The following is a 72,089-nucleotide window of genomic DNA, read 5'->3' as shown; positions in this document are numbered from 1 at the left end:
CTTATACAACTTGTATGCATGTTTTAGTTCAAGTTCTAGAAGTTTATTTAATTATTTTCTTTGTTTAAGATTTAATTCTTATAAGGTTATACAACTTAGAATTGAATTCTGGCATGCTAGAAATTTAGGCCTTGGTATGGTTGTTGACATATATTAAATTTGGATTATTTAAATAAGAATGACAACTTTTATTTAATATTTAACTTTTGTGAAAGATTAATTCATATGATTGTATTAAGCATGAAACTAACTTGTAATGTGATATTAAAGTATGCCTTGGCATGTTCTCTAACCTATGTTAATTTGAGAGCATTTGGAGTTGTTTAAAAATCTAGAGGAAATTAATTAATTAGCTTAATTAATTTTATTTTAAGTGTTTTAATCACTTAATTAGTTATTTGATGTTATATATGTGATGACCATATTATGTCTTTCAACATATATTAATTTGAGGTTATTTGGAATTGATTTGGAATCTAGAGAATTTAATTATTTTTATTTAATTAAATTCTATCTAATTGCTCCATGAATATAAATGTGTTTTGGATGTTGTTTCCATATTTAAATCATGGACTTGGACTTATTGTATATTCACTTGGTTACGTTTTGAGCATTAGATAACATAGTTGTTATATTTATATTCATGAGAATATGTTTTCTTTATTAGATATATTGTTGTCTTGTGTAATGAGTTGCACACTTTTTATTTGACATCTTTCATGCCATAGTAGTTGTGGACTTAGAGCATGTATTGTATGTATTTTCAAATTTGGTTGTGTGTGGTAGATAGTTGATTATCTTGTATATACATGTTGATATATACGTTGTTGTACAACTTGTTGATTGTGGAAACTTGGGGATGTCGTTGTTTGACTACGGCTAGGACATGGTTCTAGTACGGGAGATTGTCCCTTTATAGTTTAGTGCGCACATAGGGAGGTTACCCGTGGGCTAGTAACCCTAAAGTAACTATGGTATCGGTCTGATCCGGCGTGATGTCTAAGTATCCACCTTGTTTGATGACAAGGGTCGTTCCTTGTACGCCAAATTGATGTAGTGAATGTGCGGTTCAAGAAAAGCCTTTTGGGTCAAGTTTAAATTTATAAAAACCACTACCAACACTACTACTAAAGTAGCAAGAGTGAGTAGGGATCGTCTCAAGGGATTATACGTGTTGGAATTTAACTTCAACTCTAATGTACCAAATGATTACAAAGAGAGATTGGTTGTTTGATTACACTAAAATTCAATTAATTAAAATGTAATTAAAATAAACTAATTATAGATAGGGATTTAACAGATGAGAAGAGAGGACTTAGGGTGTTGGAATCACCACTAAGCTCGTGTAATTAACCACTTGCTTTCCATTAATGGGGAATACATTATTGTGAACAAAATGCGACTACCAATTGCAATATTAAGCACGAACCATCTAATTTATGTATGAATTGTCTACCTAAACTATTTGTAGCACAACCCATCAATTTTAAGCATGACCCATCTAAGTAGCAACAATTGTAGCACACATCAATCTAGAGAATCATGGAATTTGCATTATTAAGCATGGACCATCTAATTTATGTATGAATTGTCTACCTAAACTAAGTGTAGCACAACCCATCAATTTTATGCATAACTCATCTAAGTAGCAATAATTGTAGCACACATCAATCTAGAGAATCATGGAATTTGCAATAATGAGCCATGGAATATCTAAGCAAGCATAGATTGTTTACCTACCTACAAGCATGAATTAAATTGCAGAACAACCTATCAAGCATAAGTATAAACCATTAAATTAATTGACAAACCCATTCAATGAAAACTCATGTCTAGCCATCACTAAATCCTTAATTAATCACACATAAGACAACATGTAATCAAATAGAGAATCAATAGAAAGAATTAATCCATATGAATCATGTAAGAAATAATTCCTAATTTAATCACACATAAACATGTAAATAAACTAGAGAATTAATAAGAAGAATTAAACCATAGAAGTCATAGAAATATACCAAGATTCATTAAATTCACAAGGCTAGAACACTAATCACAACAATATATATAAATCCCTAAAAATAAAAATACAAGGGTTTAGATTACACAAGACTTAGGACTCATCCAAGCCCTAAGTATAGATCTAGCCAATCATGGAAGAGGTGGATGTGGTCATGGAATCAAGCTCCAAATATGGCTTCATCTTCTTCTTCCTCTTCTTCTTCTTCTTCTTTGAAGCTCTAGAGATGGAGAGAGAGAGTGGTCTAGAGATGGATCTTGAGATGTTCCTCCACTTCCCCCTTTTCTTCTAACCCTAATCTCTAACTTTTCTAGAGAGAGAAATAAAAAATACAATGTAAAAAAATAAAAAGATAAAAAGCTCCTATACAAATGGGTCACTTCCCTTTATATAGAAGGTCCTTTTCTTAGTCATTAAGTCAGGAATATAGGCCCAAAAATATCTAATCCCGTACTATGTGATAGGTGGACTTTTGGGCGCGCACGGAATAAGACAGCTCGCTACCAGCAAAAGTTCGATCGATCCGACTTTGATTTTCGATCAATCCAACTTTTTTAAAAAGTTGGATCGATCCAACTTTAATTTTCGATCGATCCAACTTTTTCAGAAAGTTGGATCAATCCAACTTTGATTTTCGATCGAAAAAGTTGGATAGATCCAACTTGGCAGATTTTCAGCATCAGCCTCTTTTTGCTCCAAATCATCCTCTTTTTGCTCCGGATCATCACTAAGACTTAGTTTGACTCCAAAAAAGCCTTAAGAAGCCATTTTTAGCCCATTTTAACATTATTGACCTGAAATAGACAAAAACACAAATAAGTACTAAAACGGGAAAATAAGATAGATAAAGGTCCTAGAACACTCAAGCTTAAGGGGTTTAAAAGTATACTTTTCAGCGCTCACCATTTGATTTCGCACTTTATTTCAAGTTGATAACTAGATGATATCATAACTTCTTGTTCCTTAATTGATTTCCTATTTTGAGTTTCAAGATGTTAACTTTGAGAAATCATGTTTTATGCGTTGTATTGGAAGTTCCAATGTTGGTTAAATTGCATCGATATTGTGACTTGTGTTTTATTGTTCTAATGTAGTTTAGGATGATTCCTTAGACTCTATTAGAACATAGACGTTAGGTGGCATGACCCATTTTAGTTATTTTCGTATCTTAGATTGCAAGTTGATACTTTTGGGAACCTATATCTTGTTATGTTGTATAGTATGTTTCTACATTGTTTAATTGCATGAATGATGTGATTTATGCTATAAATGATCTAAGGTAGTTTAGGATGCTCCCTGAGTCTCATTTTGACATAGACGTTAGGTGGCATGAGCCCTTTTAACATATTTCACCTTAAGGTGATAATTTTGTAAAATGCTAGGTCTATGCATGCTCATTTCCTACGAGTAGCTTTATGTTACTCACCCCAAAGTTACTGGGGATATTTTTCAGGTATGAAGACTTGGTTCATGACGCTCATCATTCCTTGGATAACTTACAGCTTTTAAATTTCCATTTCATGCAAATGTTAGCATGAAATGTCATTTTGTAGCCTTGTATATCAAAACTTGTATTTTTGATATCATATATGTAATGTGTACATAAGTATACTCTTTTCAATGTATTTGACATATATGAGTTAAGGCCATAGGCCAATGATGTCTAATTTGTATTCTATGCACTTTCGTAAGGTTTACTATGGAAATAATGGAAAATGTTAAGTTTTTACTTCACCATGTTTGCATTGGGTGTGGGAATTCCATTCTTTTTCTTTCATAGGGTCTCTATGATCATGTATGAGATGTGGCCAAGGGCCAAACACCATTTTGTTATAGGTTTTGCATTTTTGTTTCATTTATTACGTTTTAAGGCATTTTTGGCCGTTGAGAGGTCATATTTTGCATTGGGGTTATTTTGAAGCCGCGGACCATTGGGACGCGTCTTAAATGTCTTATTACGTTTGCGTGCATGTCTACATTTTACAAAACTCTTAAGTTTCAACTTTGGAACTATTTTTGAGCAATTTTATGAATTTTTATGAAAAACTCATGCATTAGAGTTGATTTAAGCTTCCCTCCTATTTTTGTGACAACCTAAGGTTTTTCAACCCTATGCGTCAGTGATGAACCGGAAGATGACTCGATAACGGATTCGAATTATGGAAGAAAAAGATGAAATGACAACCCTAGGGACACAACATGTTTCTAGGACACCAAAGAGACCCTCAATGAAATCATGGAACCCAAAGAAAACAAATGCGGAAACAAGATCTCAAAAATGGATAAAAGGAACCCAAGGGTAAAATGGTCATTTCCATCCTAAAAGTGAGTACTACCAAGCACACCGTTGGAAAGACAATGAAAAATTAATGAATTTAGACTCAAGAATCACTTGATTCAGAGTCCGGACGGCAAAGATATCAAGTCTTGAAGTCAACGGAAGAAAAACCCTATCCCGGTTCGAGCCAAAAACTGACACCCCTCCATTAAAACTTGAATAACTTGAGATACCAAAGGAATCTAAAACTGTAATTGGTACCATTGGAAAGCTTATTTTGATGTGGTCAATTTAGACTCAAGAACGGACTAATTTGGAGTTAAAACGAGGAAGATATGATAATTTGAAGTTAGAGGTGCAGTGCTGAACCAAGACACAAAAACACTCTATGAACAGTACTTCGAGCCCTCAAACTAGGACTTTGAGCACTCGAATAGTACCTGCCCGAGGCCAAAACTTTCTGCCCAAACTTCGAGCGCTCGAACTCCCCTTTAGAGCGCTCGAACTCCTGTAGCTACACTTGAAATGCAACCTTGAAATGCCATTTTGAGGACTTTCTGGGCCTTTTTTGGAAAAAAGTTGTGAAGTAACCCCCTTTAAAATCATGTCTTCTGGTCAACCATGTCAAGACCAACATTTTTTTTTCAAGTCAAATACCAAAAATGCCCTTGAGGTCTCATTTAGCAAAAATATGTAAATGAATGCTACTCTAAGTGTTCATTTCTTCAAGAATGGTGTTGTGTGCCAAAGTGAACATGCAAACATATGTAAAATGAGTAAATACACATGTTCCAATAGCTCATGGTCACATAACATGTCATATACAAAATAAAACCAGTCAAACCTCGAATTCTCATCATTTCTTAAGACAACTATGGGATTAAACTAGCATACATGTGATATAAATGTACATGGCGCTTGGCCTCATGTTATGCTTACAAAATAGACATCTTCAAGTGTTCTTAGATATACATTACACATCAAGGAAGCCATTTTAGCTTTTACAATACCATACATCCATGGTATACAAAATTAACATCCAAAAAGGGAGGCATGCGAAACAAGTGCATGTCAATTTACAAAAATGCTTCAAATAACTCAAAATCTTCTAAGGATGATGAGCATCCATGAACATGGTCTCTTTACCTGAAAAATAACCCAAACCACTAGGATGAGTAATCAAGTTACTCATAGGAGAAGCATATGCGTATACCCCAAAGTTTCAATATCATTACAAGATTAATATAGACGAATACAAGGGAGCATTCCACTTAACGTCTATGTTTAAGGTGTTCTAAGGGATCATCTTAAGCTAACTTAAATGTTTCTTAGCAACACAATATCAAAATGGATGTACTTAGCAACATTAAACCACTTATAACAAAATTTACAAGTTACAAATAGCATTGATTGTCAACTTGGAAATGAATGCGAAATAAAAAAAGTAGAATCCTTGGGCACCTAAGCTCGGAATTCTGCCGAGACCTCAACGGTTATTCTAGGCATTAACCCGCAGGGAAGACCAGCCTAAGTGCGCACTATCTCGATTGGGGAGAACTCATACCTCCCGCACTAGAGCCAAACTCTAGCCATGTTACTAGTAACCATGTCCCAAGAGAATCCAAAGTATACATATCAAGTTCAAAACTTATATATAGATAACAAGGCATATAAACCACCTTCCATGCACAAGTACTTTGAAACCATACAAACCATGTCTTAGGGTTCCAAGTCTAGAATGACATGATAGATGACAAGTTCTTAACATGATATTATGCACAAAACAATATCATTAACTTATCAATTTAAGCATGCCTCAACAATAAGCCATATATACTAAATGTTTGCATTTTAGCAAATAGCTTCTAAAACAATCATGATTATCAATAGTAAGATACTAGAATGTAGGATTTCCATCATAATAGCATAGTAACTCAAATCATTAAGAATTCTATGCAACTTCAACAATCCTACTCAAGATATATACACAACATACATGCTTGATCAATGAAATCCTAAGTTAATCATAAGGATTTCCTATAGTATGCAATACTACAATTCTAAAAGCATGTATACAATATATATTAAACCCCAAAGGATTTCAAAACACTTAGAAAATAAACATACTACCACCCCTACCTCAATAGAGAATTGTATCTCTATAATCCAAGCTACCAAGCACAAAATGGAAAACAAGTTTAGGGTTCTTGAAGAGGAGAATGGGAGGAAACTTTTCTCTCCCAAGGTTTTTAGTCTAAGGTGTATGGAAGTGAGCCAAATTGAAGGGGTAAGTTATGAACTAAGCTTTCCTCCAATGGTGGATTTGTTAGGGTTCATGTGAGATAATGAAATGAAGAAGTAAAGTGTAAAAATGGTAAGTGGAAGAGCTAAAGATCCTCCACTCACTATGTGCTCTTGCACTACCTCTCACACACACACAATGCAAGACTACATCATGGCCTTACACTTGTCACTAATCCAATGCCTCTTCCAAGACTAAATCCTAAGCTCACACTTGTCAACAATCCAATGCCTCTTCCAAGACTTATTCCTAAGCTTACACTTGTCAACAATCCAATGGCTACATGTGCACCAATCTAAGGCCAACACATGGATGAATCTCCACCCACCAAATGTCAAGAGGTCATGGTCCCAAGTCTCTTCACCTAAATGCCAACAAATGGCTCCATGAGAGTGTGACACTTGTCACACTTTCCAAAAATTGCAAAATGGTCCTTTTTCAAAATATACTCTAAAATAAATTGCAAAAAGGTCCCCCAAACGAAAAATAATAATTTTTCATAATTACACTAAAATCCCAAAAGTTATGTATAATTACACTAAAGTAAGTATTCATGCCCTTTATGAAAAATAAAAGCAACTACCATGCTTTTCAATAAAAGTGAAAATACCAATGTCATGAAAATCAAGTATCATGAATGCATGCAAAACCGGAATCAAATCTGAACACCCGAAGTGAGGTTAAGCAAGGAAAAACGATAAACGAGTAAAAGACAAAATAAGAAAAAGGCGAAAAAAAGAAAATCACCAAAAATGAAAAAGGAGGAAAAAGTCGACAAAGTCCGGGTCATTACAACCTACCCTCCTTAGAAGGATTTCGTCCCTGAAATCAAGCCATACCTGAAAGAGAGAACAAATGGGGATACCGAGAGCGAACCTCCTGCTCGAGCTCCCAGGTAGCCTCCTCAACGCCGTGATGTCTCCACAAGACCTTAACCAATGGAATAGTCTTAGTTCGCAAAACCTGACCCTGTGAATCAAGAATCTGGACCGGACCTTCCTCGTAGGTCACGTCCTCATCAACAACAACATCAGTCCACTGTAAAACATGCGATGGATCCGGCTCATACTTCCTCAACATAGATACATGAAAGACGTCATGAACTCTATCCAAGTCTGGCGGCAATGCCAAACGATAAGCAACTTCACCAACGCACTCCAAAATCTGAAATGGTCCTATGAACCTAGGAGACAACTTGCCCATCTGTCGAAATCTTAGAAGTCCCTTCTGTGGAGAAATCTTGAGAAAGACGTGGTCCCCTACCTCAAAAGACAAGGATCTCCTCCTCTTATCAGCATAACTCTTCTGCCTATTCTGAGCAGTAGCCAACCGCTGCTGAACCAACTTGATCTTCTCTGTAGTCTCAATGACAATGTCAGGACCCAAGGCGACTGTATCACCTACCTCGGTCCAACAAACTGGAGATCTACAAGGTCTGCTATACAATGCCTCAAAAGGTGCCATGCCAATACTGGTCTGGTAACTGTTGTTGTAGGCAAACTCAACCAAGGGTAAGTAGTCTTCCCAACTACCCCTAAAATCCAAAATACAAGCCCGTAGCATATCCTCCAATATCTGAATGGTACGCTTTGACTGACCATCAGTCTGAGGATGGAATGCCGTGCTAAAGTGAAGCCCTGTGTCAAGAGCCGCTTGAAAACTTTGCCAAAAGTGAGACGTGAACCTGGGATCCCTATCCGAAACAATGGATACTAGAACCCCGTGAAGCTTGACAATCTACCCCACATACAGTCCACTAAGTCTCTCTGCATCGTCCGTCACTGCGATAGGCAGAAAGTGAGCCGTCTTAGTCAATCTATCAACAATGAGCCAAATGGCATCATTCCTTGCCTTGGATCTCGGAAGTCCCGTCACGATATCCATAGTGATGTACTCCCACTTCCACTCTGCCACTGGTAGTGGTTGCAACAAACCTGCCGGTCTCTGATGCTCCGCCTTCATTTGCTGACAAGTAAGGCATTTAGCCACAAACTGGGAAACATCCCGTTTCATACCCTTCCACCAAAACTGTCTCTGCAAATTGTGATACATCTTCGTACCACCTGGATGAACTGCGAGTCGAGAATAGTGAAAATCCCGAAGAACATCGTCACGACAAGACAAAGGGACAAACATCCTCCCTCTGTACCTGAGACCACTGTCTGAATGCAAGGTCCAACCCTCTACATTCCTGCCGCCTAAAATTTGATCGTAGATGGACTTTATCTCCCCATCCTCCTGCTGTGCCTCAATAACTCTGCTAACAAGAGCCGGTTGAGCCACAAGGCTAAATAAAATAGCCGGTGAAACATCCTCATGCAACTGCAAACCAAGATCTGTAAGCTCTTCTAACATCTTCCATCTATGAATGGAAATGCTTGTAAGAGTACCTTGTGACTTCCTACTCAATGCATCAGCCACCACATTGGCTTTCCCCAGATGATACTGCAACACAAAATCATAGTCCTCCATGAACTCAACCCATCTGCGCTGTCTCAAATTCAAATCCTTCTAAGAGAAGAGATATTTGAGACTCTTGTGATCTGAGAAAACTTCGAACTTCTCCCCATACAAATAGTGTCTCCACCCCTTAAGGGCAAAGATAACTGCTGCCAACCCCAAATCATGTGTCGGATAGTTCAACTCGTGAGTCTTCAACTGTCGAGACCCATAAGCTACCATTCGTTCAGTTTGCATCATAACACAACCCAAACCTTCCCGTGAAGCATCACAATAGATCACATAACCCAAACCACGTTCAGGTATGATCAAAACTGGAGCTGATGTCAACCTGACCTTCAACTCCTGAAAAGCAAAATCACAAGCCTCATTCCATATGAACTTGACTCCCTTGTGAGTAAGTCGAGTCATTGGTGCCGCTAGACGAGATAAATCCTGAACAAATCTCCTGTAATAGCCGGCTAGGCCAAGAAAGCTCCGAATCTCAAACACTATCTTCGGCCGCTCCCAATCCATTACAAACTCAATCTTTGAGGGATCCACAGCAACACCACCCCGTGACACGACATGTCCAAGGAACTTTACCTCCGGTAGCCAAAATTCACATTTCTCGAACTTGACATACTATTGGTTATCCCTAAGGATCTGCAAAACTACTCTCAAGTGATACTCATGCTCTTCCCTTGAAGCTGAGTACACGAGAATGTCATCAATGAACACCACCACAAACTTATCAAGATAGTCACTGAATACATGGTTCATCAAGTCCATGAAAGCTGCTGGAGCATTGGTCAAACCAAATGGCATCACCAGAAACTCATAATGGCCATACCGTGTATGAAAAGCAGTCTTAGATATATCCTCATCCTTAACCCTTAACTGATAGTAGCCCGACCTCAAATCAATCTTCGAAAAGCTTGTCGCTCCCTTCAACTGATCAAATAAGTCATCGATCCTAGGCAAAGGATACTTGTTCTTGATCGTAGCTTGATTCAACTTGCGATAATCGATGCAAAGTCTTAAAGACCCATCCTTCTTCTTTGCAAAAAGAACCGGTGCTCCCCATGGTGAAGCACTAGGACAAATAAAGCCCTTAGCTTTCAAATCATCCAACTGACCCTTCAGTTCATCAAGTTTTGCTGGTGCCATATGGTACGGTGCCATAGAGATGGGTGCCGTGCCGGGAATGACATCAATGGCAAAAACCACTTCCCTTAAAGGAGGTAACTCTGTCAGTTCCTCTGGAAAGACATCAAAAAACTCCTCAACAACTACCGGAAGAACACGGCCTAAACTGCTATCCTCGTCAACTAGCAAACTAGCCAAGTAGGATCTGTGGTGACTCCAGTCACCAATGCTGAAAACCATTGCCAGGTGGGAATCACTCCGATCTCCCATAAAATAGAAACAATCTCCTTTGGGAGTGCAAACAGACACCCTCCCGCGGAAGCAATCGATTGTAGCCCGGAAGAATGACAACCAATCCATCCCAAGAATGACGTCAAAACCCGTCATGTCGAGAACAACAAAATCAAACTCAAAGTCCATCCAGCTATCTCAATAGCACAACCCCGACAAACACGATCCAAAGAAACTGGACCCCCTACTGGTGTCTCAACACAGAGAAAACTGTCCCGAAGTGTGACCTCTAGACCCAATGAATGTGCAAATAATACAAAAATGAAAGAATGTGATGCACCCATATCAACAAGAACTCGTGCCTACGAACTAAAAACTGGAAAGATACCTCGAACTGAAGAGGTGTCTGCGGAAGCATCCTCCTGTGGAAGAGCGTAGGCTCGTCCCTGAGTCCCTGAGCCCTGTTGTGAACTGCCCTAATAGCCTGGCTGATGTGAAGAAGCAGTAGGTGTAGAACCTCTGGTTGGATAAGTGCCAACTGGCGTTATTGGCTGTGGTGCCTGAGGAACTCTGAAACCAGACTGAACCACTGCAGACTGTGTCGGTACCATCTGTGAATCTGTGCCATACGTGACTTATTCAACAACTTTGGACAATCCTTCCTAAGATGACCTGGCCGCTTGCAATAGAAGCAAGCTCCCTGCCCTATCTTTGTAGAAACTGAAGTCTGACCGGCCTGTGCCCGAAACTGTGGGCAACGAGGCTTGATGTGCCCCGGCTGCTGACAATGGTAACAAACCACTCCCTGGGTTGATCCCGAAGATACAGGAATTGTGGGTGCAGAATGATTCTGCTGTGATGCCCCCTGTGAGTGAGTACTGTTCCCTACCTTAGCCTTCTTCCACTGACTCCCGGAAGATGATGGATTATCTCCACGAGGCTGCTTATGTGAACTCCTGATCCGTAACTGATCCCGTTCCTCTACTTCAGCTAGCATAGCCCTCTGAACCACCTCCCTATAGGTTCTTAAATCAAGAATGGAGACCCGTGGCCTGATGTCAAGATGTAGTCCATCCTGAAACTTCATTGCCCTGGCCTCGTCTGTTGCTACCATATCCTCGGCATAACGAGAGAGAGAAGTAAATCGTGTCTCATACTCAATGACACTCATAGTGCCCTGATAAAAACCTACGAACTTTGTCCTCATCTCCTGCCTCATAGCCCTAGGAAAGAAGTGCTCGAAGAACAAACCCCTAAACTCATTCCAAGTCATCAACTCAACATTGTGAACATTGGTCATAGACCTCCACCAGATATCTGCATCCCCCATGAACAAAGAAGCAGTCAAAGAAATCCTCAACCTATCTGTGGGTACTGCCATACTGTCTAACTTGCGAACCATAAGGTCCAACCAAGCTTCTGAGACTAGCGGATCTGAACTCCTTGCAAATGGATCAATCTTGACCCTCTAAAGTAGTATAAAGTACTCTAGTGCCTCATTGACTATCGGTGCCAGTGCCGGTGCTGGAATCAGTATCCCTGCCACCTGCCTGAGTATCATCTCCTGTAGGGATTCAGCAATTCCCTGAGTGATACCTTGAGCTACTCGCTCCTCGTAAGTCTGTGCCCACGACGGATCAGCATCCGTGCCACGAACTGGAATCCTGGGCCTCCCTGGACCCCTCGTGAACTCTGTGTCAGCCACTTGCTCCTCAATGCCCTGACGTGAAGACTCTCCACGCGTGACAACCATGATTCTAAATGTGTAAAAGAAAGGAAGCTAACAATAACACAAGTTATTATGACTAAATGCAACTCATACTATGAATGCAATGAAGCAAGAAACAAGACTAGGTATGCAACATACTGTCATGCTAAAGCAATTAACAAAAGCTTCTAAAATAGTTAAGCACTTAAACAGATAAGAATACATGTCAAACAAAGGTACTCTTAACCACATAGGCATATAAGCATAAAGACATGTCATACTACTAAGCATGTTATCACGAAACATCTAAATATGTTATAAAGACAAAACATGTTATCAAAAGTATGTGAATGCATCAAAGTACATCAACAAAAGCATGATATACACCCAAAACCCGTTGTTCTAAGGTGTTCAAACCTAGAGCTCTGATACCACTTGTGACGGCCCAAGGTTTTTCAACCCTGTGCGTCAGTGATGAACCGGAAGATGACTCGATAACGGATCTGAATTGCGGAAGCAAAAGATGAAATGACATCCCTACAGACACAACATGTTTCTAGGACACCAAAGAGAGCCCCAATGAGATTATGGAACCCAAAGAAAACAAATGCGGAAACAAGATCTCAAAAATGGACAAAAGGAACCCAAGGGTAAAATGGTCATTTCCATCCAAAAAGTGAGTATTACCAAGCACACCGTTGGAAAGACAACAAAAAATTAATGAATTTAGACTCAAGAATCACTTGATTCGGAGTCCGGACGGCAAAGATATCAAGTCTTGAAGTCGACGGAAGAAAAACCCTATCCCGGTTCGAGCCAAAAACTGACACCCCTCCATTAAAACTTGAATAACTTAAGCTACCAAAGGAATCTAAAACTCTAATTGGTACCATTGGAAAGCTTATTTTGATGTGGTCAATTTAGACTTAAGAACGGACCAATTTGGAGTTAAAACGAGGAAGATATGACAATCTGAAGTTGGAGGTGCAGTGCTAAACCAAGACACAAAAACACTCTATGAACAGTACTTCGAGCGCTCGAACTAGGACTTCAAGTGCTCGAATAGTACCTGCCTGAGGCCAAAACTTTTTGTCCAAACTTTGAGCCCTCGAACTCCCCTTTAGAGCGCTCGAACTCTTGTAGCTGCACTTGAAATGCAACCTTGAAATGCCATTTTGAGGACTTTCTGAGCCTTTTTTGGAAAAAAGTTGTGAAGTAACCCCCCTTAAAATCATGTTTTCTGGTTAACCATGTTAAGACCAACATTTGTTTTCCAAGTGAAATACCAAAAATACCCTTGAGGTCTCATTTAGCAAAAATATGTAAATGAATGCTACTCTAAGTGTTCATTTCTTCAAGAATGGTATTATGTGCCAAAGTGAACATGCACACATATGTAAAATGAGTAAATACACATGTTCCAATAGCTCGTGGTCATATAACATATCATATACAAAATACAACCTGTCAAACCTCGAATTCTCATCATTTCATATGACAACTATGGGATTAAACTAGCATACATGTGATATAAATGTACATGGCACTTGGCCTCATGTTATGCTTACAAAATAGACATCTTCAAGTGTTCTTAGATATACATTACACATTAAGGAAGCCATTTTAGCTTTTACAATACCATACATCCATGGTATACAAAATTAACATCCAAAAAGGGAGGCATGCTAAACAAGTGCATGTCAATTTACAAAAATGCTTCAAATAACTCAAAATCTTCTAAGGATGATGAGCATCCATGAACATGGTCTCTTTACCTGAAAAAATAACCCAAACCACTAGGGTGAGTAATCAAGTTACTCGTAGGAGAAGCATATGCATATACCCCAAAGTTTCAATATCATTGCAAGATTAATATAGACGAATACAAGGGAGAATTCCACTTAACGTCTATGTTCAAGGTGTTCAAAGGGATCATCTTAAGCTAACTTAAATGTTTCTTAGCAACATAATATCAAAATGGATGTACTTACCAACATCAAACCGCATATAACAAAATTTACAAGTTACAAATAGCATTGATTGTCAACTTGGAAATGAATGCGAAATAAAAAAAAATAGAATCCTTGGACACCTAAGCTCGGAATTCTGCCGAGACCTCAACGGTTATTCCGGGCATTAACCCGCAGGGAAGACCACCCTAAGTGCGCACTATCTCGATTGGAGAGAACTCATACCTCCCGCACTAGAGCCAAACTCTAGCCATGTTACTAGTAACCATGTCCCAAGAGAATCCAAAGTATATATATCAAGTTCAAAACTTATATATAGATAACAAGGTATATAAACCACATTCCATGCACAAGTACTTTGAAACCATACAACCCACGTCTTAGGGTTCCAAGTCTAGAATGACATGATAGATGACAAGTTCTTAACATGATATTATGCACAAAACAATATCATTAACTTATCAATTTAAGCATGCCTCAACAATAAGCCATATATACTAAATGTTTGCATTTTAGCAAATAGCTTTTAAAACAATCATGATTATCAATAGTAATATACTAGAATGTAGGATTTCCATCACAATAGCATAGTAACTCAAATCATTAAGAATTCTATACGACTTCAACAATCCTACCCAAGATATATACACAACATACATGCTTGATCAATGAAATCCTAAGTCAATCATAAGGATTTCCTATAGTATGCAATACTACAATTCTAAAAGCATGTATACAATATATATTAAACCCCAAAGGATTAAAAAACACTTAGAAAATAAACATACTACCACCCCTACCTCAATAGAGAATTGTATCTCTATAATCCAAGCTACCAAGCACAAAATGGAAAACAAGTTTAGGGTTCTTGAAGAGGAGAATGGGAGGAAACTTTTCTCTCCCAAGGTTTTTAGTCTAAGGTGTATGGAAGTGAGCCAAATTGAAGGGGTAAGTTATGAACTAAGCTTTCCTCCAATGGTGGATTTGTTAGGGTTCATGTGAGATAATGAAATGAAGAAGTAAAGTGTAAAAATGGTGAGTGGAAGAGCTAAAGATCCTCCACTCACTATGTACTCTTGCACTACCTCTCACACACACACAATGCAAGACTACATCATGGCCTTACACTTGTCACTAATCCAATGCCTCTTCCAAGACTAAATCCTAAGCTCACACTTGTCAACAATCCAATGCCTCTTCCAAGACTTAATCCTAAGCTTACACTTGTCAACAATCCAATGGTTACATGTGCACCAATCTAAGGCCAACACATGGATGAATCTCCACCCACCAAATGTCAAGAGGTCATAGTGCCAAGTCTCTTCACCTAAATGCCAACAAATGGCTCCATGAGAGCGTGACACTTGTCACACTTTCCAAAAATTACAAAATGGTCCTTTTTTAAAATATCCTCTAAAATAAATTGCAAAAAGGTCCCCCAAACGAAAAATAATAATTTTTTATAATTACACTAAAATCCCAAAAGTTATGTATAATTACACTAAAGTAAGCATTCATGCCCTTTATGAAAAATAAAAGCAACTACCATGCTTTTCAACAAAAGTGAAAATACCAATGTCATGAAAATCAAGTATCATGAATGCATGCAAAACTGGAATCAAATCCGAACACCCGAAGTGAGGTTAAGTAAGGAAAAACGATAAACGAGTAAAAGACAAAATAAGAAAAAGGCGAAAAAATGAAAATCACCAAAAATGAAAAAGGAGGAAAAAGTCAAAAAAGTCCGGGTCATTACAGTTTTAGCATGTTAAGGATGCGTAATTGTGATCATGGAATGTTTTTAGACTTGTTTTGGGACACTTGGGATGCATGTAATAGCTTAGAGTGGACCAAGCACAATTTCTGCACTTTGCAGCAGTAGCTTTTGCTACTGTCTGCTCCATCGGTCGGCTGATGAGAGCCCTAAGTCGGTTGACAAGCCTCGAGACCCAATTCGAGAGAGTTTGCATGTGAAACAGGCCGTTTTGGTCGGCTGATCTTGTTCATCAGCCAGCTAATGATGGGGTTTTGGCCGGCTGGTACTGTTCGTCAACCTGCTGATCCTCCCTGAAGCTTGGCTCCTTTTCATTTTTTTTGGATAGATTTCTTGAGTCAACTTCAGAGGGTCATATCTCCTTCATTTCTGATCCAAATTAGGTCATTCTTGAGCCTAACTTTAAGAACTTGAAGTTAGCTTTCCAATGGTACCAATCACAAATAAAATCTCTAACCTTAGTGAGAGTTATGACAATTTTAGTGAGATAGGGTCGTGGTATCTCTTAAACGGAGGATGCCTCTTCGTTCTATTTTCAAATCTTCTTCGTCCGGACTCCGAATCAAGTGATTCTTAAGTCTAAATTTATTAATTTTTCATTATATTTACAATGGTGTGCACGGTGGCACTCATTTGTGGGTGAAATGACCATTTTACCCTTGGTCTATTTATTGTAGGTTTTCAGAATCCTTGTTTCCTTCTTGCTTTTGTTGAGCCTCGGGACTCCTCAAGATGCCATTTTTATGTCTTACGGATGATGTACGTCTCTAGAGGTCATGTTTTTATTTAGCTTCAGCATTTTTGGATCCGTTTCGGGTCATCACTAGACACACTAGGTTGAAAAATCTAGGGTCGTCACAGGTGGTATCAAAGCTCCTAGGTTTAAATACCTTAGACGACGGGTTTTGGGTGCATATCATGCTTGTTATGCCATGCTCTATATATTTATATGCTTCATGATAACATGTTTTAGCCTAATAACATGTTTATGTGCTTATGTGCTATATGCGGTGTGCCGTTTGTTTAAGCGTGATTTTATTCTATTGTAAAGAGCATGACATATGATGTATGCTAGATTATATTTGTATATGCATAATTGTGTCGCATATTTGACATGACATGGGATTGGTCATTAAGGCACGAGTTGAGGTTGATGGTGATGGTAGTCACAGTTTCATAGTAGTTTAGGTCGTTGTTGACCTAGAGTTGGCTTTAGATAGGTGGAGGGTCACCTTTTGTTTAGGCTCTCGTGAGGTGAGCCATTAGGAATTTCCGTGGTTCTGAATTTGTTGGTTTTGGACCATGATGAGGTTATGGACCTCTTAGGCTCCTTGTTTGTTCGGAAAGGTTCCTCTGAGATTGCAATTTTCGTGGGCTGGTACATTTATGGGTAGGTGCATGGCACTATTTTGCTACCATACTGGCTAGCTACAATTGCAGTTCGGATAGAATCAACGTTGGTTTTTTGTTCTGATAGGCGTAGTCCTTTTGGTCAGTGATTAATGGTTATTTTGGAGATAGTTCTTAAGATTGATTTGGTTGTTCAATTGTATGGCTAGAGTTGCCATTTCGTTTTAGTTCTCCTTGTGTGATGATGCTTTTGTGGTCGAGTCGATTGATAGATGTTTTGGGTTGGTAAGAGCATTGCATTATTAGTGTCACTCATAGTGTCACCTTTAGATTTGGAGATGGATTATTAGAGTCTTACTATTGTGGTGAGTGCTCGCTTTTGTTTTGAGATAGGTTGTTGTCATATTGGTTTTTGGAGTCAGTTTATGGCTAGGACTGGTCCTTCCTTTTACCTAGACATGATGTCCGTAGGGTTCATTGTTGCATCATTTTATTTTCTGCAGTTTCGCTTACTACCATGTTAGTAGTATGATTTATGATATTGTGATGTATGAGTATGTGGAGGTCTATCCACATTTGTTTTCTTGTTACATGACATTAGCATGCCTTATTTATATGCTTAAAGATGTCGTGTTGTTACTGTGCTCTAATGACATGTTTTTGTGTTACGTGGAGATGTGCCGCATGTACCCTTGATTTTATCTATGTGAGTAGATTTACTTATTTAATAGTTGCATTCCTTGCCATATGCATGACTTCCATGTTTGGTTTTCCCTTTTGTTTCCCTCGGTCGCGCGTAGTTTGTATGCCAGTTTCTGTAATGGTTTCGTTGTAAGATTCTTTGTAGAGGAGTCGTCACATTCGTTGAAAAATCTAGGGTCGTCACAAATCACACTAGAACCATTCATCTTCTCTATCGTTCGTAAAATCTTGCGATCGATCACAACTTCTTATGATCAATCGCGCCTACACCAAAGTTTTACCTAAAAATCCATGCCCAGTATGACCGATAGTAGCTTCATCACGATCGATCGTACACTATTCATATATATATATATATATATATATATATATATTTTCTTTTTATTTTTCTTTGCATTTTTATTTTTTCATTTTATTTCCTTGTCTTTTTTTTCCTTTGTGTACATACATGCTTTATTTCCTTTGAATTTTTTTCTTTTTTTTAAAAAAAAAAAGTTTTTACTAGCATTTTATTTTTATTTGCATGGTAAATTTTATTTACTTTTTACTTCTTTATTTTTCTTTTATCTTTTGCATCTTTCATTTTTGTTTCTTTGTTTTCTTTGCATGCTTTCATAAAACAGAGAAAAATATAAAAACTTTTCACAATTGTGCACTTATGTGTAGTCATGCATACTTTTATGCTTTATCTAGGGCATGTTCTCAAATCTCTCATTCATTTTGTGCTATATTGCCTTATATTGTATCATTGCTTCTTTTTATCCCATTTGATATTTGATGTGAGTTTCTAGTATGGTTTATTTAAGTAGGTTGTTGATTCCAAGTTCGGGAGAGATGTCTTTCAAATTGAATCATTGTCGGGCTTCATAGGCTTTGCCACCACGGTATACTCTTTCCATCTTTTCGATTGTTCTCATTGCACATTGAGGACAATGTGTGGTTTAAGTTTGGGGGTAAGGTGGTTTTGTTTCATTCTACTTAAGTTTGAGCTTTTATTGCATGATTAAGATTTGAGATCCATTTTAGTGATGATTTTGATTTTTTGAGGCCTATGTTCCATTGAATTCCAAAATTTCATGACTTGAGAGTTCAATACTCCTTGTATCCCTTTGGATGCTAATTAGGAGCAAATTTTTCAAAAGTTTGATTTCATGATTGCTTTTGTGGTCCACATCATATTGTTTGTGAGAATGTTTTGAAGATTGATGCTAGAGTACTACAATTGCACATGCACACACTAGTATTCATTTGTGGGGTACATGCTTAGTTGATTATTGCTTTGGTTATATCCCAATTGAGCTAGTAAGCTTTGAAAGCTTTCATTCTTGACAAAATGACCTTACATGCTACTAACAAACCCTTTTACCGAGTAGTCGGGATTCTTGCCTCATTAAGCATTGAATTCTTGCGTCGAAAAGTGAAGGGCCCACATAATAAATTAATAAATAAAAATAAATAAATAAAAAAGCAAAGAAAAGTGAGCGCTTCTCACCAAAGGTGGGGAGTTGGGAAATGATTAGATAAGAATTATTTTGATTTGTAGCCTAGTTGATTTAAGCTTGTAAGTCCTTGGGGGTGTCTTTACACCTAATGCCGTCCAGTTTGGGTGTCATTGACCTAACGCCCGTTACATAAATCTTCTAGAGAGCTTAAGAGATCTTTACATTGCACCATACTCTTATCTTTGATACTATAAAAAAAATAAAAAAAAATAAGAGAGAAAAAGAAAGAAACAGAGAACATGTTGGAAATAAATCGAATAAAAAGGTTCATTCTTTGTCTTCATGATTGGTACTTGATTGGTGTGCTAGTTTGAGGCTGGTTGTGCCCATTTCATTAAGTTACTAAAATAACAACATATTTGATGCCTGTTCACTCAAAAGGTGCTAGAGTTATTTTGATTTGCATGATCATCTTACTTGATGTGTGGAGGACTATATTTGCTTGCTTGTTGTTGGAATTTTGGAAATTGCTTAGAGATGGTTAGAAAATGGCATACTTGAGGTAGTTTTCTTTCAATACTTGTTTGGAATGTGGTGCCTCTTAAGTGAGAAAAAGCTTAATGTTGGTGCCTCGCGAGACTTCACTCATCCACTAGGGGTAACCTAAGGGTTCAAAAGGCTTGTTGCATATGCTAAATACGACCATGATCCCTGCGAAAATGGTGTTATCCTTTTATTGCTTTCTAGTTCGTAGTTGTATAGTTGTTCTTTTCCTTTTTACTTCATAGTTCATTGCTAGGGACTAACAATATTTAAGTTTGGGGGTGTGATAAGTGCTTAAATGTTGCACATTTTAGCCCTAAGCTAGGGTATTTTAGTCCCTTCATCAATCTTTATTTTCTTGTTTTAGTTCTAATCTGTGTTTTTATCTATTTTAGGTCAATAAGGTTCAAACAGGCTAAAAACAGACTATTAAAGCCTTTTTGGAGTCAAGCAGAAAATCCAGAAAAAGTTTAGCAAATTTGCCCTCGAACAGTGCACGATCGATCGCAATCTTCTACGATCAATCGCAGGCCACATCATCATTCGTAGCCACGTCAGCAATTGGATAAGGCTACCACGTCATCATTCATTCAAACCACGATCGATCACAAGGAAGTACGATCGTTCGTAATGCCATGTCAGTAGATAAGACAACCAATTGTCAAGATAGTAATGTCATGTCAGCACAATCGATTGTAGAAATTCATGATCAATCGTGAATCCCTACGATTGATCGCAACCCTACTGGTAGTGAGTTGTTTTATTTCTGGCTTCACTCGAACTTCACCTACCAAATGGCTACGGGATTGAACCTTTTTGGGGCTAATTTTCTAACTTGTTTTGCACTCCAAGGATGTGACGACCCTGGATTTTTCAACCCAGTGTGTCCTATGATGACACGAAGTGGATCCAGAATGCGGAAGCTAGAAATAAGACAGCGGTCTTCCAAGGCACAACACACCTCTAAGACCCTAAGATAACTTTCCATGAGGTCACTGAACCCAAATGAATAAAGTGCGGAAGCAAAATAAAGACAAGTCCATAGAGATGTACATTATCCCTAGGACATAAAAACGGACTTTCAAAGAGTTTTGAGGCTCAACGGAAGTAAAACGAAGATAGGGGTATCAAAACCCCATCGAAAGAAGAACCAAAGGTAAAATGGTCATTTTACCCTAAGAGGAAGGAATTTGACTTTCAACAAGTCCAATGAGATCAAAAACATCCAAAAACATCCTTTGGTAACTTCACATGAAGTCCCAAGCCCAAAGGAAGAGAAATCCTAGATGAACCCTATCTCGGTTCGAACCAAATCTGACACCCTCTCACTAAAATGAGGATATCTTGAGCTAAGAGAAGAATCTGAAGCTAAAATTTATACCATTGGAAATATTACTTTGCCGCGGTCAGTTTAGAATCAAGAATGGACCAATTTAGAGTTGGAACAAAGAAGTTACGACAATTCAAAATTGGAAAACCAAAGTTGGACCTTCAAAAACAACTCTGGAAGACTTGAACCGGTTCACAATTCTTGAACCAGTTCAACAAGGACAGAATGTCCATGCTGGACCAAAAACTAACTCTTGAACCAGTTTAACCATCTTGAACCGGTTCAACCTTGACAGAAACAGTGAAATGTAGCAGAAACAGTGTATTTGCACAAAAATGAGTTTGGAATGCGGTTTTCCAAATCAAGATGACATTTTTCGGAAAAATGTCATGAAGAAACTCCCCCTAAAATCACATTTTCTATGTGACAGAGTCAAGAACATAATTTATTTCCCAAAGGAAATTTCGAAAATACGCTTGCACTGGATTTTTCAAAAAAAAGTGTAAAACGAGTCCACCGGAGGCTCATTTCACCACAAAGAGGTTTTTCATAAAAACGATCATGCACGCAAACGTAAATAGTGATTTTAAGAATACAGGAATGGTCTGCGGCTCCCGGAAATGGCCGAGTCAAAATCCGACCCCCCTACCTTGTTTAATTGCATAGACATTATGCTGAATGAGGTTTAAACACACGAAGTAAGCATAATGTCTATGCAATTAAACAAGGTAGGGAATACTCTATATATCACGACTAGGTTCTTAAATCTTCAAGGGATAACACTTGAAATCTAAGGGTTTGGAGATTTTTTAATATTGATATAAATCAAAACATGTGGTCCATGCCACCTAGAATCTAAGTTAAGTTACATGTTTAGGATCATTCCTAAGTCACGATAGCATAAAGTAACATGAAACGAGTTAATTAAGAAAATTAACAAGATTGAAACAATTCAATTAACATGATACAGACAAGGCGTGAAATCAAGGATAATGCATAATATCTATGCAATTAAGCAAGAATGGGACATTCCACACAACACGATAAGTTTAATACATGGAATAAAGAATAAGGCATAATATCTATGCAAGTAAACAAGATTGGAACATTCCAATTGACACGAGAAGGTTTATACATGAAATCAAGAATAAGGCATAATATCTATGCAAGTAAACAAGGATGGAATCTTCCATACAACACGAAAAGAGTCTTAAATCTTCAAAGAATACAACACTTAAAATTTAAGGATTGAAATCACGGATGAAGCATAAAATCTATGCAATGACACAATATTGGCGCATTTCACATAACACGAAAATTTTTAAACCTTCAAGGAATAGCAACTTGAAATTTAAAGAGTGAAATCAACCAATGTGGAAACTCGGATATCGCCCGGATTAAAACCGTACTCTTAGGATCACTTTAAGGCTACTAACCCATGGGTACCTTCCCCTAGTGTGCACTATAGTATAGGGAGCTCTCTATCTCCCGTGCTAAAACTAAGTCCTAGCCATGTCAATTCTTTATTGATATCCCAAGTTCCAAAATCAACAAGTTGTGCAAGTCAAGATAGTATCAAGATACAAGAGATGCATTAACCACGTTTCATGCACAACCAAGATTTTGGAAACACATAAGTCATGCCCTAAGTTTTCAACTATGATGGCATGTGAAATGTTAAGAAATCATAATATGCATCTACATAGACTACAAACTAAGATATATAGCACATAGAATCCATTGATGTAAATATACCACGAGTATAAGATTAATGATTTAATTACTTGTTTAACAACTCATAAACAATTAAATCATTACAGTGCAAGGGTGCAAGTTCATTAACCACATTAATGAAGCCAAGATACAATAAGTCATGATACGTGATAAAAAAAGGCAAAAGCCCCATGAAATAGGTATCCAATTCATTAAAACACTAAGTAGAAATTAACTAGCCAAATTAATTAATTTCGCTAGAAATCAAAGTTGTCCAAAAATTCTCAAAATAATATATGTGAATGTCCATTCCATGGTGATTGCAAACATCACATCAATTTCACAAAGTGAGCAAGATATAATCATGTGGAATTTAATTAATTAAAATTAAATAAATCTTTAGATTTCAAAAGTTGTTCAAATGATCTCAAATAAATATTTAACAAGGATTAAGTAATGGCCATGCCATATATCAAGTCTAAAATGGAATACAAGCAAAGTACAATTAAGTAGAATTTAAATCAATTTAAATTCATTAAATCTCTAGATTTGAAAACTCATTCAAATAGCTCCAAATAATTATATAACAAAGATTAAGTCAAAGTCATGCCATCTACCAAGTCTAAAATGAGTTATATGTAAACTATGATACATCATTAATTTCTCAAATTAACAAGAGACATGCATACAACTCATATTTCATACAAAAGCAAGTAAAACCACTTGGAAAATAAATTATAACACCCCCTACCTCACAAGAGGATTGTTCCTCTTGAATCCAAGGCAAATCAATGCAAAATAGCAAACCCTTCTAGGGTTATAAAGAAGAGGATGAGGGGAACAAAAAGTATTCCCAAGGTTAAGCTTGGAAATCAATGGAAGGCTTTCAAAAATCAAGGTCAAAAATTAAGGCTTTAAGTTTCATCCATGGAGGCTAGGGTTTTCATGTAAAGGATAATATAAATTATGAGGGAGATGAAATGTGAGTGGAGGATTTAGAAGTCTTCCACTCACTAGGTGAACTAACACCATGGTTAACACACACACACATATGCAAGACCACATTTGGAGCCTACATTTGTCACAAATCAATGGCTAATTCATAGGCTTAATCTTAAGCCTACACTTGTCAACCATCCAAGCCAACAAGTGCACCAATCCTAAGCCAACAAGTAGGTGAATCTCCACCCTCCACATGTTATCATCTAAGGTATTAAAGTGTTTCTACACAAATGTCAACAAGTGGACCAATGAGAGTGTGACACTTTTCACACTTTCTGAAAATTGAAAAAAGGTCCTTTTTGAAAATATCTTCCAAATTAAATTACAAAATGGTCCCTAAGACGAAAAATAATTACTTGAAGTAATTACACAAGTAACCCCAAAAACAAAAAAGTTTCCAAAGAAAGTGTGTATCTACACCTCTAAGGAAGAAAGTGCACAAATGGCATTCATTTCTATGAAAGTAAAAATACACATGGTATGGAATTTAAATATCATGGATACATGCAAAATTGTAATCAAATCCGAACACGAAAAGTGAGGTTGTACTAACAAAGTGACAACCGAGAAAAAGATGAAAAGTGAATAGTGTCAAAAAAATGAAAATGTGGAAATGACTCGGTCTTCAAAGGAATTTGTCAATCCAAACGAAAGAGTCTCGGAAACCATTTCCAAGCACTCAAGACGACACCCAGTGACGAGAAACAGAACTCAAAAAAGAAAATTAAATGGAAAAAATTCATCCGTAAAATTTGAGAAAAAGGAAAGGGAGGAAAATGATCGGGTCATTACAAAGGAGCTTGTTTTAAAGGGGGATTGAACCATTTTGTAAAGTATCTTTCATTGTAGCTTTTATTTTACATTGTAATTTTTATATTTTCATTATTTTTCTCTCTAAAAAAGTTAGAGATTAGGGTTTTAGGAAAAGAGGAGAGTAAAGGCATAAGGAAGAACACTTCTAGATCTACACACTCTCTATCTCCCTAGAATTTAAAAAAGAAGAAGATGAAGCCGTGTTTGGGGATTGCCCTTGAGGGTTCCATGACCACATCCACCTCCTCCATGAGTGGCTAGACTTTTCATTGGGGCTTGGATAAGCCCTAAGCTTATTCTCTAAACCTTAGTCTTTGTCTTTTTGGGGAATTTATTTGTTGTGATTAGTGTTATAGCCTTGTGTATAAAATGAATCTTGGGTTCTCTTTTGATTTCTATGGTTTAATTCTTCCTATTGATTCTCTATGTGATTACATGTTGTCTTATGTGTGATTATTTGAGAATTGATCTTTACACTAGATTCTCTATGTTGGTTGCATGTCTATATATGATTAATTGAGGATTTAGTGATGGCTATGCATGGTTTTCATTGAATAGATTTGTCAATTAATTTGATGGATTATGCTCAGGCTTGACAGGTTATACTACAAATTAGTTTATTTGTTGTTAGGTAAACAATCTATGCTTGAATTTGATATTCCATGGTTATTATTGCAAATTCCATGATTCTCTAGATTTATGTGTGCTACAATTGTTACTAATTTAATGGGTCATGCTTAGACCTGATGGGTTATGTTACACGTAGTTTACTTGTTAGTTAGATAGACAATTCATGCTTGAATTTGATGGTCAATGCTTAATATCGCAATTGGTAGTCGAATTTTGTTCACAAGAATGTTTTCTCCAATTAGTTGAAAACATATGGTTTGGTGAATGAGCTTGGTGGTGATTCCAACACCCTAAGACCTCTTTTCTTATCATTCAAACCCTAGCTCAACTTAGTTTAATTTCATCGTATTTTAATTCAATTGAAATTTAGTTTAATCAACCAACTAAACCTCTCTTTGCAATCTTGTGAAATACTAGAGTCGAAGTTAAATTCCAACTGCGTGTTTAATCCCTACAGACGATCCCTACTCGCTATACTTCATTAGTAGTAGTAGTGGTTTTATAAATATAAATTTGTGTTTTTAAAGCTCCTAGAACCACAATCATATTTTGACCTTGTGAAACGACCTCTCACACTAAAATCAGACCTCACCCGAGGGGCGTGTCACTTTGTGTCCGGAAGCCAAGTGCTAGAAGCTCGACATACAAGCACCCAGTGTGCGCGTGATAGCTATCTTGATAAACTGCGTCTAGACGCCCATCTTTGCGTCTGGACGCTAACCTGCGAGGTAATGATGAATTTAAATTTTTTCAATTATTTTTCTCTCTCTTCTCCAACTTGAATGCACGAGTTTTGGGGGGATTTTGACTGATTCTGGCCAGAAGGGGCTATATACACCTCTCTATATTGTAATACATATCATCGATCATATCATATTCAAATTTTGTATACTTTTGGAGAGAAAAAGTAAGGATAGCTAGGGTTCTTGAATGTTCTTGAGAGGGCTGCTATGGAGTTGAAGATGAAGACATCCTCTTCAATCCTTGGAGCTTCAACCACCACCAGGATGAGCTAAATCTCCTTTTAGGGGATTGAGGTTGCCATAACCAAATTAATCATGTAATTCTTTGTATTTCTAATTTGGGGAAACAGCTTATATGTGACAGATTTCATGAATAAGATGAAGGTTCATATTGAAATTGGTGTTTTTGCATTAAATTGATGTATGATACATACTGAACTTATATATATAAGTATGTTTGCTATGTAATTCTTATCTTAGAACCATGTTCAGATACTTGTACTCTTGATATCATTATAGTAACAATAAGGATTGAATTCATGAAATGGGTCTATAGGCATGTCATGTAGGATTTTAGATAAATTTTGCCAAGGGAAGATGGACATGCTACACCTTTAGATTGATTTAGTTAGGTAGATGGTCCATGCTAACAAAAGATAGTTTATGCTAGATGATTGACTTTAATGAGCTAAACTTGCAAATTCAGGACCTTGATAGGCCATGCCTAGGGAAGATGGCTCATACCACACCCTAGTTTAGGTGGATGAGCCATGCCAATCACAGATGGGTTATGCTTAGTCTTGATTTGCATGATTTTCTAGAAAATTGTTATAGTCGCTTTATGCTTCTACACATTATTATTACATATAATTGTTTTCCCCAAGTTAATTACAACATAGCATGATTATGAGGTCTCGGTGAACTCAATTGCCTAGCCTCCTCTATTTGTTTAATTCAATCTTTGAATTTGATTTAATTCTGTTTTAATTATATGCTAAGTGACAAACTAACAAATCAATCTTTAAATCATATCATAATATTAACAAACTTGAAATTAGTCTTTCAAATTTGATTGCCATAAGCTAGCAATCTTCGTAGATCGATACCCCTACTTAGCCACTTTCTACGTGAATTTTCACTTTAGTCGGTGGTTTATTATTGACACCGCCTTACACGAGTGATCACTTTAACTGGAAAAAATGTGACGGCCCTGGTTTTTCAAGCCAGTACGTCCTGTGATGAACCGAAAATTGACCCGATAACAGATCCAGATACGGAAGCAAGAAACAAGATAATGGTTTCCCAAGGCACAACACACCTATAAGACACTTTGATGACCTTTCATGAGGTCACGGAACTCAAAAGAATCAAATGCGAAAGCAAAAGATCGAAAAAATTATAATTAAGCCTCCAGGGGCAAAATAGTCATTTCTAAAATTATGGATTCCTGTGCCACCAAGCATACTACTAGGAAGACAATGAAAATCTAATCAAGATGGACTCAAGAATCGCATGATTCAGAGTCCAGACGAAATAGAAATGGCAAGACAAAGAAAAATGAGCACTTAAGGCTAAAAGGGTAAAATGATAATTATTCAGGAAGATTCGGGTGCAACTGAGCATACTGTTGGAAAGACAGTGAAAAATTAGTCAAGCTCAAAAAAAATTTCACTCGATTTGGAGTCCGGATGAAATAGAACGAGCGAAAACAAAAGTCGACATCACGACGTCGAGACGAGCACCATGACATGCTAGGGGAAGAAAAGTTCCAGCTAGAACTGAGAGCTGAAAAGAGGTCCAAGACGACTTTTTTTGGAAAAACACAAAGAAGAAACCCCCTTCCCCCCCCCCCCCCCGGTCCTAAAATCAAAATTTCTACCTGACCATGCAAAACAAAATGAAAAAAAAAACTCACTATGAAACACCTAAAATGCCCATAAATCAGAAGAGGTCAAGAGGGTCAAAAAAATGCTACAGGATTTGTCCGCAACTGAGAGCAAAAACGGGCCATCAAACAATTTTTCTAGAAAAACATGAAGAAGAAACCCCCCCCCCTCCCCCCCCCAAAAAAAAAAAATCAAGTTTTCTACCCGATAACATGGCCAAAAACAAAAAAAAAAAAAAATGCAATATAAAATGCCCAAAATACCCCCAAGAAAATCAGGTCAAGAAGTTTAAGATCTTTCCGAGCTGCTGCCAAAGGAAAGGAAATAGGGCTTCAGGAGGTTTTTAAATTGTCTAAATTGAAAATGCAATCTTAAAATACACCCACAAGACCCCCGAAAGTTTCAAATCGGTCGACACATTTTTCAAAAAAAAAAGTCGATGAATAGTACCAAGTACTAAAATCTCAAGTTTAAAAAAAAAAAAATTGTAAACTTTAGAATTAATGGCCCTTGGCCTCATGTCATACATACAAAATAAGTATCCAAAAAGTGTACTTAGGCACACATTACATATTTGGAATCAAGGATACAAGTTTTGATATGTAAAGCTACAAAATGACATTTCATGCAAACCAAGGTATGATGTGCACGTCAAACCAAGGTATCCGTACCTGAAAATAACCCAGTAACTTCGGGGTGAGTAAACAAGTTTACTCATAGGGAATGAGCATGCATCGACCTAGCATTTTACAATAAGATCACCTTATGGTGAAACATGTTAAAAGGGCTCATGCCACCTAACGTCTATGTCAAAATGAGACTCAGGGATCATCCTAAGCTACTCATGCAATTGAAATGAACTACGGCATATAAGTATACATGCTCAAGTACACTAAACCTAATATACGACACACAAGCATACATGTTCAAGTATCTTAAATCATGTTAAACAAGATAAGCAATATCTAACATATATACACAAGTATTCGATATAGGTAGAGTACTCATAGATCAAGTATACAAGCACAAGTACACTAAGCTAAACGAAATACACATAAGACAAGTATACATAGCACAAGTGTTGACCTTAAGGATTTCATCCAATGACAATCTAGGTGTTTTGATGATAACAAACCATTAATGGTGTTTAAAGACTAATGTTTACATTGAGTGTTATATAGATTATTCACATTCAAAGAATGACCTCAATGAAGCACCAAAGATCATTCAAAGTATTCCATTACTCAAGATCACATAAAGGAAAGAAATGGATACAATGAAGACATGAAGTTGCAAGGAACAAAATGCAATGTCCAAAGGTAGCTTGGACTTTAATGAGCAAGAAAGCAACTCAAAGGAAGAAAGAAAGCAATACTACCTCAAGCCTAAACGATCATGGACAATGCATGAAGAAAAGGGGTAGATAGGATGGTGAGTGTTTTGGATTCAATGTCAAAGTATTTATGAATCCATTTGAAGCTCATCTCTATAGGATCATGCATATTATCATCATTCACATATTCCTATATCCTTAGTACTAGACTTTGCACTTCATTGATAGATATTGTCATATGAAGTCTTTGCTAAGAAAGGGTTAGTTCAAGCTTGTATAAGCTTTGAAAGAACTCACAACTTAAGCTAGAAATGCTAGGACCATGCACATTAATCATAAGATTTACTTTGGTGTCTAGAAAGAAAAGGAAAAGGCATTGAACTTAATATTTCATCTTTAAAGCCTTTGTTGCCATAATTTGGTAAATGACTCTAGGACACAATGCACTTGAAATTTATCATCTCCATATGTCCCTAGACTCTTAGAAATAGGTCTTGAACAAAATTGAATCATTCATCAAAGTCCTAGGTGCTAGAAAGATGGATATCTCAAAAGAAGCTATTTTCAGCCTAGAAAATTTCAGACCAGCTTGCACTAAAACTGCTATAACTATTTGTGTAGTTGGAATTTTTATGCAAGGCCAGTGGCATTGGAAAGCTGACTTCGAGCCCTTGAGTTTAGACTCAAATTTCACCTAAATTGGATTAAAAATGACTGAGATATGAGCTTCACAAAATACATGATTCTGCTCTGCGAAAATTCTGACCAGGTTGCACTTAAATAGCCATAACTTCTTCTGTGTTTGGAATTTTTGAGCAAGGCCAGTGGATTTAGAAAGCTGACTTCAAGGCAATAAATTTAGACTTAAATTTCACCTCATTTGGAGTTTCATGGACTGAGTTATGTCCATTTGAAGTCATGCCATTTTCTGTCAAAATCCAAAACAAGGTGTTGCCTCCATGAAAACTAAAGCAAGCACATTTTATCAATTGGAGCCGCCTCCCATTTTTATTGGAGCCACCTCCCAATTATTGGAGCCGCCTCCCATTTATTGGAGCCGCCTCTCATTTTTATAGGAGCCGCCTCTTTGCACTCCAGTAGCCAAAACTTATGTCGTAGAATGCATTTCATGGATTGGAGCCGCCTCCCAGTTATTGGAGCCGCCTCCCATTTATTGGAGCCTCCTCTAATTTTTTGTAGAGCCGGCTCTTCTAAGATATTTGAATCTACAACGGCACTTTTCTGCATTTAAGTCTTCCAACTACTTCTAACAGACATATTAAGCTACGGCTGTCTATATAAGGAAGGCTCATTTTGCTGAAGCATATAGACCACCATTTTTGAGAGACATAATATTACATTTCAAGAGATCTTTTGTTCTCTCATCTTCTCTTCTCTCTCATTTCACTCTTATTCTATTTTGAGAGATTTAATTAAGCATTAAAAGGGCTTTTGCTCTTGCTTTAATCTTCATAGAGTTTTTTGCTCTATTATTCACTTGAGAGATTATAAAAGCTTACATTCTTCACTTATATCATCTTCTCTCATTCATATCATTTATAGAGTTTGAGCTTCACTTATATTCATATATATTCTAGTTGAGAGCTAAAGTTTGTACATCAATCTTTGAGAGATATTTCTTGTGAGCTTGCACTTGTATATCTATCTTGAGAGAGATTCATTCTTGTATTTCATTTACAAACTTTTCTACAAACTTGTAAGGGTTGGTGTGACCCAAAAGAAGCCTAGGAGAAGGGTGTTCTCCTAGCAAGGAAAAGAAGCAAGGTCTTGCTTTATGTAAAGGTTTGCTCTCCACCCGCAAGGAGAAGCTATATTGGATTGGGAAGTCTCAAGAGGGATCTTGAGCCGAGGAGTAGGAGTTTCCGAACCTCGCAAAAATCGCCGTGTTGTTGTTTGCAATTTCTCTTCCCTTATCTCTCTTATAATTATGCTTTAATTGCTTATTCCATATCTTGATCTCATATCTTGATTATTGCATAATTACTTAAATTGTTAAATAGAAATTGTATTTCTATATATTGCGAAAATTATCTATTGTTTGGCATTGACTCTATTCACCCCCCCTCTAGAGTCAATTCTTGGGCAACAATTGGTATCAGAGCCTAACTCTAATTAAAGGACTTAATCGTCTTAGAGTACGATCATGGCCAACAATGGTAGTATCACCCACTTAGAAGGACAACCCAATGATCAACCTCCTTGTTTTGATGGAAATGATTATATCTATTGGAAAATTAGAATGAAAGCCTTTCTAAGAAGTATTGATATTGATTTATGGAAAGTTATTGAAATTGGTGATCATATCCCAACCAAAGTTATTGAAGGGAATGAAAATCCTAAATCAAAAAGTGAATGGGATGAAAATGATCATAGATTAGTTCAATGTAATGCTTTAGCCACATGTTATCTTTATTGTGCATTAATCAAAAATGAGTTCAACAAGATTATCTTTTGTAAAACGGCTAAAGAAATTTGGAACTCACTTGAATTAGCATATGGAGGATCAATTCGTGGTAAGGAATCATATATGCCTATGCTTATTGAAAAAGACGTGTCTTCCATCATAAATGAAAATGAATCAAGTAGTGAGATGCATTCTAGTTCTACTAACATTACTAATCATTTGAACTTTCTTAGTAAAACTTACTCTTATTCCTATAGTGAAGAAAATGAAGCAATGCAAAAGAAGAGTATAGACCTCCAAGCTTCTAGCAAAGAAGTAAGTTGCATAAAAGAGGTGGTTAATCTTTGTCTCATGGCCGACAAAGATGAGGTAAATTCTAACCATGATGATTTTGATGTAAATATTTCCTATAATGAGTTAGTGGATGAGCACAATGAATTACTTGATGCATTTAAAGAATTACAAGGTGTGTTAGAAAACATGCTTGTGAAATGTGCTTCCTTTAAAAAGGAAAACCATGATCTCCTTCAAAGACATGAAAAAGTTCAAATGGAAAATGACTTTTTGAAAAAGGAAAATCATCATCTTGTGCAAAAATTAGAAAAGATTCAATTTGAAAATGAGTCATTGAAAAATGAAATGAAATGTGTATTTTCTAAAGAATCTTCATCAATTGATCTTATTCCTGAAAATGAGTCTTTAAAGAAAATAATTCATGATCAAAATGACATGTTAGCAAAGCTTACCAAAGGAAAAGAGAATTTGAGTTCTATACTTAGAAATCAAAGAGATGTCTTTTTTAAAAATGAGATACAATATAATCCTCACACTAAAGATGCATGTTTGTTAAGAATAAAAAGGCCTTTGTATGATCATTTTGTCAAGAGTGGTCCCCAAACCTCTAAATGCAATTATTGTAAAAGATTAGGACATAAGATTCATGATTGTCCATTTAGAAAGAAGTTGAGGTCAAAGAAGATTTGGGTTCCAAAAGGAACTTATGTTCCATTGCCTAACTTATATGGACCCAAGAAAATTTGGGTACCAAAAGAAGAATATGCAACCCTTTCTTATAGGGTTACTTAAGGGCATCAATTAAGGATTATGAAGGAAGCATCACTCTTGGGAACAACTTCAAGGGCAAGGACAAGTGGATTCTCAAGTTGGTGCCTAGAGCACAAAAGAAATATTATGCCAAGAATTTCTCAATCACAAAATGGAAAGGATGCATCACATTGAGAAACAACTCCCAAGCTAATGAAGTTAGCACCATGGGTAAAGAATTTCTTTCTTATTAATGTGCTTTTATATGAAGAATTCAATCGTGAAATTCTAAGCATGACATTCTTAATATGCTACTAGTTGCTAATAGATGTAAAAATGTACATGTTATAGATTTTGATTTTTTTTTTTTTGCATGAAAGTAGTTTGTTTTGGCATATGAGTTATGAACATGCTAACACGAAATGATACTCTATCTTCCAAATAATCTTTAGATTAAGTATTCTCAATCTTTGTGAAAGATTTACTTTTTGGAAGATATGCCATCAAAGGAAAGCATACACTATCTCATGAAGACCATTAATGCTATTTCATTTGAACCTTATCAAATCTATCAAAGTAGCAATGTCTAAAACATCATCTATATGCCTTTGTGATCTTAAATGCTTTATCCATTTTATTGTGTCACTTCCATGCATATAGAAAATGAGGTTGTTCATCTTGAAAAGGTTTAGTTGGGCTTAACAAAATAAGAAATCAAAGAAATCCTCAATTGAAAATCTCAAGGAACAAAACTCCATGGAAGAGCCATCTCAAAAAATCTAAGAGTGAGAGTTTATAATGCCTTCCTAAGAGTGTTTGAATAGTTCACTTCATTATTTCGATCCATCATTGGAGAACATTCTATATGTGCTTGATAAAGATCTGATTCTCTCTTAAAATTGTAAACTTTTATCTATGTTTCTTTTCATTCACATCATGATAGTTAACATGTGTCATCATTGGCAACTAAGCTAGAATATCTCTCCAAGTCTTCAACCTTGAAGAAGGAATTGAATGAATGACTTTGTGCACATGTGACTTTGATTAAAGGAACAAAAATGCTATATGTTTTTGCATGAAATGATTTGTATCAAATGCATTTTTAAGTGACTTTAAATTCAAAGGTCTCTAAAAATAAACCACACAGATTTAAATTGCACTATATGTTTAAAATGATCTCTAGCCTATGTGTTTTAAAAATAAGCTCCTAGAGCTCCTTTCAAAAGGCTTTGTGGTTTTCTAAAGAATGATGGTTTTTGAACAAACTTAATATCTTCATATATTATAGCTTTCAAAACCATTGCTGAAAATATGTTGATTGCATTTAAATTTTATCCTTGAATCAACATTCATGATTTACGCAAAGATGTTTACCACTAGCATGCAAAATGATTTAACTTAGCATGTTGAGTAAACATGAATTCTTCTAAGGATTAAAACTCCTTAAGTATCATAAAAATAAAATTTATATATTTATTTGTCAATTTAGTCTTGGGAATAAGTTATTCAAATAACAATTTGTTCTAGCTTAGATGACTAATGTAATAATTCAAGTGCAATATGCATCTCTAAAAAGCATTCAAGAACAAAACATATAGAAATTAGATACCATTTTCTTAGGGATCATGTTTCTAAGGGTGATATTGATCTTATTTTTGTGACTACTGAAAAGCAATTAGCTGACATCTTCACAAAACCACTCCAAGAGGAGAGATTCTGTCTACTCAGAAGAGAAATTGGAAGATCATAGAGCAGAATGTCATGCAGTGAAGTAGCAGCAGCAGAGCCGGCTCCAATCTAAATAAGAGCCGCCTCTATAGAAAACAAGAGCCGGATCATCTCATTCAAGAGCCGCCTCTCCAACCTGCATCCAAGAAAATCACAAATCCTAACTCTCGGTATCTCTAGAGCTGGATCACCAAATTTCATGAGCCGGCTCCCCAAAACCTGCATCCAAGTCCTAACTCTCGGGATCTCTCAAAGCTCATCAAGAGCCGGCTCCAAAAATCAAGAGCCGGCTCCAAAAAGCTCTTGAGCCGGCTCCAATTTTCCTTGAGCCGGCTCCAATCAACTAAATCTCTTTATATTACTCTCGGCACTTCATCATGTGAGTTCTCACCTAAAATTCTAGAGAGCAAAACTGACTTGGGGCTTCATCTTATTTTGAGCATTTCAATTGAAAGTGAGCTGAAATGAAGAACACTCGAGGGACCAAAGAAAGATATTTTTCTGAGTATTTAATCTACCAAGAGAGATGAATTTGATCTGCGTATAGCTCTAGCATGCGTGTACAGTTTGAAGATGAATAGTAATGCTGATTGGTGCTGATTTTCTTGTGAAAAGAGAGGCTGAGGTGATTCAAATTTTGCTGTGGACACTTTTAAAGGTTGAACAAGGTCTGAGCACACATAACTTGGTGATATACAACTGTTGAAGGGGCTTAGGACTACATATTGCAGCTGGTATTAATTTCTATATCTCAAACCTCAAGCTTTGGTTATTTTCTGGTTTAAGTTTCTGGAGATGAGTATATATTGTCATAATCTTGCTATGCTATGATTTTTAAACATCTGAGCATGATTAAAATGTTGTTTTAAGGCTATCAATGTTGAGTTTTGAACTAAGGAGTGACCTACACTAGTTTTGTACTTTGAACCACACATGTTTTAGCTTGTAGTAGTTTTGCAAGGCTGGTTTGGATGTTGAAAATGCATTATATTACTGTGATTGTTGTGCTACTCATTTGAGCATGAATATATAGTTAATATACACTTGAGAGAACCATAATCCAAAATTTTGAAGTGGTGAAAAACCAAAAATACCCTTATAACAGTGCTGCAGCAAAAATCTGGTATATATGCTGATTTTGGGCTTTATAGTGATGAAACCTTGCTATAATCTGAGAGGCAATGATGTGAGCAAGTGTTATATGATGAAATTCAGCTGTGGGAGCTAAATTCAAGAAGGACCAGCCACGAAATTATAGATTTGCCCTCTAAAACCTAAAGGTAACAGGTGCAGCAAATTCACCTGCTGCAAGCTGTTGTTTGCTGCCCTTTTTGTGCTATAAATTGTTGATTCATTGATCCTAAATTATGTCCAAGCTTCAGTATAAGTGTATTTCATCTATGTCAAGCTGAGGGAACCTTTGACAAAAGAGAAGTTGACTATTTTACCCCTCAAACCATAAAGTTACAGGTGTAGCAAATTGCACATGCTGTGAGTTATTATTTTGTTATTTTATTAGCTGCAGTGTTAAGCCCTTGTTGATATAATTTGTCTTAGCTATAGAAAAATTTTAATTCATTATTTTCAAGCTGAGGGAGTCCTTGGTTGTTGAAGTGTTTGTGTCTTCAAAGGCAGTGCTTGATAAAACTAAGATTTGTGGTTTTTGGTTCTAATAGTGCTGCTGTGAGCTTAATATATATCATACCTTGCTATATAATTTGTTCTGAATTTATAAGCAAGTGTATTTGGCATATTGAAGACTGGGGGAGCAGTGTTTGGGTGGTCCTAGAGGCTAAATTACAAACTTACCCTTGAGAGGTGAAGTTGAGGGTTTTGAAGAAGAAAAGGCTATTGTGCACTTATTTTGAAATACATTGCTTCATTATTCAATTAGTTGTATAATCTTTGAATAATATATGATGTAAATGGAAGCATATTGATAGGGGGAGATTATTAGTAATCTCTTGTGAATGAATATTGCATGGTTTACTAAGCTTCATTGACTTATCTTGAAATTGACAAGCATGCTACAAAATGACTTTTTGGTCATTAGATTCATTCCTATGAACTTTCATGACTTTGATGATATTTCCCTCTTTCTTGAGGATATCAAATGTGAAGAAATATATTAGGGTAGAAGTAGTCTTGAGTTCTAAAATTTGCCTCTAAAAGGTTGTTTGCCTTTAGGCTTATTCTAGTTTATGCTTCATTTTTGTTTCACGTTTGATTAATGTATACTTTTGTATATGACATGAACCTTAAATGATGATTCGAACTCATGTTGTCAATGAAATTGGCCTCTTATGATATAATTGCTTATATGTTTCATCCTAAAACATATTATAGTAACAACTACTATTGCCATTTCTTGATTATCATTACGTCACCATGTCAATTCTCTATACTAAATGATCAATACTAAAAGAAGATGTCTTGACCTCCCACCTTTTTGAGATGCCAAAGGGGGAGAGAAATGTGATGTGTTAAATGATCTAAAATGATTTATGATATATCAAGTATGCCATTTTATAATGATATATCAAGCATGCCATTTTATAGTGATATATCAAGCATACCATGTTCAATGAATGCACTTTGATAGGGGGAGCATTTTTCAAATGCTACTCCATTTGCTTATGAACACATCAATGTTTTGTCATCATCAAAAAGGGGGAGATTGTTGACCTTAAGGATTTCATCCAATGACAATCTAGGTGTTTTGATGATAACAAACCATTAATGGTGTTTAAGGACTAATGTTTACATTGAGTGTTATATAGTTTATTCACATTCAAAGAATGACCTCAATGAAGCACCAAAGATCATTCAAAGTATTCCATTACTCAAGATCACATAAAGGAAAGAAATGGATACAATGAAGACATGAAGTTGCAAGGAACAAAATGCAATGTCCAAAGGTAGCTTGGACTTCAATGAGCAAGAAAGCAACTCAAAGGAAGAAAGAAAGCAATACTACCTCAAGCCTAAACGATCATGGACAATGCATGAAGAAAAGGGGTAGATAGGATGGTGAGTGTTTTGGATTCAATGTCAAAGTATTTATGAATCCATTTGAAGCTCATCTCTATAGGATCATGCATATTATCATCATTCACATATTCCTATATCCTTAGTACTAGACTTTGCACTTCATTGATAGATATTGTCATATGAAGTCTTTGCTAAGAAAGGGTTAGTTCAAGCTTGTATAAGCTTTGAAAGAACTCACAACTTAAGCTAGAAATGCTAGGACCATGCACATTAATCATAAGATTTACTTTGGTGTCTAGAAAGAAAAGGAAAAGGCATTGAACTTAATATTTCATCTTTAAAGCCTTTGTTGCCATAATTTGGTAAATGACTCTAGGACACAATGCACTTGAAATTTATCATCTCCATATGTCCCTAGACTCTTAGAAATAGGTCTTGAACAAAATTGAATCATTCATCAAAGTCCTAGGTGCTAGAAAGATGGATATCTCAAAAGAAGCTATTTTCAGCCTAGAAAATTTCAGACCAGCTTGCACTAAAACTGCTATAACTATTTGTGTAGTTGGAATTTTTATGCAAGGCCAGTGGCATTGGAAAGCTGACTTCGAGCCCTTGAGTTTAGACTCAAATTTCACCTAAATTGGATTAAAAATGACTGAGATATGAGCTTCACAAAATACATGATTCTGCTCTGCGAAAATTCTGACCAGGTTGCACTTAAATAGCCATAACTTCTTCTGTGTTTGGAATTTTTGAGCAAGGCCAGTGGATTTAGAAAGCTGACTTCAAGGCAATAAATTTAGACTTAAATTTCACCTCATTTGGAGTTTCATGGACTGAGTTATGTCCATTTGAAGTCATGCCATTTTCTGTCAAAATCCAAAACTAAAGCAAGCACATTTTATCAATTGGAGCCGCCTCCCATTTTTATTGGAGCCGCCTCCCAATTATTGGAGCCGCCTCCCATTTATTGGAGCCGCCTCTCATTTTTATAGAAGCCGCCTCTTTGCACTCCAGTAGCCAAAACTTATGTCGTAGAATGCATTTCATGGATTGGAGCCGCCTCCCAGTTATTGGAGCCGCCTCCCATTTATTGGAGCCTCCTCTAATTTTTTGTAGAGCCGGCTCTTCTAAGATATTTGAATCTACAACGGCACTTTTCTGCATTTAAGTCTTCCAACTACTTCTAACAGACATATTAAGCTACGGCTGTCTATATAAGGAAGGCTCATTTTGCTGAAGCATATAGACCACCATTTTTTAGAGACATAATATTACATTTCAAGAGATCTTTTGTTCTCTCATCTTCTCTTCTCTCTCATTTCACTCTTATTCTATTTTGAGAGATTTAATTAAGCATTAAAAGGGCTTTTGCTCTTGCTTTAATCTTCATAGAGTTTTTTGCTCTATTATTCACTTGAGAGATTATAAAAGCTTACATTCTTCACTTATATCATCTTCTCTCATTCATATCATTTATAGAGTTTGAGCTTCACTTATATTCATATATATTCTAGTTGAGAGCTAAAGTCTGTACATCAATCTTTGAGAGATATTTCTTGTGAGCTTGCACTTGTATATCTATCTTGAGAGAGATTCATTCTTGTATTTCATTTACAAACTTTTCTACAAACTTGTAAGGGTTGGTGTGACCCAAAAGAAGCCTAGGAGAAGGGTGTTCTCCTAGCAAGGAAAAGAAGCAAGGTCTTGCTTCATGTAAAGGTTTGCTCTCCACCCGCAAGGAGAAGCTATATTGGATTGGGAAGTCTCAAGAGGGATCTTGAGCCGAGGAGTAGGAGTTTCCGAACCTCACAAAAATCGCCGTGTTGTTGTTTGCAATTTCTCTTCCCTTATCTCTCTTATAATTATGCTTTAATTGCTTATTCCATATCTTGATCTCATATCTTGATTATTGCATAATTACTTAAATTGTTAAATAGAAATTGTATTTCTATATATTGCGAAAATTATCTATTGTTTGGCATTGACTCTATTCACCCCCCCTCTAGAGTCAATTCTTGGGCAACAACAAGTATACTAAATGAAATTTAAACTCATGGAGCAAGTATACAAGTTCAAGTATGCTAGATAGGATTTAAATACCCAAAGTAAGCATTAATTCTCAAGCTACAAGTAATCCATGATTAACTTGAAATTAAATGCGAAATCAAATAGTGGAAAGACTAGGACATGCGGTCGCTAGACCAAGCAAGTATTTTCGGGTAATTACAACCCACAAGGTACCACCTAGTGCGCACTTATGACTTAAAGGATACTTGTCCACGTACTAGAGCCAAACCCTAGCCATCACATAAATTATGTCCTCACAAGCTTTCCAAAATTAGTAAGTTCAAAACTTATACAAAATCAAATGGAAGTTACCACATTCCATGCACAAGTAAGGTGAATCCATACAAACCATGTCCTAGAATTCAAGTCTATATAGCATATGACATATCATGTCCTCAATATGCAATTTATACCCAAAGTAAGAATATTTTACAACAATTGAACCAAATTACCATCCTAAGCGACAAGTACTAAAAAAGCTACAATTTAGTAACTAGCTTTCAAGGTAAACAATTGTAATATTCTAACAAGTTATATACCTACACAAGATATATTTAAACAAGGCATGCAAAACAATAATATCCTATATCATGCTAAGTCTAATTACCATTTTAAGATGCCACAAGTACTAATTCTACATCTAATTAGTAATATGCTCACAAGGTAATTAATTGTACTACATTTCATGAGATTATCACCTTAACATGAAAAGTCTCTAGATTTCAAATAAATTCCAATTAGGCTCAAATTAATATATGTAAAAGGACATAACATGATCTTCACATATATTCTACCCAAAATCAATTTAAGTAACTACAACACTTAAAATAAAATTAATTAAACTAATTAGTTAATTTTCTCTAGATTTTTTAACAACTCTAAATATCCTCAAATTAACATATGTTAAAGAACTCACCAAGTCCTACTTTAATATCACATTACAAGTTGATTTCATGCTTGTCTCAACTATGTGAATTAATCTTTCACAAAAGATAAATATTAAATAAAATTTGCAATTCTTATTCAAATGCTCCCAATTTAATATATGTTGATAAACATACCAAGGCCTAATTTATTAGCATGCCACAATTTAATTCCAAGTCACACACAACCATATGAATTAAATCTTAAATATAGAAATTAATTAAATTAAATTCTAAAACTTGAACAAACGCATGCTTACAAGTTGTATATGCTTATATAACAATCAATACAACATAACTATAAACCTAAGACATCTACTACCTCAATTTGAGATGAAAATCTCAAATCCCCACCGAAAGAAAAGTGCTCTGAATTTGATGATACTTCGGGGTTTTGTCGAGGACAACACGACGAACAAGAATCCCAAGGAAGCCCCATCAAAATCACAACTTGACTTCAAACCCGAACTCAAAATTTGGCCAAAAACGAGTTCTAATAAGGGGGAAAGGTGGAACACGACGAGACCTACGATAAATGTTAAGGCCGAAGACTTTCTACCAAGGAAATCAAGTGGAGGAGAAGAAGAAAAGGTGGCAGCCTAAGGAGCTTCCATGGCTGCTGGCCAAAGAAGGAGGAAGATGATGGAAAAAGTGACTTTTCACTTTAAGACATTCTATTTATAGGAAAACCCTAAAAGTGCCCCGAAAGGGCCCCACCGGGTCCGAAAAAGTGGAATTTAAGCATATGCACTCAAATGAAAAAACTCTATGAATAAAAAAGAACCGAAATGAGAAACTATGAACAACGGAAGAAACAACGTAAAAAACTGAGTCTCGAGTAGAGAGATATGCCCCGAACAAGTTCGGCGGCAACTAGGGCCAGAAACCCTGAAACTGGGGGAAAACAACCAGAAGGCAATTCTAAGATTACCTGACTCAATGAAAAGTGAAAATGAATCCCGTATGAGGATCCAGGCTCAAAACGAGGCATTTTTGTAATAACTTTCATTAATTGCACAATGGCCCCCTCTAAAAAGTGAAAACTGCACTAATGACCCAGAATGAAAATATCTTCCAAAAATATTTTCTTAAAAACCCCTGAAATAAAATATCTTCAAAAGATATTTATGAAAAACACCCCAAGAAAAGAAAAAGATTCTGAAAAACTATAAATCCATGCCCCTATGGACACTGGGAGCAACCAGAGTACTTTACTCCAAAAACAAATATACGTATTTCATGGAAACCACTTAGAATGAAGATATGTGAAGTCAAAAACCAACTCCAAACGCAAAAAGTGAGGTTATGCCAACAAAGTGACAAGCGGGGAAAAGACAAAATTGGGAAAAGGACGAAGAGTGAATAGTGTCGAAAAACGAAAAATGTGAAAATAACTCGGTCCTTAAAGGAAGTTGTCAATCCAAGAAAGAGTCTTAGAAACCATTTTCAAACACTCGAGACGATACTAAGTGACAAAAAACTGAACTCGGAAAGGAAATTTCAACGAAAAAAATTCATCCGTAAAATTCTAAGGAAAAAGGAAAGGAAGGAAATGACCGGGTCATTACAAGAAATCTCTACAGAGTGTAATATTTCTAAACGCAACCTTGTGGCCACATATAAAATTGAGGGTTGTACTAAACAACAATTGTACAAATCATCGAGGGAAATGGGGTTGAAGCTGAAAGCTAATGAGTCACCTTAATGGAGACCCAACCTAGCTGACTGGAGATCCCAATTTCTAGATTCAAAGAGACAACAAAAATTCTGAGTGACTCACCAGAAGCACTAGGAAGATATAAATCTTCTACCCATTTCTATGATGAGATAATGCTACCTACAGTGAGGATTAGGATAAGCTACGCTTTTAATTACTCTTATACCTTAAAAATTCAAGTGGGGTACGGTAAGATACTCTTAATAAGAAGTTACCTATATGAGTGTGAAGTGGGGCCACATTTATGTGAACTATAAAGGCTAAGTTTTCAGGAGCACTCATGAATACCAGGAGTTGTTTAGAGTTAAAATGAACATAATAATGAGAACTAACTTTGTGAAGATGGGTACTGTTTGTTTGTTATTGTCTTGGTTTACACAAATGGCTAAACAGTTCAAGACATCATATTCACTAATTAGCCAGTAAATCCGGTGGTAATACACTAGGGAAGGTTCAAGGCCAAAAGCTACTGATCCTGATGCAGTAACTTTCCGCCTATACTCTCTCTAGTGTCTGCATGATCATCTTTTGCATTTTAGCAGCCAATTTCCATTCATGTGGGGGATTGATAGAATTTTTGAATGAAAATTGTTTCATCAGTCATCAACAGATGCCTTTGACTAAACAGGTGTGATCACTGGTTAGTTGTAGGATGAAAAGATATAACTTAAACCAACAGACATAACATATTCAATGTGAACCATTGCAACCTATTGTAATGGGTGTTTTTGGTGATGAATAGACACATATAAATGGTTGTGTCCAGTGATGAATAGAAACATATAAATGGTTGTGTCCAGTAATGAATAGACACATATAAATGATTATGTCCAATGATGAAGAGATACATATCAATAGTTGTGTCCAGTGATGAAAAGACACATACAAATGGTTGTGTCCAATGATGAAAAGATACATCTAATCCGAAAAGGCACTTCTATTTCTATAAATACTATGAAGACCGTGTCTTCTTTTTCCTTCTCTGATTTTTCATCATTTTTTTTACTTATTATTTAATTATTTGATTTATTATGTTTCTTGTGACCTAAGGGTTTTGTGTGACCTGAAGTAGGTTTTGGTGCTCGGAAAAGATTTTTGGCACCATGTGCATTGCGTTATATTATCTTTAACAGTTCGTGTATGATTTTATTTTGTTAAAAAGCATGCTCGTTTATTTAAAATTTCTAGGGGTATGGATGCATGGTTTCTTCGGAAACATTTTTGTTTTATGGGGTGTTTTATGTAATTTTATTTTGTCTTAGGGACTTTATTGACAATATTCCTTGGGATATTTAGAGGGGGGACCTCTTTCTAATTTTTAGGAATTAGTGACATGTGTCACTTTTCCTTTGGGCCACTTGTCATCCCCTTGGTGGTGTGACTTGGAAGCACACTTTGGTGACAAGTGTTAGGTGTTAATTCACCCACTTGTTGGCCTTGGATTGGACCACTTGTTGGCTTGGGATGTTGGAAAATGTAGGCTTGTGATTGAGCCTTGTTTAGATGCTTAGGATGGTGATAAATGGAGGGTGAAGATTCACCCACATGTGGACTTTTGGTTGGTACACTTGTTGGCCTAGATTGGTGACAAGTGTAGGTGTTGGATTAAGCCTTGTGAGAAGGCCTAGACGGTTGACAATTGGAGGGTGGATATGTGTGCATATGAGAGAGGTAGTGTTGGTGTGTGTGTGTTTGGCCAACAAGGCTTAGGATTAGTGGGAAAAGATGGGATTTTCATCTTCCTTACAAAAAGGTCCCATTGCAGCCAACCTGAACCTTCTTTGCCATTTTTGAATTTTGAACCTCTTTCTTTAGGAATTTTATCACCCACTTTGAATATCATATCTTCCTATCTTCTTGATCTAGAACACCTTTTTCCATTTTTTCATTTTGAAGTTGTTTGCCTGGGATTCCAGAGGAGTGAATCTCGAGTTTGGCAGTTTGAGAAATCCTGAAACCCTATTTGCCATTTCTGAAATTAAAACCTCTTGCCTTGGGAATTTGGTCTTCCACCTTGAATAAAAAATTTTCTTCTCTTCTTGATCTAGAACACCTTTTCACATTTTTCTAATTTGTGTTCGTTTTCCATGGATTCTGGCGGAACAATCCTCTAGTGAGGTAGGGGTTGTCCTATGTTTATACTACTGTTGTTGTTACTTGTTTCCTTTGTTGTTAATATACATTGTATGCATGTAAATTGATGTTCTAGAATTTTATTTGATGAATTTTGATTGTATCTAACCTAGGGTGTCATTTTTACACAAGTCTCATCTCTATAGGACAATGCATATCATAACATTATTCATTTGCTCCTATATCCATTAGCAATAGACTATACACTTCATTCATATATAATTATATATGAAGTCATTGCTAAAGAATGAGTTAGTTCAATCTTTCATAAGCTTTGAAAGAACTCATCACTTGTGCTAGAAATGCTAAGACCATGCACATCATTCATATAATTCATATTGGTCACAATTAAGGCATGAGAAGCCTTCATTACCATGAGTTGGTAACGGACATTAGGACCCCAGAATGCGCGTCATGAAAAACTGTGTTTTTAGCTAAGTGTGAAAAATGGATTTTTGAAATAATGATTATTTCAAAATAATTTTTCCCGGTAATAACTCTTTATACTTAAACTAGCCTAAACTGATTTTATCAGAATTTTTGACCAAATCTACATTAGTCTACATAAGGATTCAATTTTACCAAAACTGTTGGAAATCCAAATTTTCTACTAAAACTGAATTTCTACATTTTGATTTAGTTGGATTTCAATTTTCTAGTATTTTTTATTGAATCCAAATGGGGGGTACTTCTTTATTTATATTGTAAACTTAAAGTAAGACATTTACTTAAATGTTTTCAATGGAAATAAGGTCTGTGAAGATGTCCTGTAGAGCACTATCTAATCTGTTAACTTAGAACAATTTATAAGGCAGCAGGTCTATTTCGGTCTACCAAAATTCAAGACCATTATATTTCGGTCTACCGAAATAAGGAATCATGACCAACCTGAACCATTTTGGTCTACTGAAACAGAAAAGGGTTTTACTTCGGTCTATGGAACCAAGAGTACTGAGACGATGATGACCAAGCTTAAAACCATTTCGGACGACCGAAACACAAGGGTGTTTCATTTCGGTCAATCGAACCTTGCCCAAATCTGAATCTGAACGGCTATTTTGCATTGAACTCTATGTACAACAACTATATTTTTGAATAGCTGCATCAGAACTCTATAAGTGTTGTTACCATTGAGAAACATTATATAGCATCCAAAGAGCTTTTGTTCTTCATTTATATCATACTCTCTCATCCCATATCATTCATAGAGTGTTGAGCTTCAAATCTATTCATATATATACTCTAGAGTGTGCTGAAAGTTGTGAGTTAATATTTGCATATCAATCTTTGAGAGATATATTTGTATGCAACAAATTTGATCTTTATTTGTAAAGGCTGGTGTGGCCCAAGAAAGAAGAAGCAAGCTAGCTTCAATTTGTAAGGGTTGGTGTGACCCAAAGGAAGACAAAGAGAGGTTATCTCTTAGCAAAGTGAAGCAAGGAGTTGTTTCATGTAAATGTTTGCTCTCCACCCGTAAGGAGGTGCCATAGTGGATTGGGAAGTCTCAAAAAGGGTCTTGAGCCGAGGAGTAGGAGTTTCCGAACCTCGCTAAAATCGCCGTGTGAATGTTTGCAATCTCTCTACCCTTATCTCCTTTATATTGATGCTATTAATTGTTTATGTTTATAACTTGATTATTGCATAATTGTTAGAAGGGTTTAGTAGAATTTACAAATCGGAAAATTAGCCATTGTTTGCCAAAGACTCCATTCACCCCCCCTCTACAGTCTATACTTGGGCAACAATTGGTATCAGAGCCTAACTCTAATTAAAAGGACTTAACCATCTTAGAGTAGGATCATGGCCAACAATGGCATATTCACATACCTAGAAGGGCAATGTATTGATAGACCTCCAATTTTTGATGGAACCAACTATAGCTATTGAAAAAGTATAATGATAGACTTTCTTCAATCCATAGACTATAGAATTTGGCTTGCCATAGTTAATGGACTATTCATTCCCATGAAAGAATTAGAAAAGACAATGGTTCCTAAAGAAGAGAAAGAATGGGATGCAAATGACCATAGATTAATTCAATGCAATGTTAAAGCCATAAATAATCTTTATTGTGCATTGAATAAAAATGAGTTCAATAGAATTGCAAATTGTAAAACGGCAAAAGAAATTTGGGACTCACTTGAGATATTCTATGATAGTACTTATAATGTTGAGGAATCAAATTTATGCATGCTTATCAATGAAAATGAATCTTGTAGCATAAATGACAATGGTTCAAATAACGTGATGAATATTAGTTCTACTAACATTACTAATCATGTGAATGATTTTGCTAGAACTTATTCATCTTCTTATAGTGAAGAAAATGATGTAATTCAAAGGAAGAGTGAAACTCTCCAAGCTTCTAGCAAAGAAGCAAATGACATCAAAGATATGGTTGATCATTATGAAGATATTGGTCTTTGTCTCATGGCCGACAAAGATGAGGTAAACTCCAACCATGATTCTTTTGATTTAAATGTTTCCTATAATGAGTTAGTTGATGATCATAATGAGTTGCATGATACATTTAAAGAGTTACATGGTGTGCTAGAAAAATTGCTTGAAAAATGTGAATCTCTTAAAAAAGAAGATCATGATATCTCCCAAAGACATGAAAAAGTTCAAATAGAAAATGAGTCTTTCAAAAATGAAAATCATTATCTTGTGCAAGAATTAGAAAATATTCAAATTGAAAATGAATCTTTGAAAAAGGAAAAAGATAATGTACTATATAAAGAATCAACATCAATTGATTGTGTTTCCGAAAAGAATTTTTCAAAAGAAGTCATTGATGATCAAAATTACATCTTAGTAAAGTTAACCAAAGGAAAAGAGAACTTGAATATTATACTTGGAAATCAAAGAAAGGTCTCTTTCAAAAATGGGATAAGATATGATCCTTGTAATAAAGATGCATGCTTATTGAAAAAGAGAAAACTCTTAAATGATTCATTTGACAAAAATTCTTTTCAATATCCTAAATGCAATTATTGTAAAAGGTTAGGACACAAAATTCACAATTGTCCATTTAGAAAGAAGAAAATGATCAAGAAGATTTGGGTTCTAAAAGGAACTTTTGTGCCATTGCCTAACACTTATGGATCCAAGAAAATTTGGGTACCAAACGAAGATTTCCTAAGTTTACCTTGTAGGGTTGCTCGAAGAAATCTTCTCCATCCAAGGAAAAAATGGCTTCTTCATGATGGTTGTTCAACATGGGATGTAAGAAATGTTCCAAATTCTTTACTCTCAAAGCAAAAGAGCATTACAATTGGAATAACTACAAAAGCATGATCATGGGTATACTTCATAGAAACTTTTTATTGTTTAACTCTTTTGGCATGTTTGAATTATTATGATCAATAAATTGTTGCTAAATAAAATCAAATCCTTAAGCTTTTGGTCATCATATATAAGGAGCTCTTGAATGAATTATGCTAAAAATGAAGACTATAATAATATGCTATTTATTATGGAATTCTTATCTTCATGCTCTAAGTACTCATTGCCTATGCAAACTATTTTTAATGCATGTTTTATTGATTTAAAATAATTTTATCCATGCATTACAATCTTGGAATTGCATTTGGCATGCTATACTTAAAATTAGACAAAATTGGTTTGAAAAGCATAGTTCTCAAGAGTAACACTCTTTCCAACAAGCTCACACTCTCAAAATCATGCATAGAAACTCATTCATTAAGTTTAAGGAACATTGGACCAAGTTTAAACATCATCAAAACATGTTCCTAGAATTTAAGTTCCATTTCGGTCGACCGAAATGGAAGGATAATTTAAACCGGTCGATCGGTTCTAGCAAAGAGTCTGGATCATAGCTTCTAAGGTATTTTGGTCTACCGAAATATAGGACCAACTCATTTTGGTCTACCAAACTAAGAAAATGAAAAGATCTCAAGAAGTTTCGGATAACTGAAATAAAAGAAAGAATCTCATTGTTATCTCTTGAAGTTGATCATATAATGCACATGGAATTACATTGTGATCCATATATGAAATTATGCCTTCCACTCAATTATTACTCATTTCATATTAGTTCATTGGGTTGTATGTAGCCATAAGCATCTATTCCTTGAATTGACAAATGCACTAGCATGCTAGATCCACTAAAATTGCAAATTTGTTTGAAGCATGTTAACTAAAGGAAACATCATTTGTGCTTTATTGAATTGAGCTCCTAAGAGGAACCTTAACAATGTGTACTAACACACAAGGGCCCTAAAAGTATTGGGTACCAAAGAATTCTACTTGAGCATATTTTGTAGGTTAAAGACCTCTTCTTTCAAGAATAAGTGGATTCACAAATATGGAGGGCTAAAGCACATAAAGAGAAATCAAGCCATGAATAAGATGAGGGATGCACTACAATGAGATATTGATTGCTTCGGTAAATATACCCTCCTTATCATAAATGTGCTTTTATTTAAAGGGCTTAAATGTGACTTAATTGTGCAATGAGATGAGGACTATATTTTTATCTAGTCATGGCATAATTAATACGGATGGTGATCTTGACATGAATGCTACTTGTTGTTAAAAATGTCTAAGGTACAGATTTTGATAATCTATATAAAATTAGTTTGTTAAGACACATTGTTGATCCTTAAAGCTACTTCATTTAAAGTTATTCAAATCTATTAAAATAACATGTCTTGGATTTTGTGACTTAAACATGTTACCATGCATCTATTGTTAATCAAGACTAAAATTGTGAAAGATTTACTTTTTGGAGGATATGCCATCAAAGGAAAGCATATATTATCTCATATAGACCATCAATGCTAATTCATTTGAACCTTATCAAATCTATTAAAGTAGCAATGTTTAAAAAGTCATCTATATGCTTTTGTGATCTTATATGTTTTATCCATACTTTATTGTGTCACCTCCATGCATATAAAAAATGAAGTTGTTCAACTTGAAAAAGTTTAGATGGACTTGAGAAATGATAAATCATATAGGTCCTATTTTGAATATCTAAATGAACAAATCTCATTGGAAGAGCCATCTCATGAAAAATAAGAATGCGAATTTCTAATGCCTTCCCAAGAGTTAAATAATGTTCACCACCATTCATTTGATCATTTAATGGTGAATGTTTCTTTGTGCTATTTAAATGAACCAATTATTTCTTAAAAGTTGATATACTTTTAACCATGTTCCTTTACCATGTGATCACATCATAATAGGTATCTTGAGTATCATTTGCAACTAAGCTGACTACTCCCAAAGGTTTCACCAAGAAGAAGAAATTGAATACATGTCTTTGTGTACATATGACTTTCAATTGAAACAAGAAAAATGCTACATGTTTTTGTATGAAATAATTTTCAGTTGACTTCATTTTTTAAAAAGTCTATTGAAGAAAAATCACCTGGACTTGAAATGCAAAAATTTTGAACAACATGTTTAAAATTATCAATTGCCTTTTGCATTTATAAAATAAGCTACTAGAGCTCATCTTGAAAAGAACAAGTGATTTTCTCATGAGTAATGGTTTTTGACAAAGCTTATATGTATCTTTCTTATTATGTTCAAAACCATTGATGACATTGTGTTGATTGCACTTACATAGATAGTATTATCTTTAAATCAACATTCATGTTCTATACAAAGAATTTTACCTCTAGCATGCAAAATGAATTGAAATTAGCATGATGCGAAAACTTGATTTCTTCTAGAGTTTAAACTCCTCAAGTGTCATGAACTTAAATTTCATATATCTATTTAACTTTTTAGTCTTGGGAATATGACATTCAAAAGACACTCTGTTCTAGCTTAGATGACTAATGTGATATCAAGTGCTATTTTACTTTGATGTGTCCATTTTTATCACTTTAGAAATTCATGTGATATTTCTTAATCAACTCTTAAAAAATGTGTCTAAAAGAGATATTGAACTCATCCACATCAAGAATCATGTAGCCAATCTCTCACCACATCTCTTAAAGAAGACATTTTGGTATCAATGCCTTATTCTATAAAATTCATGAAATATCTTGACATCACATCTTGAGTGTAACGACCCGGATTTCTCAACCCGGTGCGTTAGTGATGAACCGGAAGTTAACCCAATAACGGACCCGAAATGCGGAAGCGAAAGAAGCCAAATGACCTCAAGAGATGTACGTCATCCCTAAGGCCCCAAAATGACTCTCCATGAAGCCACGGAACTCAAATGAGTCAAGCAAATGAAGCAAGAATGCCTAACCCGAAAAGAGATGAACTAAGGGCAAAATGGTCATTTCTCACTGAAAAGGGTGCCACCGTGCACACCATTGGAAGGACAACGAAAAATGAACAAAATTAGACTCAAGAATCGTCTGATTCTGAGTCCGAGCAGAAAAAATATGAAATTCCAACACCCGATGCGAAAGTTATGAAGCAATGACTTAACATTTTCCAATATTTTCATAATAAACTTTGAAAACAAAAGTGCATAGAAAGCGAGATACATGTCATTGGCCTCCAGCCTCATCTCATACATGTTAAATACATTGAAAAGAGTGCACTTACGTACACTTTACATATACGAATCAACGAATATAAGTTTAAACAAATAGGGCTACAAAGAGGCATCTTATGCTAACACTTGCATAAAATAGAAACTTAGAAACTGTAACCCATCCAAGGAGCAATGGAATCTTCAAACCCTGAGTCCTGTACCTGAAATATGCCCCAGTATCGTAGGGGTGAGTAACATAAAGCTACTCGTAGGAGATGAGCATGCATCGACCTAGCATTTTACAATTTTATCACCTTATGGTGAAACATGTTAAAGGGGCTCATGCCACCTAACGTCTATGTCAAGATGTGACCCAGGGAGCATCCTAAGCTACCTAGATCATTTATATCATAATCACATTGTTCATGTAATTCAAACAATATGGAAATATGTTATACAAGGCAACAAGATATAGATTCTCAAAGTCTTCAACTTGAAATCCAAAATACGAAAACAACAAGTGCGGGTCATGCCACCTAACGTCTATGTTCAAAATGAATCTATAAGGTCATTCCTAAACTACATTTGAACATCAAAACACAAATTATGATATCGATGCAATTTAACCAACAATGGAACTTCCAATACAACGCATGAAGCATGCTTTCACAAAGCTACATCTTAAGCTCAAAATAGGAAATCAAATAAGGAACAACAAGTTACGATATCATCTAGTTATCAACTTAAAATGAAATACGAAATCAAACAAAGTGGATACTCGGACGTCACGCCGAATCAGACCGACAACATAGTTACTTTAGGGTTGCTAGCCCATGGGTAACCTCCCTATGTGCGCACTAGACTATATAGAGGGACAATCCCTCGTACTAGAACCAAGTCCTAGCCGTAGCCAAACAACGACATCCCCAAGCTTCCAAAATCAACAAATTGTGCAACAACGTATATATATCAACATGTATATACAAGATATCAACTATTTACCAAGCACAATCCAAATTTTGGAAACTTATACAATACATGCTCAAAATTCACAACTACTATGGCATGTAAGATGTCAAATACAAAGTGTGCAACAACTTACACATAGCAACAATATATTCAATAAGGAAAAACATATTCTCATGAATATAAAAGTAACAACTATGTTATCCAATGCTCAAAAGTAATCAAGTGAACATACATCAAATCCAAATCCATGATTTAAATATAGAAACAACTTCCAAAATGCAATTAAATCCATGGAGTAATAAAGTAGAATTTAATTAAACATAAATAGTTGAATTCTCTAAATTCCAAGTTAATCCAAATAACCTCAATTTAATATATATTGAAAGACATGTCATGGTCATCATATACATAACATCAAATGACAAGTTAAGTGATTAAAACACTTAAAACAAAATTAATCAAGTTAATTAATTAATTTCCTCTAGATTTTTAAACAATTCCAAATGCCCTCAATTTAATCTATGTTAGAGAACATGCCAAGACCTATTTAAATACCACATTACAACTTGATTTAATGCTTGATACAACCATGTGAATTAAACTTTCACTAATGATAAATATTAAATAAAAGTTGTAATTCTTAATCAAATGATCAAAATTTAATATATGTTAACCAACATATCTAAGCATAATTTCCTAACATGTTACAATTCAAATCAAAGTTATACATCATCATAAATTTTAAATCTTATACAAAGAAATAAAAATTACTAACTTTCTAGATTTGATACAAGGCATACATATATGTTGTATAATTATGGCAAACACACAATACAACACACAAATAATCCTAAAACATTCCCTACCTCAATTGGAATGAAAATCCCAATTACCACCAAAATGAAATCGTTCCAAATTTTTGGTCCGCAAAATAGATTTTTCAGCTTGCTACCTTCAACTTGTAAAATTCATAAAAAATACAATTCTAACCCAAATTGAATGAATCCAAAGCCCAATGAAAGCTTAAACACTTTAATTTGATAATATCAATTTAGTTTAACAAAATATTTTTCCAATTAAAACAGTTTTTCCCCACAACTTTGAAACAAATTCTGCCCAGAAAACACATTTTCAGCCTATAGCTTCCAACTTTGAAAATTCATGAAAAATTCATTTGACATCCAAGTTGGGCAAACCTAATTTATTTTGGAAGTAAACATATGAGAGTGTAAAACTGGAAATTTTAGCCATGATCCAATGTCAAAAGGTTAGTGAAATAAATCATCTAAAAATATATTTTCCAGCTGCAATAAAAACATGGACATCAGATAGTTTCGGATTTTTAAAAAATTTAGAAATGCTCTAAAATCGTGAAAAATTTTTGAGTAGTGTAAAACCCATGGGGGAAGTTCTAGTAAAAATTTCAAGGCAATTGAAGTACCACAGATCCATATAAAAATTCATTTCTAGACCAAAAAGGAAAAGCTTCAAATTTCCAACAACTAGCTTGCAACTTCAAAAATTCATACCTAATTCATTTTAAATCCAAATTACATGAGACCAAAACTAAATGAAATCTAATTGAGTATAATTTCATATTCTATATTTAATTTGGCAAGATTAATTTCAAGTTAAAATAGTTTAAGGGCAAAATACAAGTCCTTCTCTTCCATGCATGTAAAACACTCAATAATGACATAAAAATATTTCAAAATAATAGATCAATACCTGACTAGAGAATTGAATCTCTAGATACCAAAGCAAAACTAGGAGTTCGGCTAGATTCTTCAAGGGTTTTGAAGAGGAGGATGAGGGGAACAAAAAGTATTCCAAACTTTATGGTCTAAAGTAAGTGGAAGGGCCTCAAAGATCAAGGTCAATGCCTAAGGCTTCAAGCTCCATCCATGGAGGCTAGGGTTTTCTTGTAAGGAAGAGAATGAAATAATGTGGTTAAGTGTGAGTGGAGGAAATAGAAATCCTCCACTCACTATGTGCTCTTACACCATGGTCAACACACACATTTATGGTCAATTGCACAAAAACCCTCCTTTAAAACCATAATCCCAAAGTGGCCCAAAGATATTTGCAAGACTAAATTGTGAACCTACACTTGTCACCAATCCATGACTCCTTCCTAGGCTTAATCCCACACCTACATTTGTCAACCATCCAAGCCAACAAGTGCACCAATCCTAGGCCAACAAGTGGGTGAATCCTCACCCTCCAAATGTCATCATCCAATGCATTAAAGTGTTTCCACACAAATGTCAACAAGTGGACCAATGAGAGTGTGACACTTGTCATACTTTTTAAAAATTGCAAAAAGGTCCTTTTTGAAAATATCTTCCATGTTTAATTACGAAATGGTCCCCAAGATGAAAAATAATTACTTTATTTAATTACACTAAAACCCCACAAGTTAAGAATAATTACACTCAAGTATGCATTAATGCCCCTTTATGAAAGAAGTAAGCAATCAACATGCTTTTCTAGAAAAGTAAAAATACCACTATCATGAAATCAATTATCATGAATGCATGCAAAACCGGAATCAAATCCGAGCACAAAAAGTGAGGTTGTGTAAGGAAAAAGGATAAACGAGAAAAAGACAAAATGTGAATAGTGTTCGGAAAAATAAAATATGAAAATGACACAATCCCCAAAGGAAGTTTTCAATCCAAGGAAAAGAGTCTCGAAAATCATTCCAGAGCACTCGAGATGACATCAAGTGATGAAAAACCGAACCCAAAAAGGAAAAGAAAACGGAAAAAAAATATCCGTTAAAATCTGAGAAAAAGAAAAGGAAGAAAAATGACCGGATCATTACATTGAGAAATATGAACAAAAGAAATATTGAGCTCATTCATATGTACAATCATGTAGCCAATTATTTCTAATCATACATGTCAAAGAAAATATGCTTTTGCATAATTGAAAATTCATTGCATATAATTAGAATAGTAACACTACTTGCATATGCCTTGTGCTTTACATGCTACATTTGATTCTTATCATTCAAACTATATGCTTGTAAAAGAGAACTTTTGGTATAAAAGACTTAATTTATATATCATTGCTCTTAATGAGGTGTATCCATTAAATGATATATGATGCAAATGAAAGCACACTCATAGGGGGAGATTATTGATAATCTCTTGTGAAGGATTATTGCATGACTTGTTATACCTAATTGAATTATTTTGGAAATTATCAAGCATGCTACAAAATGACTTGTTGGTCATCATATTCATACTTATGAGCTTTCATGATTTTGATGATTTTCCCTCATCCTTCTTGAAGATGTCAAATGGGAAAGCTCTATAAGGATTGAAGCACACCTAAATTCCTAGACTTGCCTTACACGGTTTTTGCCTTTTGGTTTATTCTAGTTCATGCTTCATTCTTATTTTTGTTATGCTTTACTATGTATACTTTTGCCTATTTGAGTTTATGTTTCATTCTTTGGTTTATGTCTTATGTATACTTTTGTATATATCATGAACCTTAATGATCTTTGAACTCATGCTATCAATGAAATTGGTATCTTATGATATAATTGCTTATATGTTTCACTCCAAAGCATATTATAGTCATTACCACTATATTGCCAATTTCTGATGTCATCACTTCACTATACTTAATGATAAATGCTAAATGAAGTTGTTTAGGCCTCCCACCTTTTTAAGATGACAAAGGGGGAGAAATATGTATGATGTGATTCAAATGCTTGATGCTATATATATATCATTATCTCATTGTGCTTACATGTCAAATGAATCATATATGTCTTTTAATGGAAGCATGTTGATAGGGAGAGATTTGTAGAAATCTCTTGAATAGGAAAATAATCTAATATGCATGTTAATGTCTAAAATTCATGAAGAATGTACAAGCATGCTATTTTATAACATTATGTTCATTGAATGCACTTTGATAGGGGGAGCATTTTTCAAATGCTACTCCACTTGCTCATGAACACATCAATGTTTTGTCATCATAAAAAAGAGGGAGATTGTTGACCTTAAGGATTCCATCCAAGGACAATCTAGAGGTTTTGATGATAACAAACCATTAATGGTGTTTAAGGACTAATGTTTACATTGAGTATTATAGATTATTCATATTCAAAGGATGACCTCAATGAAGCACGAAAGATCAGTCCAAGTATTCTATTATTCAAGATCATATCAAGGAAAGCAGTGGAAACAAAGAAGACATGAAGTTGCAAAGAACCAAATGCAAAGTCCATCCAAAGATAGTTTGGACTACAATGAGCAATAAAGTAACTCAAAGGAAGGAAAAAAACAAGTCTACCTCAAAGCCTCATGGACAAAGCTTGAAAAAAATGGTAGATAGGATGGTGAGTGTTTAGGATTCAATGTCAAAGTATTTATGAATCTATTTGAAGCTCATCTCTATAGGACCACGCATATTATATCATCATTCATATGCTCCTATATCCATTAGCAATAGACTATGCACTTCATTCATATATAATTGTATATGAAGTCATTACTAAAGAATGAGTTAGTTCAAGCCTTCATAAGCTTTGAAAGAACTCATCACTTGTGCTAGAAATGCTAAGACCATGCACATCATTCATATAATTCATATTGGTCAACAATTAAGGCATGAGAAGCCTTCATTACCTTGAGTTGGTAACAGACATTAGGACCCCAGAATGCGTGTCATGAAAAACTGTGTTTTTGGCTAAGTGTGAAAAATGGATTTTTGAAATAATGATTATTTCAAAATAATTTTTCCCGGTAATAACTCTTTATACTTAAACTAGCCTAAACTGATTTTATCAGAATTTTTGACAAGTCTACATTGGTTTACATAAGGATTCAATTTTACCAAAACTGTCGGAAATCCAAATTTGTACTACGACTAAATTTCTACATTTTGATTTAGTTGGATTTTAATTTTCTAGTATTTTTTATTGAATCCAAATGGGGGGTACTTCCTTATTTACATTGTAAACTTAAAGTAAGACATTTAGTTAAATGTTTTCAATGGAAATAAGGTCTGTGCAGATGTCCTGTAGAGCACTGTCTAATCTATTAACTTAGAACAATTCATGAGGCAGCAGGTCTATTTCGGTCTACCGAAATTTAGGACCATTATATTTCAGTTTACTGAAATAAGGAATCATGGCCAACCTGAACCATTTCGGTCTACTGAAACAGAAAAAGGGTTTTATTTCAGTCTACCGAACCAAGAGTACTGAGAGGATGATGACCAAGCTTAAAACTATTTTGGATGATCGAAACACAAGGGTGTTTCATTTCGGTCGACCGAACCTTGGCCAGATCTGAATCTGAACGGCTATTTTGCCTTGAAATCTGTGCACAACAGCTATATTTTTTAATAGCTTCATCAGAACTCTATAAATAGAGTTGGGGACTTCGGGATTAAGTGTTGCTACAATTGAGAAACATTATATAGCATCCAAAGAGCTTTTGTTCTTCATTTATATCATACTCTCTCATCCCATATCATTCATAGAGTGTTGAGCTTCAAATCTATTCATATATATACTCTAGAGTGAGCTGAAAGTTGTGAGCTAATATTTGCATATCAATCTTTGAGAGATATATTTGTATGCAACAAATTTGATCTTCATTTGTAAGGGCTGGTGTGGCCCAAGAAAGAAGAAACAAGCTAGCTTCAATTTGTGAGGGTTGGTGTGACCTAAAGGAAGACTAAGAAAGGTTGTCTCTTAGCAAAGTGAAGCAAAGAGTTGTTTCATGTAAAGGTTTGCTCTCCACCCATAAGGAGGTGCCATAGTGGATTGGGTAATCTCAAGAGGGGTCTTGAGCCGCGGAGCAGGAGTTTCCGAACCTCGCTAAAATCGCCGTGTGAATGTTTGCAATCTCTCTTCCCTTATCTCCTTTATATTATTGCTATTAATTGCTTATGGTTATAACTTGATTATAGCATAATTGTTAGAAGGGTTTAGTAGAATTTACAAATCGAAAAATTGGTCATTGTTTGCCACAGACTCCATTCACCCCCCCTCTAAAATCTATACTTGGGCAACAAGTACATTCAGGCATTATGGTTTCTAATTAATCATTACAGGTTTTGATGTGGTTAAGTACATTCATGTTTCATAATTTTTAATGGATCATTATAAATTTTGATGTTGTTAAGCACATCTATGCTATATTGTTCAAATGTGATTTAGGAATGATCCTATAGATTCATTTGGAACATTGACGTTAGGTGGCATGACCCACTTTAGTCGTTTACACACTTTTAGATTTCAGGTTGATTACTTTGAGGATCTATGTCTTGACGTGTGGTACTAGAAACTCCAATTTATGCTAAATGGTTATATTGAGTTGTTTACACATTTTAGATTTCAAGTTGATGACTTTGAGAATCTACATTTTGTCGCTTTGTATAGCATGCTCCTATGTTGTTTGAATTGCATGAATGATATGTTTTATGCTAGAAATGATCTTAGGCAGCTTAGGATGCTTCCTGAGTCTCACCTTTGACATAGACACTAGGTGGAATGAACCACGATGTTTAAATCATGCAAACATGTAAAACGTTAGGTCGATGCATGCTCATTTCCTACGAGTAGCTTTATGTTACTCACCCCAAAGTTACTGGGGCATATTTCAGGTATAGGAATCAAGGTTGAGATTTTCATCATGCTTGGATGATTTGTGGACTTGAAGGTTCCATTCTTGTAAAGGTTGGCTTGAAATGCCATTTGTAGCCTTATTTGTCAAATGTGTATATTTGATTCTAAACTTGTAATGTGTGCCTAAGCACACTTTTTGATTTTCATTCCATGTATATAATTTGTGGCCAAGGGCCAAACTTTATTTAAAATCCATGAATATTTATGAATGTTGAATTTTGCCTTTATTGAGAAAAGTATGAAAACTAGGGTTTTGATATGTCATTCTCGCACCAGTGTGTGCATTTTGTGTGAAATTCATCCTTTAGCATTCATTTTCCATACGTGAGGTGTGTCCAATGGCCAAACACCATTTAGTTTTCATTTTTACATTTTAGTTCATATATTGCATTTAGGGCTAAAATAGTAGAAACCGAGCCTTTAAGGGTTCATTTTCAAATCGGGTGGTGCAAAGTGTGTTCTGGCACCTGCACTAGGTCTCATTAATCATGCATGAAGTGTGGCCAAGGGCCAAACAGTAATTTAAAATCATTTGTCAATTTTAAATTTCAAATTTTCCATTTTATGTGCATTTTCGCCCTTTTAGCCGTTGGGGGGGTCAAATTTTGCATCGGTGGTATTTTTAAGCCGTGAACCATTGTAGCACATCTAATTAGGTATGTTACGCCTGCGTGCAAGATCGTTTCCGGGAAAAACCCTTTCCTTTGTGATTTGAGCCTCCTATGGAATCATTTTTCAATTTTATTGCATAATATTATTTTATGTCATTCTGGGGTTTCCCTTCGGGAATTAAATTCCGGTCTTGACATGGTCACTTAGAAAACGTGATTTTAGGGGGTTTTTTTCTCGTGTTTTTCCAGAAAATGTTATCTTAGTGCCGGAAATCCATCGCAAAGTTCAGCTTTCTGATTTTTAGTTAGCAGCTTTTAGGACCTCTTGTTCAAATTTCTTGGAGGGGCATTTTGGCCACTTCACAGTGCATTTTATTTATTTCCGTCCATCGTGTGGGGTAGAAAATTTGATTTTGGGAGGGGTTTCTTCTTTGTGTTTTTCCAGAAAAATTCGTTTGGTAGCCCATTTCCGATCTCAGATCCTATAGTGGCTTTTTACCCTCTTGGTCTAGACTATTCTAGGGGCATTTCAGGAATTTCCTTAGAAAAATAAATTCCGGTCTTGACATGGTCACATAGAAAGCGTGATTTTAGGGAGGATTTCTTCACAATATTTTTCTAGAAAATGTCATCTCGAACCCGAAAAACCCAGCGTCAAATCTGATTTCCTGTGCGCTTTTGCACTATTTGAAAAAGTCTGTTGTAAGGGCATTTCGGGGATTTTACGTTAAAAATAAAATTTTCTTTTGACATGGTCAACTGGAAAAATTATTTTAATAGGGGTTTCTTCTTCGTGTTTTTCCAGAAAACATCATTTAGTACCTCAAAACGGCACACGAACTTCAGCATTTTGCCCAGGTTACTATTCATGGCCGCGGCGACGTCAAAACTTTATTTTGACTGTTCTCTTCCATCCGGACTCCGAATCAAGTGATTCTTGAGTCTAACTTGATTAATTTTTTGCTGTCTTCCCAGTGGTGTGCTCGGTAGCACCTGATTTTATATTTTTGTAGAAATAACCATTTTTTCCCTTGGGGCTATTTTTGTCCGATTTTCTTGTAATTCGCTTCCGCTACTTTCTTTTAAGTGCCGTGACTTCATGGGAAGTCATTGATGTGTCTCGAGAATAATTTACATTCTAGGGACGTCATTTCTATGTAAAATGACTATTTTGCCCCTGGGGGCTTATTTGTCATATTTTTGACCTTTTGCTTCCGTATCAGTTCTCATTGAGTTCCACGACCTCATGGAAGGTTACTTTGACTTCTTAGAGTCTTGTTTTCCATTTTCATTTTCACATTTCGGATCCGTTATCGGATCATCCTTTCGGTTCATCACTAACGCATTGGCCTAAAAACTAGGGCCGTCACAGGTGGTATCGGAGCTCCTAGGTTTGAATACCTTGGACGACGGGTTTTGGGTGCATATCATGCTTTTGTTGATGTACTTTGATATTTTCACATGCCTTTGATGATATGTTTCAGTATTATATCATGTTTATGTGTTCCTTGATAACACGTTTGGTATTATGACATGTTTCTATGCTTATATGCTTATGTGTTTAAAAGCATCTTTGTTTGACATGTATATTTATTTGCTTAAGTGCTTGACTGTTTTAAACAGCTTTCTTTAATTGCTTTAGCATGACTGTATATTGCATACATTGATGTGCTATTTATTTGATGCATTCATAGCGTGAGTTGTATTTGATCATAATAACTCGTGTTATTATTGATCTCGTTGCCTTTTCACGCATATAGTGTCACAGTCTTGACTCATAGAGAGTCTTCTTATTAGGGCTTAGATGAGCGTATGGTTGTAGTCTCCATCTGGAGAGATAAGACGTAGGCCACGGAGGCATCATTTCGTCTCATTTTCTTTTATCTCTTTGTGATGTAGTTATGGTGGTGTCTTTTGAGAGGCATTCCATACATTTCTGTTGATTTTACGAACTTGCTATTTGTATGATCACTTTTACATGTTTATGAGCCCCAATATTTTCGGGCATGCCTTAGGAACATGTTTAGGATGTATGATTATATGGTAGTTGTATGAGGATGTATATGATACGTTTGCTTATACTGTATCTGTTTACCATTTGTGTCGTTGGTGGTGTATAGCGTGTTGCTATTTGTTTAACCCTATGCGATAGGTGGTTTATTTGGTTTATCTTATGTGTACTATGCTTAGTACTAAGATATTATTTGATTATGTCATTTAATTTTATAAACATACACTATGTGAGTATTTGGTTTGTACTGTTTTATCTTTCCTGCACTTATGTTGGGGTTTTGTGACCTTGGTTGTCGGGATTGTTATGCATGAGCTACGTTGTAGACTAGTGTTTTGAGGTTTTGGTTGTCCAGTATAGGGATTTTGATCCAATGTTTTGTCTTCTGTATATAGCCTTACGGTAGGTCTACTTTAGATCTGTGCTTAGAGTTTTGGTTTTGTGGGTCCAATCCATTGGCTTGAGGGCACAGACTTGTCAGGCTGTGGATTTAGGACTGGTGTTGTTGTTGTTGCATTTTCAAATGTGGGGGTCATTAGTTATGCCAACGTTAGGGATTTAAGGCCTTAAGCGTAATGGTGCTAATGACATTGTTGTTAGAGTTTTGGGATTAGCTACCCCAACTCTCGCGGATGCCTGGTTCCCGTAATGTTTTTGGTAATGATCACTTTCGACATTGATGTCATTTGTATCGAAAATTTTCTTTCTAGGTTTATCTGATGAGGGCATGTTATGAACTAGTGCCTTATACTGTCATGCTACCTTACTGACGAGTAAGTGTGGGCGGGTTCTGGTTATTATTCGTACTACTATGTCATTCTTAGCCATCTGTTTTGATTTGACTTGTCATTGTCTTAGGATTCTCTCGGTGATTGACATTGAGTTAATACGCCGACTCGTTTGGGGATTGTCACTCAGTTTTTGGGTTTGCGTTCTTTCGGAACACCTTCAGGTTTTTGAGGTTGTCTTTTCGCACCTTATGGTTTGTCCTTTGGTTTGATCTTGCTTGGATCTTGTTTAGTTCTCTTTTATCTGTTCTTGATTTCGGGGATGAAATCCCTTTAAGGAGGGTAGGCTGTAATGGCCCGGTCATTTTTCTTCCTTTCCCTTTTCTCAGATTTTCACGGATATTTTTTTTCGTACTTCTTTTCCTTTCTGAGTTCAGATTTTCATCACTTAGTGTCGTCTCGAGTGCTCTGGAATGATTTTTGAGACTATTTTCCTTGGATTGACAACTTTCTTTGAGGACCGAATCATTCTCACATTTTTCGTTTTTTGACACTATTCACTTTTCGTCCTTTTCCCTATTTCGTCTTTTTTCTTATTTTGTCTTTTCCCCGTTTGTCACTTTTTGGCATAACCTTACTTTTCGTGCTTGGAGTTGGTTTTTGACTTCACGTACCTTCATCCTAAGTGGTTTCCACGAAATACGTATCTTTACTTTTGTAAGAAAGTACTCTGGTTGCTCCCGATGTTCGTAGGGGCATGGATGCGCAGTTTTTCAGAATCTTTTTCTTTTCTTGGGGTGTTTTTCATAAATATCTTTTGAAGATATTTTATTTCAGGGGTTTTTAAGAAAATATTTTTTGAAGATATTTTCATTTTGGGGCATTAGTGCAGTTTTCACTTTTTGGAGGGGTCATTGTCAAATTAATGAAAGTTATTGCAAAAATACCTCGTTTGGAGCCTGGGTTCTTATACGGGATTCATTTTCACATATCGTTAAGTCATGTACTCTTAGAATTTCATTCTGGTCGTTTTTCTCTAGTTTCAGGGTTTCTGGCCCTAGTTGCCGCCGAACTTGTTCGGGGCATATCTTTCTGCTGGTAACTCAGTTTTTAATGTTGTTTCTTCCGTTATTCATATTTTCTCATTTTGAATCTTTTTCGTTCACAAAGTTTCACCGTTTGAGCACTTCTGCTCAAATTTCACTTTTCCGAATTCGACGGGGCCCTTACGGGGCACTTTTAAGGTTTTACTATAAATAGGGGGTTATAAAATTGAAAACTGTGACGACCTTGGTTTTTAGGCCAGCGTGTCCTGTGATGAACCGTAAGGATGATCCGATAACGGATCCGAATGCGGAAGCGAAAACAGAAAACAAGACTCTAAGAAGTCAAAGTGACTTCCATGAGGTTGTGGAACTCAACAAGAACTGATGTGGAAGCAAAAGATCGAAAATATGACAAATAAGCCCCCAAGGGCAAAATAGTCATTTCTGAAAACTGTAGATTCGGGTGCCATTGAGCACACCGCTGGAAGGATAACGAAAAACTAATCAAGATGGACTCAAGAATCGCATGATTCGGAGTCCAGACGAAGGAGAAACAGCATGACGAATAAAAAGGAGCACTTAAAGCAAAAAGGGTAAACTGGTAATTATCCAGGAAGAATCGGATCCAACCGAGCACACCGTTAGAAAAACAGCGAAAAATTAGTCAAGTTCAAAAAAAAATTCACTTGAATCGGAGTCCAGACGAAGGAGAAAAGCCCAAAAGAAGAATTGACGTCGCGGCGGCCCAACGAGAGGCCATGACAACCCCATGTGCATGCCCAAGCGTGCGCCCATGCACGCTGTGTGCGCGCTGAGTGCACCATGGCTGGCATCAGCCCAAAAGCTGCTATGTGGTTTGTTTTTCAGAAAAATCCGGAACAGAGGCTGAATTTGGAGGCCTAGATGAACCTTTTTGCAAAAACACAGAGAAGAAACCCCCCTCAAAATTGAGTTTTCTACATGAGTTTCAACAGGATTAAAAAAAAAATGCAATGTAAAATGCCCAAAATGCCCTCCCAAGAAATCTGGTCCTGAGGGTCGAAAAAGCAGCTAAATAGAAAACTGAAAGCTAAACTTTGTGATCGATTTCCGGCACCAAGATGACATTTTCTGGAAAAACATGAAAAATAAACTCCCCCCAAAATCACATTTTCTATTCAACCATGTTGAAAGAAGGAAATAAAACCGATGTGAAAGGTCCATAATACCCCTAGATCAGAATATGCAAAAAAAATGCGAAATGAATTCACAAGAGGCTCAAAACACAAACGATAAGGTTTTGCCTGGAAACGACCATGCACGCAAACGTAACTTACCAATTTGGACGTGCTACAATAGTCCACAACTTAAAAATACCACCGATACAAAATCCGAGCCCCAAACGGGCAAAAAGGCAAAAATGGAACTTGGAATGAAAACTCAAAATCCAAAAATACAAAACGGGATCAAATGACCGTTTGGCCCTTGGCCACACTTCAAACATGATTTATGAGACCCTATGAAAGAATGAGAATGGAATTCCCACACCTGATGCAACCATGGTGAAGTAATGACTTGCGATTTTTTAAAATTTTCACAATATTTCATGAAGTTAAAAAGTACATAGAATACAATATAATGTTCATTGGCCTCCGGCCTCATCTCATACATATCAAATACATTGAAAGTAGTGTACTTAAGTATACATTACATACATGGAATCAAATATACATATTTTAACATATAAGTCTACAAAATGACATTTCATGCTAACATTTGCATGAAATGGAAACTTGAAAGCTACATGACATCCAAGGAATGCTAGGCGTCACGAACCAAGTCTTCGTACCTGAAATATGCCCCAGTATAGTAGGGGTGAGTAACATAAAGCTACTCGTAGGAGATGAACATGCATCGACCTAGCATTTTACAAATTTATTACCTTAAGGTGAAACATGTTAAAGGGGCTCATGCCACCTAACGTCTATGTCCAAATGAGACTCGGGGAGCATTTTAAGCTACCTTAGAGTCTAAGCAACAAGAATCATGATATACATACGTGTATGAAACGAATCATGGTTGGGATAATCTAGGAACACGACAAGAAGAATGCTTGAGCATAGATTAACATGAATTGTATTTTCAATACAATTGAATTAGGTCTAGAGTAATACATATAACATGACAAAAGCATATTTGAATACAAGTTAACAAGAATCACATTATCCATGCAATTCAACAACAAAAGAGCATGTTATAAAATGCAATAAGGTATAAGTTCTCAAAGCCATCAACTTAGAATCTAAATTACAAAATAATAGTGGTGGTTCATGCCACCTAACGTCTAAGTTGTAAATGAATCAATGGGATCAATCCTAAGCTATGTTAGAACGTCAAAACACAATTTTCAATATCGATGTAATTTAACCAACATTGGGACTTCCAATACAACGCATAAAGCACAATTTCGCAAAGTTAACATCATGTAACTTAAAATGGAATGACAAATAAGGAACAACAAGTTACAACATCATCTAGTTATCAACTTGAAAATGAAATGCGAAGTCAAACAAAGTGGATACTCGGGACGTCACGCCGGATCAGACCGACAACATAGTTACTTTTGGTTTACTAGCCCATGGGTAACCTCCCTATGTGCGCACTAGACTATATATAGAGGGACTATCCCCCGTACTAGAACCACGTCCTAGCCATAGCCAAACAACAACATCCCCAAGTTTCTAAAATCAACAAGTTGTGCAACAATGCATATATCAACAGGAATATGCAAGATAATCAACTATTTACCAAGCACTACCAAATTTGAAAACCTATACAATACATGCTCTAAGTCCACAACTAATATGATGTGATGAATGTCGAAACTTCAGTGTGCGATTCGTTACACGCTATGCATGAATGATGTTAAATACGAAGTGTGCAAATCATTACACAAGGCAACAATATATTCAATAAGAAAAACATATTCTCATGAGTACAAACATAGCAACTATGTTATCCAATGTTCAAAACATAACCAAATGAATATACAAAAAGTCTAAGTCCATGATTTGAATATAGAAACCACTTCTAAAACACAGCTAGATCATGGAGCAAATTGATAGAATTTAAATAGATAAACACAATTAAATTCTCTAGATTTTCGATTCAATTTCAATTAACCTCAATTTAATACATGTTAAAGGGCATGGCAAGGTCATCACCTATGTCCATTCTAAAACTCAATTAGGTTATTGGAACAATAAAGTAGAACTCTAATTAAATCATGCTAATTTTATTACCAAGGTTCTAAAGCAACTTCAAATGGTCCACAATTAATATATACTAGTAAACAAGTCATGGCCAATACAAATATCATGTTAAAATCTTAATTAAGCTAATGGGACCACAAAATAGATTTTAATTAATTCTTTTAATTAAAATTTCTAGATTTTCAAACTTAACCAAATGCTCTCAATTTAACATATCTTAGAGAACAAGCCAAGGACTAATGTAATATCACATTACAAGCTTATTTCATTCTATTTCAGACCATGTGAATTAAACTTTCACTAAAGTTAAATATAAAACAAAAGTTACAATTCTCATGTAATAAATCCCAATTTAATACATATGAACAACCATACCAAAATTTAATTTTCTAGCATGCCACAATACAATTCCAAGTTGTATATCACCATGAGGATTAAATCTTAAACATGGAATTTAAATAAATAAAAGGTTTCAAAACCTAACCGAATATTCTAAATTAAATATATGTGAAGCTATATGGCATGTAAATCAAGAATATCAAGTCGGAATTTAAATAGAGTGAATAGTGCACTCAGGGCAAATCAATTAATAATTACTAATTTTCAAAACACCTCCAATCACTTTCAAATTCAACTATGTTAGAGAGCATGCTAAGGCCTAATTTAATATGCTAACACATATTGATTTTAAGCTAGTTAAGGCCATGTGAATTAATCTTTCACCTAAGATAAATATTTAATAAAATCTTTAATACTTATTCAAATGTTCCAATTTTAATACACGACAATGAGCATATCAAGGGGCAATATAAAATCATGCTACATGTTTAAACCAAGTCATGAGCAACCGGGAAAATTAGATCCTGTACAAGAAAAATAAATAATAAAATCTCTAGATTTTATATTTAATCATGCAAACAAGTATTATAAGCATCACAAGCATGCTATATAACAAGAATTTAAACCTAAAACATCTCCTACCTCAATTTGAGATGAAAATCTCAAATGCCATCAAAATGGAATGGCTCCGAATCTGACGAAATTACTAGGTTTTGTCGGGGACAACGCCGTGAACATAACCCCCATGAAAGCCCCATCAAAATCATAACTTGACCTCAAAACTAAACTCAAGAAATGGTCAAAACTGAATTCTAATAAGGTAGGAAAGGTAGAGCACGGCGAGGGGAACAACAAACGTTAAGGCCGAAGACTTTCCATCATGGAAAAGTGAACCAAAAGAGGAGAGAGAAGATTGCAGCACCCCTTGGGCTACCATGGGAGCTCCAGGTCGTGCATGAAGAGGAGAGAAGATGAAAAATGAAATATCTCACCCCCATTTTATAGAAATCTCAAAAAGTGCCCCGAACGGGCCCCGTCGGGACCGAAAAAGTAAAATTTGAGCAGACGCCCTCAAATGGCAAAACTTCATTAACATAAAAGATTCAAAATGATAAAACATGAACAACGGAAGAAACGGCGTCAAAAACTGAGTCCCGACCAGAAAGTTTTGCCCAAAACAAGTTTAGCGCAAACTAGGGCCAGAAACCCTGAAACTGGAAAACATCGACCAGGAAGAAATTCCAAGAGTACACAATGAAATGTGAAAATGAATCCCATACGAGGATCTAGGCTCAAAACAAGACATTTTGCAATAACTTTCATTAATTGCATAATGGCCCTTCCAAAAAGTGAAAACTACACTTATGGCTTAGAATAAAAATATCTTCCAAAAATATTTTCTTAAAAACCCCTGAAATAAAATATCGTCAAAAGATATATACGAAAAACACCCCAAGAAAAGAAAATAATTTCAAAGAACTTTGCATCCATGCCCCTATGGACACCGGGAGCAACCAGAGTACTTTCTTGTAAAAGTAAAGATAAGTATTTCGTGGAAACCACTCAAGATGGAGATACATGAAGTCAAAAACCAACTCCGAACACAAGAAGTGTGGTTACGCTAATAAAATGTCAAACGAGGAAAAGACAAAATAGGGAAAAGGACGAAATAGAGAAAATGACGAAAAATGAATAGTGTCGAAAAACGAAAAATGCGAAAATGACTCGGTCCTCAAAGGAAGTTGTCAATTCACATGAAAGAGTCTTAGAAACCAATTCTGAGCACTCAAGATGACACTAAACGACACGAAACATAGCTCAGAAAAGAAAATGAAATGAAAAAAATTCATTCGTAAAATTTCAAGAAAAAATAAAGGAAGGCAAATGACCGGGTCATTACAACCTACCCTCCTTAAAGGAATTTCGTCCCCGAAATTAGGAAGGTACCAGAGAGAACAGAATAATGACCGAACAAAAGGTCAAATCAAAGGATAGCTCACAACGAACTGAAGGACAAATCAAAGGATAGCTCACAACGAACTGAAGGACAAATCCTGAAGTCTAAAGATCAACTGAAGGAACACGAAACCATTAATTGAGGCAACACCTCATAGTCAACTACCGAGAGAATCCTAAGACAACAAAACATTGAAACATGATAGAAGAAGAGAGTAACAAGGTAGTACGAACAGTGACCAGAACTCGCCCACACTTACTCGTCAGTAAGGTAGCATAACAGTATAAGGCACTAGTTCGTAACATGCTCCGGAAAGGAACTTTTCGATACAAATGACATCAATGTCAAAAATGATCATTACCAAAAGCACCGTGGGAACCAGGCATCTGCGAGAGTTGGGGTAACTAATCCCAAAACTCTGACAACAATGACACTGGCACCATTATGCTTAAGGCCTTATATCTAAAAGCCACAATGGAAAAGGAAATGAAACGGTGCCTCCCTGGCCCACGTCTCACTCCACCAGACAAGGAAAAGGAAATGAATCGCAGTCGTCTACGCTCACATGAGCCTCACTCGTATCAACCAACAGAACAGATAAGAAGGTTCCCTACATGGGTCCTCACAGAATGAATTTCTCCTATCCATGGAAGAAACTCGTGAAACAAGAACGCATCCAAGGGATACCACAGATCCTAAAAGACAATACCAAAACCTGACATAAAAGTAAACAGCTAGCATGCATCATAGCAATGGACTATCTACTCAAGGTGCCACATAAGCAAACATGTCAAACAAAGATGCTTTTAAACACATAAGCATATAAGTACAGAAAATATGTCATCACACCGAGCATGTTATCAAACAAAGCACGTAAACATGTAATAATACCAAAACATGTTATCATAGGCATATAAATAAATCAAGGTACACCAACAAAAGTATGATATGCACCCAAAACCCGTCATCCTAAGGTTTTCGAACCCGGATGCTCTGATACCACCTGTGACGACCTTGGTTTTTAGGCCAGCATGTCTTATGATGAACCGTAAGGATGATCCGATAACGGATCCGAATACGGAAGCGAAAACAGAAAACAAGACTCTAAGAAGTCAAAGTGACCTTCCATGAGGTCATGGAACTCAACAAGAACTGATGCAGAAGCAAAAGATCGAAAATATGACAAATAAGCCCCCAGGGGCAAAATATTCATTTCTGAAAACTATAGATTCGGGTGCCACTGAGCACACCGCTGGAAGGACAATGAAAAACTAATCAAGATGGACTCAAGAATCGCATGATTCGGAGTCCAGACGAAGGAGAAACGGTATGACGAAGAAAAAGGAGCACTTAAAGCAAGAAGGGTAACCTGGTAATTATTCAGGAAGAACCGGGTGCAACGAGCAAACCGTTAGAAAGATAGCGAAAAATTAGCCAAGTTCAAAAAAAAATTCACTTCAATCGGAGTCCGGAAGAAAGACAAAAGCCCAAAAGAAGAATTGATGTTGCGGCGGCCCAACGAGAGGCCATGACAGCCCCATGCGCATGCCCATGCGTGCGCCCATGCGCGTGCGCTAAGTGCACCATGGCTGGTAGCAGCCCAAAAGCTGCTATGTGGTTTGTTTTTCAAAAAAATCCGGAACATGGGCTGAATTTGGAGGAATAGGTGAACTTTTTGGCAAAAATACAGAGAAGAAACCCCCCTCAAAATTGAGTTTTCTATGTGACTCCTGAGAGAATTCAAAAAAAAAAAACAATGTAAAATGCCCAAAATGCCCTCCCAAGAAATCTGGTCCAGAGGGTCGAAAAAGCAGCTAAATAGAAAACTGAAAGCTGAACTTTGTGATCGATTTCCGGCACCAAGACGACATTTTCTGGAAAAACATTAAAAAGAAAACCCCCCCCCCCCCAAATCACGTTTTCTATTCAACCATATTGAAAGAAAGAAATAAAACTGATGTGAAAGGTCCATAATGCCCCTAGATTAGAATATGCAAAAAAAATGCGAAATGAATTCACAAGAGGCTCAAAACACAAACGATAAAGTTTTGCCCGGAAACGACCATGCACGCAAACGTAACTTACCTATTTGGACGTGTTACAATGGTCCACAATTTAAAAATATCACCGATACAAAATCCGACTCCCCAACGGGCAAAAAGGCAAAAATGGAACTTGGAATGAAAACTCGGAATCAAAAAATACAAAATAGGATCAAATGACCGTTTGGCCCTTGGCAACACTTCAAACATGATTTATGAGACCCTATGAAAGAATGAGAATGGAATTCCCACACCCAATGCAACCATGGTGAAGCAATGACTTGCGATTTTTCAAGATTTTCACAATATTTCATGAAGTTAAAAAGTACATAGAATACAATATAATATTCATTGGCCTTCGGCCTCATCTCATACATATCAAATACATTGAAAGGAGTGTACTTAAGTACACATTACATACATAGAATCAAATATACATATTTTGACATATAAGTCTACAAAATGACATTTCATGCTAACATTTGCATGAAATGGAAACTTGAAAGCTACACGACATCCAAGGAATGCTAGGCGTCACAAACCAAGTCTTCGTACCTAAAATAAACCCTAGTATCGTAGGGGTGAGTAACATAAAGCTACTCGTAGGAGATGAGCATGCATCGACCTAGCATTTTACAAATTTATCATTTTAAGGTGAAACATGTTAAAGGGGCTCATGCCACCTAACGTCTATATCCAAATGAGACTCGGGGAGCATCCTAAGCTACCTTAGAGTCTAAGCAACAAAAATCATGATACACATACGTGTATGAAACGAATCATGGTTGGGATAATCTAGGAACACGACAAGAAGAATGCTTGAGCATAGATTAACATGAATTGCATTTTCAATACAATTGAATTAGGTCTAGAGTAATACATATAACATGACAAAAGCATATTTGAATACAAGTTAACAAGAATCACATTATCCATGCAATTCAACAACAAAAGAGCATGTTATACAATGCAATAAGGTGTAAGTTCTCAAAGCCATCAACTTAGAATCTAAAGCACAAAATAACAGTGGTGATTCATGCCACCTAACGTCTAAGTTCTAAATGAATCAATAGGATCAATCCTAAGCTATGTTAGAACATCAAAACACAATTTTCAATATCGATGTAATTTAACCAACATTGGGACTTCCAATACAACGCATAAAGCACAATTTCGCAAAGTTAACATCATGTAACTTAAAATGGAACGACAAATAAGGAACAATAAGTTACAACATCATCTAGTTATCAACTTGAAAATGAAATGCGAAGTCAAACAAAGTGGATACTCGGATGTCACGCCGGATTAGACTGACAACATAGTTAGTTTAGGGTTAGTAGCGCATGGGTAACCTCCCTATGTGTGCACTGGACTATATATAGAGGGACTATCCCCCGTACTAGAACCATGTCCTAGCCATAGCCAAACAACGACATCCCCAAGTTTCCAAAATCAACAAGTTGTGCAACAACGCCTATATCAACAGGAATATGCAAGATAATCAACTATCTACCAAGCACAACTAAATTTGGAAACCTGTACAATACATGCTCTAAGTCCATAACTAATATGATGTGATGAATGTCGAATCTTCAGTGTGCGATTCGTTACACGCTATGCAT

Source organism: Cornus florida, unplaced genomic scaffold (genome assembly GCF_030987335.1).
Source record: "Cornus florida cultivar Cherokee Brave unplaced genomic scaffold, ASM3098733v1 CherokeeBrave_3.0.0_Hap2_Chr07, whole genome shotgun sequence".
NCBI lineage: Eukaryota > Viridiplantae > Streptophyta > Magnoliopsida > Cornales > Cornaceae > Cornus > Cornus florida.
This window is presented reverse-complemented; position numbering follows the sequence as displayed.